The sequence below is a fragment of the Staurois parvus genome, unplaced genomic scaffold, assembly GCF_062004578.1.
Source record: "Staurois parvus isolate SC_StPar_1 unplaced genomic scaffold, SC_StPar_1.0 ptg000390l, whole genome shotgun sequence".
Taxonomy (NCBI): Eukaryota; Metazoa; Chordata; class Amphibia; order Anura; family Ranidae; genus Staurois; species Staurois parvus.
In genome coordinates this window covers 4,048,553-4,120,641 of record NW_028318186.1, presented here as the reverse complement: position 1 = coordinate 4,120,641, position 72,089 = coordinate 4,048,553, and the positions used below count along the sequence as shown (strand labels likewise).

Here is a 72,089-nt window from a genome sequence, read left to right as displayed (position 1 = left end):
AGGGAACCCACATAGGCACAAGGAGAACATGCAAACTCAAGGCAGGTGGTGCCATGGTTGGGATTCGAACCAACAACCCTAGTACTGCCTAACCATTTAGCCACTGTTATTGTTTTTATGTATTGAATGCTATGAGATTGAGCATTCAGTGATTGCGGATGGATGAAAAGATGAGATCGCATTGTAATAGTGGATGTGAGAATGGCAGTATGTTTATATAAAAACCCAGTAGTTAAGGTGGTGGATGATGTCTTTGGTAAGGGTGGAAGTTCATCTTTATAAAGCCAGTCTATTTGCTTCTGATGCCTACATCCTATGAGGAAGTCGATTGGTGACGAAATGCGTCAGTTAAGTGAAGTCAGACTCAAATTGGAAACACCGCGGTGGCCATTTTGGAAGAGGTTTTCATTGATCGTGTGTTATGTAATTACTATCAAGAAGGTAAATAACGTTTTATACATACTGCTGCACTATGGTCTCTACATTTTAATTTCATATGCTGGATGTTGGAGAAAACATGGAACAGAGGGGAGAACATCATGGAGGTATTGTCTGTGAGGATTTAAGATTTGCGTTTGGTAAGGTGCATGATCTGAAGGGGAGGTAAAGCGCAATTTTGGTGATTGGATTCACGAGCGGTGACATTATTATTTAAAGTGTTACTAAACCCCGGACCCTGCATTCACTATATCTGGTCTCCCACAGTACACACAACATGGAAATGCAATTATTTTAGTAAATATAAACTGCTAAACACCTTTTCTCATCAGCAGTATATAGCAGTCGTGTGACTTCTATCAGTGTCCTGCAGAGTACATGTTAAAGCTTGTAGGAGGGGTTTTCATTTTGCTCTTGGAGGATGCAGATCCCCTGATATCTGTCTGGACAGTACTGATCAGCCCTGTGCTGATCACATGCACCTTCCAAGAAAAAAAAAACCTCTATAACAATACACACCAAACTGTGCAGAGTGACTCCACACAATATGCCTTATCAGGAGATAAGAGGGGGACACTGGAAGAAGGGGAGGATCAGAGAACTCCGGATCAAACAGCCCTCTTTACACAATGCAGAGGATTAACCCCTTAGAATCCACAGTGAGTATAACAAGCATGCTTTACCGCATATACAGACTGATATTACTGTTGTGGGTTTAGTAACACTTTAAGTAACTTTTAGTGTAAAAATGATCTGATATATTTAAAGATATACTACACTATATGAGTTTTCTTTTTCGGGGAGCAAGCATCTTCCAGAAAAAGAGGATATCTATGTTATGGCCATGTGACAAGGAGCGCACATATACATGGAAATATTGTGACAATGAATTTCTGAGTGAGAGTAAGAGTATATACAAATGAAGGTGGATGGTTTTTGGACTATTACATGGTGATGGATTTATGGCACAACTCTTAACGCCTGATGTGAGCACAATATATTTTATGTTACTTATTTTGAACATACTACACTATATATGCTTTTTGGTTTTGGAGCAAGTTGAAGTATGGGGATCCACAGAGAGAATGGAAAAAGACTGATAGCATCATTGTTTTTTTGGAAAGTTAAAGTGGTTGTAAAGGCTTTCTTTCATTCTATGCATAACGGTAAAAAAACCTTCTGTGTGCAGCATTCCCCCCCAGCTCCCCTAATACTCACATAAGCCCCCTCTTGATCCAGCGATGTGCACTGGAGTCTCAGCTATACCGGGACTCCCTCTCCTCATTGGCTTAGACAGAGGCAGGATCCACTGGCTCCCACTGCTGTCAATCACAGCCAGTGAGCCAATAAGAAGAGAGAGGGGGCGGACCGAACCATGGCTCTGTATGTGAATGGACACATGGAGCAGCTGACCCGACAGGAGGGGCCAGGCACGCCGGTAGGGGACCCAAGAAGAGGAGGATCCGGGCTGCTCTGAGTAAAACCACTGCACACAGCATATAAGTATAACATGTTTTTTATTAAAAAAAACCTTTAGAATCACTTTAATTATAGTCTAAAAATGGACTGTTAAGAGAGATTTGGGGAAATTATGGAGCACAAAAACTTTATTTATATGACTGTATCTGCCCAAGGGGCAGTTTTGTATTAGCTGCTTATATAGGGTACCTCTTGGTGCTGTTGGTTGCATTATAAACCATCTCATTCAACCCACGTAAAACTCCCGTATTTAGGAGGGATAAAATGAAAGTCTGTCCCATGTTTTTCTTACCATGGGCACACCATGCACCCCCTCATGCTCATGCAGTGACTGGTACTGCCTTAAAGAGATGGAGTCAGTATATAGCAAGCCCTGAGACAGCAGAAAGTCCTCCTGTGCCACTAGTGGCTAATCTATTTCATCACTCAGGAGGAGAGTCACTAATCCCTGCCACATTGGAGCTCACCATTCTGGTCACCTCTTTGAAAATTAATAACATAGAAAAAACGTGACTTTACATGCGGTTAACAAAAATAAAGTTCCCCAGAGCGAGTCCTGGTTCTATATTCACACAAATACTCATTTACAGTCTACTGATACAAGGTATGCACCACCAATAATAATAATATTAAATAGTAAAGGCCAATTCAATACTGTATTGATAACACTAACACTGGTAGGTATCATCCCTATAATTGAGTGAAATTGTACAGAAAACCAAAAAGAATGGGAGTGTCAGGGACCATCGCGACGCATGGGTTTGCACATGCGTAGGTGTCTGTCAAGACATGCAGGCAGCAGGGCACTAGGACCCAGGCGCACCCGTCACCTATGACGGCACTGGGCAGGCACTAGGACCTAGGCTGCGCCTATCAGGGCCAGGACGGGCTACTTACGCCAGCCCTGCACAGACACAAGTTGCCGTATGGTCTGATCTTGTTCCTGTGATCTGTGAGTTGATTTCTGACTGTTGCTGATCTTGCTTGAACCTGACCTTGCTGATATTCTCCTGCCCTGACCCTCTGGCTCGTTTGACTACTCTTCTGGATATCCCTTCTGATCTTAACTTCTGTTACCAGACCCGGCGAGTGACCTGATTCCTCTGTGCCTGCTGTCTTGTACCACGCTGTCCGCCCGTTACCGACACGGCCCGTCTGACCACGCTATTGCTCAGCCATCCATCCGACCCGCACAGATTAGCTGCTATTCTCCAGACCTGTCTGCCTCTTCACACCAGGTTCTCTACCTGTCATTACCTCTGGTGATTCCTCTACCTCAGGTGGGTGTACTCAGGGGCCGCGACCTGGTCACTGTCCACTCCAAGCCCATCCCCACCATCAGGGGCACTGGTGAACAAGCGTACTGGGGCTTAGACTCCGCGCCCTGGGAAATCCTGTCCTGTGGACTGCTAGAGTACACCAGGTGGTCCACAACAGGGAGTATACCTTAGCAGCATTAAAGAAAGATAAATAACACAATATTACATAAAAATGTCAATCTTATTACTCAAATTGAAATAATTGAAATTCATTAGAAAATGCTACAACAAGTGTCACATATAATGTTCTAGATATAAGAGCGTCTATCATCTCCCCTACGCGTTTCATGGTTTCGTACTGCTTTCTCAGGACATTGGTTTGAAGTAGTTTACATACCAGACAAAGTAAGAAAAAATATATTCTATCTGAACATAAAATATAACATAAGTATACAGTAAATACAGGTTAGCAGATATTATTTGTACTATGCACAGCAAAGGGCAAAGAAGAAAAACAAACAAACATATGTAGACAATAAAACTCACCTATTCATCATGCAACACAAGCTAAAACATATAAAGCAGGTCAGGTGCAGTTCTGAGCCCCCACCAAGTTACCCTGTCCTGTGAGAGGGCACGTCAGGGGCAAAGACAGGCAACTGTCTATATGGAGTGTTGGTAAGGGTATTAACACATGGCTGAAAACAGATATAAACAAAGCACAAAGGAGAAAATTACAAGTAATAATTATATTACCAAGCCCAAGCTAAAGAAAACACTAAGGATCTATGCATACTAGCATTTTTAAGCTCCTAGAAGCTGTTATCAGCATTTTGTCTGCTCCTAGAAGCTAAATAGTGCTACAAAGCACAAAGGAGAAAATTTGTAGTAAAAAATGATATTACAAGTCAAAGCTAAAGAAAACACACACACACACACACACACACACAGAAGGAGACATAGTAAAATGTTCCACCAAACATCCCAAAATACCTTTCAAAGCCAAGAGAGCAATGGCACTGTCATGGAGGTATACCAGGGTAGATCAAATGTATGTTCGACAGAAGCACTAACTCCAGTGCCTCAAGCCCTATGTAACAAATAAGATAAATATATACTAGTAACCTATAGTAGCTATATCCCTAAAAACCCCACGAGTCAAACTTTACAGAGAAAGGCCACTTTCATATAGATACTCTGCCCAAGAAAGCCTGTATGATGCAAGATGGCCACCAAAGAAGGCAATGGCAATGATGTGAAGGTATAGGTAGGTCATAAATACACTATATTGCCAAAAGTATAGAGACACCATACCATGAATTCAAGTGTGGTACCTTGATAGGTTTCCAGCTGTGAAAATTCCTTGTTATTAAATATTCCACGGTCAACTGTTACTGGTCTTATAACAACGTGGAAGCAACTGGCAACAGCAGCAACTCGGCCACAAAGTGATAAGCCATGTAAAATGATATAGTGGGGTCAATGCATGCTGAAGCGCACAGTGCGCAGAAGTTGCCAACTGCCTGTAGGGTCAATAGCTAAAGACTTCCAAAATTTGTATGGCCTTAAGATTAGCACAGCAGTGCGTAGAGAGCTTCATGGAATGGGTTTCCATGGTCAAGCAGTTGCATCCAAGTCTTACATAACCAAGTGCAATGCAAAGTGTTGGATACAGTGGTATAAAGCATGCCGCCACTGGACTCTACAGCAGTGGAGATGTGTTCTCTGGTGTGATGGAATCACTGTCTGGCAATTCGATGGATGCGTCTGGTTTTGGCAGTTGCCAGGAGAACGGTACTTGCCTGACTGCATTGTGCCAAGTGTAAAGTTTTTCAGGGTTTGGGCTTGGTCCTTTAGTTCCAGCTAAGGGAACTCTTAAGGCGTCAGCATACCAAGACATTTTGGCCAATTTCATGCTCCCAGCTTTGTGGGAACAGTTTGGGGATGGTCCCTTCTTGTTCCAACATGACTGCGCACCAGTGCACAAAGCAAGGTCCATAAAGACATGAATGAGTGAGTTTGGGGTGGAAGAACTTGACTGACCTGCGCAGAGTCCTGACCTCAACCCGATAGAACACCTTTGGGATGAATTAGAGCAGAGACTGTGAGCCAGGTCTTCTCGTGTGACATCAGTGCCTGACCTCACAAATGCACTTCTGGAAGAATGGTCAAACATTCCCAGAAATACACTCCTAAACCTTGTGAGCAGCCTTCCCAGAAGAGTTGAAGCTGTTATAGCTGCAAAAGTGTGGGCCAACTCAATACTGAACCCTACGGGCTAAGACTGGGATGCCATTAAAGTTCATGTGCGGGTAAAGGCAGGCCGACCAATACTTTTGGCAATATAGTGTATTTATAAAAGAATGTCCACCATAAATAACAAAATTTGTGGGTCCTCTTATCATGCACCACCAAAAAAGATTGTGTGTATCCACCACCGGATAAATCAGATGAACTTGCCAGATCTCCAGACTGGTAATATTATAAACCAGCTGTGAGCGCATGAACTCAGAGTAGGAACCTGCAGTTAGAAATCGCTTCTCTCAGGCACCCTTCTTAGGAACCTGCAGCCAAGAAGCACTCCTTCTCTCAACCCTTCTGCTGAACATTCCCTTTGTATCTCATAAGGTCGCATAAATCAGGAAAGAAAGAGGAAAAGCTCCCATCACATAAAACCATAAAAAATCTTTATTAAAAAGACATTCCAGGGGGTGCATGCGCGGCCGGCTCCCGTATGGACGTGTAGTGTGAACCGCTCCGTCCAGCCGCCGGAACGATCGCGGCTCACACTGACCCCAGGGAATTCTGACATCACAGCGACCTGTGCGAGAGGTGCCCGATCCTCCCCAGATATGCCCCGCAGGAGGAAAACCCCGAGGCAGCCGGGGAAACTCACACATTTCTTCCCTGCCATCACGGCAGGAATCCAAGATGGCGCCGGCGGCAGTGACATGAGGGACAGCAGGCAGCAAGGGGACTACTCTGCCCAGCAACAGGACCACAGGCTGAAATATCCACTGTATCCAGGGGACCCTGGTGAGTTGTCTCCCCCTCTGTCCCCCACCACAAGAAGCCCAGCTAAGTCCAGAATCAGACTGGACCCTGAGCAACAGCAGACATTCCAAGCCCTCAGTGATTCACCCCCACAGCTACACACAGACCTCCCTGTCATAGAGGCATTCCCAGCTACAGATCAACCAGTCACTGAGATATGCATGAAGAACATGCTATTATCCCTTAAACAAACCCTGCATAACGATTTATCATCATCTTTGGTTCACATTACTAACGTGGTCAAACACCAAGATCAAAGAATACAACATATTGAAACCAAAATGGGCGACATCATTATAGCGCACAATGATCTGATTGACGCACACACCGATCATACCTCGGACATCGAACAAATTAATTTGAAACTAGCCGACCTGGAAGATCGTTCAAGGCGTAACAATATCAAATTTAGGGGTATACCTGAAAGCGTCACTAATGAGACATTGCTATCCTATATACAACAGTATATAAAAGTCCTCATACCATCCATCTCAGATCTAGAGCTGGCCATAGACCGAGCCCACCGCCTACCTAAACCAACATTCCTATCGGCCTCCATTCCTAGAGATGTCTTGGCCCGGATTCATTTCTACCACATAAAGGATAAAATTATGCTGGCAGCCAGGAATACATCTACACTACCACCGTCATATGCAAATATCCGGTTATTTGCAGATCTCTCCAAGACCATGTTGCTCAACCGCAAGAAGATGATTACCATTACTAAAGCCTTGAGGAATCATGGTATAGCATATCAATGGGGATTCCCCACGAAACTAACCGTAAAACAACACGGTAAAACCTTCGTCATTAAAAATCTCGAAGCAGGCCTAGACCTGCTTAAAACCTGGAAAATAATACCCGAAGACACACCACAAACTGCACCTACTCATTCTCAGAGTATGGAAGCTGATTAAGCGTGTCACTACTCGCACCTGCTATAGCATCAAAGTAGCACCTCAAAGATGTCATTTCCCCTCAATAATTTCTGGCGATCGGCCGAGTTTTCTTTTTCTGGAGTTCTATGTTACTAGAAACTGTTTGGCTTGACCTTTTTTACGGCCAAAGCCTGTTTGAACCCCCCACATCTGAAGTAGCAACACCAGCTACTCAGACCACTTGCATTTTCCGCAAGTCTTTTTTTTACACCCCTCCTTTTTCCCTTTCACCTCCCTCCTTGACACCATCACCAGTCGCTCAAATCCGCCTTATTACCTACAGTTTAATGATGAATTTTCATGGAAACTTCACCTTAATCCAGCAACCGAATCTAAACCGATTTCTCAGTTTCGATTATCTCCTCCCCCACATAGATATGCTCGCACAATTTCACATCCCTTCAAATATCACCTCAAACATTTCGCTTAGCGTTTCAAGACCTGCACAATGATCAACATCACATTCCTTAATGTCCGTGGCTTAAACTCTCCATTCAAGAGATCAATGCTCCAAAAAGAAACTAAGAAATTTCAGACCGATATAGTCTTTATCCAAGAATCCCACTTTGCTACAAACAAGATACCCAAATTCCACCTCCATCGTTTCCTAAACATCTTCATGGCCACGAACTCTAAAAAAAAAAATGGAGTCATTACAGCCATAAAAGACTCTATCCAGTTCCAGCACATATCAGAAACCGTTGACCCTCAAGGTCGATACCACATCCTAATATGCCAACTAAATAACAACCTCTACACTTTGTTGAACGTATATGGTCCCAACAAAAACCAGCTGCAATTCTTTAACAAACTTTACAACACTATCTCTTCACTAAAACAAGGTAGAATTATCATTGGAGGAGACTTTAATATCATCGGCAATCCGCAACTAGACTCATCTTTTACTAAAAGATCATCTAAACAGGCCTTCAATCAATTCCTACATAACCATGACCTCTACGACATTTGGAGATGTCAACATAGCACCGAGAAAGACTTCACCTACTACTCCCCCTCACATCTTTCATACTCTAGAATCGATTTTTTCCTCACGGACAAATGGACACTGCAACATATATTATCAGCTACAATTGGAACAATTACATGGTCAGACCATGCTCCTATCCACATCTCAGTGGACGAAAACCAACGTTCAGCTATCCCGCCAATTTGGAGACTAAATTCTGCAATCCTGAAGAACCCTGAACACCAGAAACATATTTTAGAAGCTCATAATCTATTTTTTGAGACTAATGCAACTCCGAACATGCCTATAACCATGCTCTGGCCCACCTATAAGGTTTACATGAGAGGTATCCTCATACAAATAAACTCCCGCATTAAAAAACAAAGATCCCATCAAATAGATCAAATTCTTTCCTCCATTAAACGTAATGAGGAAATTAATAAAACCGCCCCAAATGCCACCATAGCCGCGACCTTGGCCTCTGACAGAAACAAACTACGCACGCTTTTGTTAAACGAATACGACCTTAACCTACAGAGAGCTAAATCCAAATTCTACGCACTTGGTAACAAAGCAAATGCACTCCTATCAAAAATGATTAAACAACAACGACTTAAAACAAAGATAGCCACGATTAAACATCCCACTACTCACGCACTACTAACAAACCCTCGAGACATATCCGACGCTTTCACGACGTATTACCACACACTATACAACCTTAAAGATGATATTGATTCGACCCAACCCACCACCACTACCATTCAAAATTTCCTAGACAATACCAACTTACCCCGTCTCTCAACATCCCAAATTACTTCGCTATCGATACCCATCAGCCCTGCAGAAATTGACCGTAGCATAAAAACACTACCCCTAAACAAATCCTCAGGAAATGACGGTTTTACCAACGAATACTTTAAAATAATGGCATCCGGGGGCGCATGCGCGGCCAGCACTGAAGGTGGACGCGTAGTGATTCGGCTCCGTCCACCCGCCAGACACAGACCGGCACACACCGGCCCTGGGACTCGGACACCGCACCGATCCCTTACCTTACCCGATCCCCTGCAGCTATGCCCAGACAGAAAAAAACGGCGGATCAGCCAGGTAAACTGACCATGTTCTTCCCTGCAGTCGGGCCGGGAATCCAAGATGGCGCCCGCGGCTGCAATGAGGGAGAGGAAGGCAGAGACCAGCAGGAGGACTACAGATCCCAGCAAAAGGATCCCAGGCTGCAGCACCTGCTCTATCCCGGGGACCCTGGTGAGTTGTCACCCCCACTATCCCCTACATCACGAAGCCCGGCTAAATCTAAGCCGCGGCTAGAGCAGGATCCCAGCACATTAATACAGACCCAGGAAACCACAGCATATACATCAGATATAGATGCATTTCCTGCGTCAGATATACCGCTCACAGAAATATGCATGAGAAGTATGCTCACATCCCTGCGCCAAACGCTGCATACTGATATCCTCACGTCACTCAGCCAATTGTCAAATATAGTACAAAACCAGGAGCGCAGAATAAGCCACATTGAGAACAACATAGGAGACATCATCACGGCGCACAACAATTTAATTGACGCTCATGCAGGCCACTCTGCTGACATAGAACAAATTAACCAAAAATTGGCCGACCTGGAAGATAGGTCAAGGCGCAATAATATCAAGTTCCGCGGAATACCTGAATTTGTGGCAAACGATGACCTAATCCCATACATACAACAATTTGCCAAAATCCTCGTGCCATTAGTGTCTGACCTGGAACTTGCAATTGACCGAGCACACCGCTTACCTAAACCCTCCTTTTTACCAGCATCTACACCTAGAGATGTCTTAGCACGCATTCATTTTTACCACGTGAAAGACAAAATCATGTCAGCTGCCCGCAATCCGCCTCCGATCCCGCCGTCACATGTCAATCTCCGCTTATATGCGGATCTATCCAAGGTGACCCTCCTTAACAGAAAACGCATGCTATCAATCACCAAGGCCCTCAGGAACCACGGCATAGCATACCAATGGGGATTCCCCACCAAGCTAACGGTGCGACAAAATGGTAGGATCTTTACCATCAAAACACTGGAAGCAGGCCTGGATTTGCTAAAATCCTGGAATATCATCCCTGAGGAAACGCAGGATCCTACGCATAGTTCTATGGACGCAACATTGCCTCTACAGGGCATACTTTTCTCTACCATTCAACATGCTTCTCCGCTCTCCCAGGAGCCATTCATACACTTGATTTGTCTGGCGTTTGGCCTACACCCTTCTACTCCGATTAAAGTTTTTTTTCCTTTTTGCAATTAGCTTGACCACCACCCGGTGATCAAGCTCTCCTGCACCCCCCAGTTTAGAGGTAGCAAACTTGGCTACTCGTGATGTTTGCATTTTTCGCAAATGTTTTTTTACTGTTTCCCCTATCCTCACTACTTCCTTACCCTGGCACCATTGAATATCCACTCCATTCTCTAAGGTCATCTACGGCGACACAGATTGGAATACTCTTTTTATCGCTTCAATTGAGTCACATATACGCCACATTCATTCGATCATTTTCCCTCATGGAAAAACACATACTCATCCGATTCTCCCAAATAACACTCCAGTTAACGGAAAACCCTGGAATTACAAACACCAATGATTAACTTTCTGTCTTTAAATGTCCAAGGTCTCAATTCACCTTATAAACGGTCATTACTGTCTAGAGAAGCACGGAAGTCGCGTGCGGACATTCTCTTCATACAGGAAACACACTTTGCTGCTAACAAATCACCCAAATTATACCTTCACCGATTCTCTCAAATATTCATGGCGACCAACACCACTAAGAAAAATGGAGTGCTCACGGCCATAAATGACTCTCTTTCATTCCGCATTATTTCACAGACAGCGGATCCACAAGGACGCTTCCATATTTTAGTGTGCCACATAAATGACAAAACCCACACTCTAGTAAATGTCTATGGACCAAACTGCAAACAGTTACGTTTCTACCGGAAACTTTTCAAAACCATCTCCTTACATAAACAAGGGAAACTTATAATTGGTGGCAATTTTAACATTTTGGGGAATTCGGATATAGACTCATCTTCCACTACCATACATACTAAACCTACGTTTAACCAATTTCTTCACGACAATGACCTCTATGATATTTGGAGATGTCAACATGGCTCTGAACGGGACTATACGTACTACTCCCCTCTGCATCTTTCCTACTCATGAATAGACATGTTTATAACAGACAAATGGACACTACAACAAGTGACGTCATCCAAGATAGGGACCATTACTTGGTCCGACCATGCTCCGATCCAAATATCCTTGGTAGACGATCAAAAAACAGCATTATCACCTATCTGGAGACTCAACTCTGCTCTCTTAGCTACACCGGAAAATTTAAAGCACATCCAAGAAGCTCATGAACTTTTCTTTGATATTAACTCCACCCCTGATATATCCATTACCACGCTCTGGACAGCTTACAAGGCCTACATGAGAGGTATCCACATCCAATTAAACTCCCTCATTAAGAGGCAACGGTCTCAACAAATTGACCAACTTATGACTTCTATCCGCCTTAATGAAAAACTGCATAAACAACACCCAAACCCAGCCACAATGGCGACCCTAAACTCTGATAGAAATAAATTACGATCCATTTTTCTACAGGCATATGACGCCAATCTGCAAAAAACAAAAACCAGATTTTATGCGCTAGGTAACAAAGCTAACTCACTCCTTAGTAAGACTATTAAACAAAAACGACTTAAAACCAAGATAGCCACAATCCGACACCCTACCTCACAAAACACTCTGACAAACCCACAAGACATTGCCAATGCTTTCGCGGCCTACTACCAGACACTGTATAACCTAAAAGACGACCCTGATACAATTCAGCCAACAGCACAATCGATCGAACAGTTTTTGCTTAACACTAATCATCCGCGCTTAACCCATTCCCAACTTGCATCAATCTCTGTACCGATTGACCCTCCTGAGATAGAGAGAACTATACGCACTCTGCCTTTAAACAAATCTCCTGGAAATGATGGCTTCACTAATGAATATTACAAAGCACTAGCCCCAAAACTCACTCTCCCACTAGCTCTACTATATAACCATGCCGCTACTAGTGGAGAATTTCCCCAAGAAATGCTGCAATCAATAATTACTACCATTCCGAAGCCTGGCAAAGACCCTCAATTAGTACAGAACTACAGACCAATTTCACTTCTCAACACAGACATAAAGATATACGCTAAGATAATAGCCTTGAGACTACTTCCCTACCTACCAACTTTAATTCACCCAGACCAAGTAGGATTTATTCCTGGTAGACAGGCCCCTGATGCCACAAGACGAATCCTATCCTTAATACACCACCTTGAATTAAATCCCCAACCCTCGCTTCTACTATCGCTTGATGCAGAAAAAGCGTTCGACCGCATTCACTGGCAATTCATGCTTCATACCCTGCAAAAAATTGGAATATCAGATTGGATGTTGTCAGCCATAATGTCCCTTTACTCTAGACCCTCCGCCAAAGTATTAACCAACGGCACACTTTCTCAACCTTTCTATATCTCTAACGGAACTAGACAAGGATGCCCACTATCCCCTATAATTTTTGCTCTTCTTATTGAGCCACTAGCAACCAACCTTAGAAAAGACCCTCACTTTACAGGATTTAAATTCCTAAAAACCGAACACAAGATTAGTCTCTTTGCAGATGACATCATACTAATGATCACTAACCCGTACAAATCCCTCAACACAATACAAATGCACATCCAAAATTATACATCAGTATTAGAGATGAGCGAATTATTCAAAAATTTGGTTCGGCTGATTCGCCGAATTCGCCGGAAAAATTCGCTTCGAGCCGAATATATTCGCTGCGAATTTAACTTATAAAAAGGGTGTTTCTAGGCTTCAGAGAGCCTTTATATTAGTGCAGAACACTGTACCTTTAATTTAAATGCCCTTGGAGTCTGCTGGGGAAGAGAAATAATACTGTCAGTCAGTATGACATGCAGATGAGTGCCGTCGATCTTAGAATCACCGCACACTTCACTCATTTGGACAGTCACGGGGCCAAAACCAGAGTGTGGAGCCACAGTGTGGCGGTGGAGGCAGCAGCAATGGGAGGCCATACAGCACCCTATGACAAAATGGAACCCACCAGCAGTGTGAGGAGACCTGAAAGTGGCACATGGCAGAGTGTGGCGATGGAGACAGCAGCAATGGGAGGCCGTACAGGGACCCATGACACACTCTGGACCTGGCAGCAGCATGAGGAGGCGGTACAGGGGCCCATGACAGATTACGGGCCTGGCAGCAGCATGAGGAGTCGGTACGGGGGCCCATGGCAGATTACGGGCCTGGCAGCAGCATGAGGAGGCGGTACAGGGGCCCATGGCAGAGTGGCGGAGCGTAAGCAGCTAAAATTGAAGGCCATACAGAGGCCTATGTTAAAAAGTCCCCCCAGCAGCAGCGTGGGGAGACGACTATCAAGAGTCCAATGGCAGAGTGGCGGAGCAGAAGCAGCTTCAATTGAAGGCCATACACAGGCCTAGGTTTAAAAGTCCCTCACAGTTAATTCCAATAACAAACTCTACTCCTCCGTGCAATCTACTTACGAGACCCTGGGCAGGTCTGGGTCCAATTTGTGGTAGAGACTGGTTTTGTTCAGCCATGCTTGAGCGAGTAATAACAGGTCTGTGCTGCCCTTTGGTGTCTGGCTTAATGCGCACAACACTGAACGTCCCAGCGTTTGTCAACGATTTGCCGTTAAGTGATGCAAACCCGCTGAACCACGTTCATGAGGAGCCGGTACAGGGGGCCATGAATTAGTATGGACCTGGCAGCAGCGTGAGCAGACGACAGAGGCACATGGCGCAGGGTGGCGGTGTAGGCAGCATTATTCTGAAGCCATACACAGGCCTAGGTTAAAAAGCGGAAGCCGTCAGCAGCGTGAGCAGATGACAGAGACACATGGCGCAGGGTGGCGGTGGATGCAGCAGTATTCGGAAGCCAAACACAGGCCTCGGTTAAAAAGCGGAAGCCGTCAGCAGCGTGAGCAGATGACAGAGGCACATGGCGCAGGGTGGCGGTGGAGGCAGCAGCAATGGAAGGCCATACAGCACCCTATCACAAAATGGAACCCACCAACAGTGTAAGGAGACCTGAAAGTGACACATGGCAGAGTCTGGCGATGAAGTCAGCAGCAATGGGAGGCCGTACAGGGACCCATGACACACTCTGGACCTGGCAGCAGCAAGAGGAGGCGGTACAGGGGCCCATGGCAGAGTGGCGAAGCGTAAGCAGCTTAAATTGAAGGCCATACAGAGGCCTATGTTAAAAAGTCCCCCCAGCAGCAGTGTGGGGAGACGACTATCAAGAGTCCAATGGCAGAGTGGTGGAGCAGAAGCAGCTTCAATTGAAGGCCATACACAGGCCTAGGTTAAAAAGTCCCCCCAGCAGCAGCGTGGGGAGACGACTATCATGAGTCCAATGGCAGAGTGGCGGAGCGGAAGCAGCTTCAATTGAAGGCCATACACAGGCCTAGGTTAAAAAGTCCCCCCAGCAGCAGTGTGGGGAGACGACTATCAAGAGTCCAATGGCTGAGTGGCGATCCGGGAAGTCAGCGTTGTGATTGCAGATGCAATGCAGAAATTCTACGAAGTAATGCCGTGGGTGCGAAGAAGATCATATACCGTCGTACTTCCATCCATAAGACGGAACAACCTGCGAACCGGGAGCTTTATTGCCCTGACCCGCTGAGCAGCTTCTGGGATACCCAAGAGGCCCATGGCAGAGTGGTGGAGCGTAAGCAGCTTCAATTAAAGGCCATACAGAGGCCTATGTTAAAAAGTCCCCCCAGCAGCAGCGTGTGGAGACGACTATCAAGAGTCCAATGGCAGAGTGGCGGAGCGGAAGCAGCTTCAATTGAAGGCCATACACAGGCCTAGGTTAAAAAGTCCCCCCAGCAGCAGTGTGGGGAGACGACTATCAAGAGTCCAATGGCTGAGTGGCGATCCGGGAAGTCAGCGTTGTGATTGCAGATGCAATGCAGAGATTCTATGAGGTGATGCCGTGGGTGCAAAGAAGATCATATACCATCGTACTTCCATCCATAAGACGGAACAACCTGCGAACCGGGAGCTTTATTGCCCTGACCCGCTGAGCAGCTTCTGGGATACCCAAGAGGCCCATGGCAGAGTGGCGGAGCGTAAGCAGCTTCAATTAAAGGCCATACAGAGGCCTATGTTAAAAAGTCCCCCCAGCAGCAGCGTGGGGAGACGACTATCAAGAGTCCAATGGCAGAGTGGCGGAGCGGAAGCAGCTTCAATTGAAGGCCATACACAGGCCTAGGTTAAAAAGTCCCCCCAGCAGCAGTGTGGGGAGACGACTATCAAGAGTCCAATGGCTGAGTGGCGATCCGGGAAGTCAGCGTTGTGATTGCAGATGCAATGCAGAAATTCTACGAAGTAATGCCGCGGGTGCGAAGAAGATCATATACCGTCGTACTTCCATCCATAAGACGGAACAACCTGCGAACCGGGAGCTTTATTGCCCTGACCCGCTGAGCAGCTTCTGGGATACCCAAGAGGCCCATGGCAGAGTGGTGGAGCGTAAGCAGCTTCAATTAAAGGCCATACAGAGGCCTATGTTAAAAAGTCCCCCCAGCAGCAGCGTGGGGAGACGACTATCAAGAGTCCAATGGCAGAGTGGCGGAGCGGAAGCAGCTTCAATTGAAGGCCATACACAGGCCTAGGTTAAAAAGTCCCCCCAGCAGCAGTGTGGGGAGACGACTATCAAGAGTCCAATGGCTGAGTGGCGATCCGGGAAGTCAGCGTTGTGATTGCAGATGCAATGCAGAGATTCTATGAGGTAATGCCGTGGGTGCGAAGAAGATCATATACCGTCGTACTTCCATCCATAAGACGGAACAACCTGCGAACCGGGAACTTTATTGCCCTGACCCGCTGAGCAGCTTCTGGGATACCCAAGAGTTTGGCTTCTGTGGGGAATATGGTTGAAAACTGAAACTTAAAGGCATGTTGACGGAAGGGCACCAGTGTCAGTGCTCCGGAGGGAATATAGCTTCAAAGCTGACACTTAAAGGTATATCGATGGTCAGAGACCACAGGAAGTGGAGCTTGCGTCTTAAATCGACTGAATGTGGCAGACATGAAACGTCTACGGGCCGTATATGAAACGGGTTGTTCCTCTTTCTGGAATAAGTGTTGGAAATGGCCACTCTTTTTGGTGTGGCGTTTTGTCTATTTAATTCCGATAACGGACTCTACTCCTCCGTGCAATCTAGTTACGAGACCCTGGGCAGGTCTGGGTCCAATTTGTGGTAGACACTGGTTTTGTTCAGCCATGCTTGAGCGAGTAATAACAGGTCTGTGCTGCCCTTTGGTGTCTGGCTTAATGCGCACAACACTGAACGTCCCAGCATTTGTCAACGATTTGCCGTTAAGTGATGCAAACCCGCTGAACCACGTTCATGAGGAGCCGGTACAGGGGGCCATGAATCAGTATGGACCTGGCAGCAGTGTGAGGAGACCCGAAAGTGGCACATGGCGCAGGGTGGCGGTGGAGGCAGCAGTATTCGGAAGATATACACAGGACTAGTTTAAAAAGCGGAAGCCGTCAGCAGCGTGAGCAGACGACAGAGGCACATGGCGCAGGGTGGCGGTGGAGGCAGCAGTATTCGGAAGCCATACACAGGCCTAGGTTTAAAACTGGAACCCAGCAGCGTGAGCAGACGACAAAGACGCACATGGCAGAGGATGGATCTGGCAGCAGTATGAGAAGGCAGTACAGGGGCCCGTGGCACAGTGTGGTGATGGGGGCTACAGCAACTGGATGCCAGAAAGTGGCCGATAGGGCTATATACTGCATGGAATTATAAAGTTGTAAAGACAGCGGCCTATAAGGCTATACACACTATAACAATCATGACTTGATTGACCATTGTCCTATAAGGCTATACACAGCATGAATATCATGACTTATTCTGAGAGTGGTTTGGAAGGCTATATACAAAAAGTAATTCATGAGCTGTCCGGACAGCGGACAATAAGTACATATATACAAATCAATTCATCAGCTGTCCAGCCAGCGGCCTCAAAGGCGACACATATAGAAAGCAATTCATGAGCTGTTCAGACAGCGGCCTCTAAGGCGACAGATATACAAAGCAATTCCCGAGGTGTTCAGGGAGCGGCTTGAACGGCTAGGTTATTACTAAATATATTTTTGTGGCCAAACATCGGCCTATAAATAGATGTCTACACAGTGACAAAAAATTATGTCGCCAGACAGCGGCCCCTAAGGCGACAGATATACAAAGCAATTCCCGAGGTGTTCAGTGAGTGGCTTGAACGGCTAGGTTATTACTAAATATATCTTTCTGGCCAAACATCGGCCTATAAATAGATGTCTACACAGTGACAAAAAAGTAGGTCGCCTTACAGCGGCGTATCCTACAAATTGACATTATAAGAAATGGTTTAGACCAAAAAAAAAAAAAAAGCCCTTTGATGCGATGCTATACCTTAGTAGATTGTGGAAAGTCGACAAGTCAAGCGTAACTGTGTACATTACAGAAAATCTTAACAAGACAACCAAACATGTGGCCAAGCCGTGACCGATACAACAAGTTAACAATGTAAGAAACAGGAGGGGGCCAAACGTGGCCAATAAATAAACAGTCCACCTCATTGATGAGATGGACAACACGTGTCAAATAAATATTTAAAAAAATTGCTATTCCATCGGTCTGGAACTGGTCGACTATAAATAATTAAAAAGTTTAAATTCATGTGACAGTCGTCCAGCGACGTATAAATAATTTAAAAACACCAATTCATGAGAGTATAAGTCATTAAAAATGTGCAAAACATGAGTCGGCCGACCAGCAGCCTCTCAATAAAATATATATACAAATGTACGGATCAGGTGGAGGTCTTCCATTTGTCCCTAATAACATGTTTCGGGCATGATTCATGGCGGATTTAGTCAGTTGTGTCAGGAACTGGTGGTTTGAAATCCAGACTAATCCACGCCTGATTCATTTTCACAAAAGTGAGTCTCTCCACACTTTGGGTGGACAGTCGTGTCCTCCGCGGAGTTAAAATACCTCCTGCCGCACTAAACACGCACTCCGATGCGACGCTACTGGCCGGGCATGACAGCCTTTCAAGGGCAAATTCAGCTAGTTGGGGCCAAAGGTCAAGTTTCGTTGCCCAGTAGTCAAGGGGATTGTCTACCACGGTTGGCAGGGTGCTGTCCAAGTAGGCCCAAGCCTGTTGTTTGAGGTCCTGCTCCAGGTCCACCTGATGCTGCTGCTGCGGCTGGTTAGTAGTTTCCTCACTGCGCTGGTGAAGAAAGCTACTCATCATCGACTGCAGACTGAGGCAGCCGCTGCTGGTGGAGCTGCCACTGCTCCTACCACCCCACCCCTCCCCTGCTGCCATGGCAGCGGAACGCGAGCGCACAGGGCCCACAGTGTCTGAGGATGGACGTTGGCGCACAAAGGCAGAGACCAACTGACTACATAGGTGGTTTTTATAGTACTTTATTTTGGCCTCCCTCTCAGCAGGTGTGAAAAAAGCCACCATTTTTGAACGGTAGCGAGAGTCCAACAAGGTGGACAGGCAAAAGTCATCCCTCTGTCTGATGGTTATTATTCGGCTGTCGCTACGCAAGCAACCGAGCATGCTATGGGCCATTTGTGCCAAGGAATGCGAGGGACTCCCTGCCTCCATCTCCACAGCATACTGACACGGTGCGTCTGGGTCCTCTGTCTCCTCCTCCTCCTCTACCAGATGCTCCTGCTCCTCCACTCCTGTCCGCTGAGTGGAAAAACCACCCATTTCACTCAATAATTCCTGAGCACCAATGTCCTCCTCTACCTCCTCCTCTTCTTCCTGTCCTGCCCCCACAGGGGTCATGTGGCGTTGAGATCTGTGCGCCACGTCTACCGCACCCTGACCAGCCACTGTTAACAGCATTTGTTCCAGGACGTGCAACAGAGGAATGACGTTGTTCATCCCATAGTCCTGCCGACTCACGAATAGCGTGGCCTCCTCAAAGGGCCTGAGCAAGCGGCAGCTGTCACACATGAGCTGCCAATGGCTGACATCTAAGTTACACAGGGGAGTACCTTTATCCGCTTGTAACATCAGGAAATCGGTGATGGCCTTTCGCTGTTCGTAAAGGCGGTTTAACATATGTAGGGTTGAATTCCACCTTGTTGCAACGTCGCAGATCAGGCGATGCTGTGGAATTCTGTTCTGCCGCTGCAGCTCAAGGAGGGTGTGCTTTGCGGTGTAGGAATGGCTGAAATGCATGCAAAGTTTACGTGACATTTTAAGGATGTCTTGCAGTGGGATGGTGGATTTTAGGAACCGCTTGACAACCAGATTGAACACGTGAGCCATGCATGGCGCATGGCACAACCTTCCTTGACGCAGAGCAGACACCATGTTCTTTCCGTTGTCGGTCAACATGGTTCCGATTTTCAGTTTGCACGGAGACAGCCATCTGTCGATTTCTCTGTTCATTACACTCAGAAGTTCCTCCCCTGTGTGACTACGTTCGCCAAGGCATACCAGGTGCAGCACAGCGTGACACCGTTGCGCCCTGCACATGTGATATGCCGGTCGGGTAATGGGACTTGGCACGGGGGTGGCGGCTGAAGACACGGCGGAAGAAGAGGTGGTAGAGGCGGACATCTTTGCTGGACCAAGGACGTGCAAACGTGGAGGCAAACGCGGCGTGACCTGTCCAAGTTGCTGGTGAGGCTGTGCCGGCACCACGTTCACCCAGTGGGCCGTAAATGACATGTACTGTCCCTGACCGTAGTTACAGCTCCACACGTCGGCGCTGCCGTGCACTTTGGCAGAGACCGACATGCTCAAAGACTGGCCCACCATCTCTTCTACATGTGAATGCAGGGCTGGCACTGCCTTTTTGGCGAAGAAATGCCAGCTTGGCACTCTCCACCGCGGCTCGGCACAAGCCATCATTTCTCGGAAAGGTGCTGAGTCCACCACTTGGAAAGGGAGGGACTGCAGCACCAGCAACTTGGACAGGAGGACGTTCAGCTTCTGCACCGTCGGGTGCGTGCTCGCAAACTGTTTTCTCTTGGAAACGGATTCCAAGAAAGACTGCTGACGGAATCCGTGAAGAGGAGTAGCAGGAGAAGGAGCATCTGAACGAGCGGAAGATGCCAACGAGCGACAACTCCCCTCAGCAGAGGTGTTGGAGCCTTCACTGGCTGATAGAGGGCGATTGACGTCGGGTGACGGAGCAAGTAACGGAGCGGGTGATGGAGGGGGGGGCTGGGGCAGGCAGAACCGCCGTATCTTTATCACGGTTTTCCCAGGCCACCGAATGGCGACGCTGCATATGCTGACGCAACGCTGTAGTCCCAACATTGGCCCCCTGGCCACGCTTGACTTTCTGGCCACATAGTCGACATACGGCTACGTTTACTTCCTCGGGCGGCTTGACGAAAAATTGCCACACCGCCGAGTAGGAAACTTTGCCCCCGCTACTCCTCACTGGCTGACTGCTACTTCCTCCGTGCACACCGGCACCACTACTGGCCGTGGTGGTAGGCTGCAGTGGAGCTGGTGCTCTACTATGTGGCCGTTTGGCTCCACTGACACTGCTGCGACCCTGCTGCCTCCTGGGCAACCCACCGACTGTTTTGCTCGCTGGCAAGCTGGCACCCTCTTCTCCTGATGATGCGGAAGCAATAGCCTGATGACGACGAGGCTGCCAAGTGCGATCAGCCTCATCATCATCAATTAGGGTCTCCGCGTCACTACTAGCCCCCTCGGCTGCGTGTGGGTCAGGAGACAGACCTGTCTCTAGACCGGCTACCGAGCCACTCTCCTCGCCAGTACTTCTTCGCCTGGCTGCTGAAGAGGCGGATGTCTCCCCCCGTTCCTGACCGCCCTCTGTTAGCTCTTCCTCACTGTACAGTGGGGCTGAGCTCACAGCATGCGATACTTCGCTTGGTGAGGGAACACCAAAGGACAGGGGCAGGTCGAGGACACGTGATTTCAGTGGGCTTGCTCCCGGGCCATGCCAACTAACGGTTGTGTCTGACGTACCCACCGACCGTTGGCTGTAGGTGTCAGAGGTGACCTGGGAAGAGGAAGACGACCGAGTCAACCAATCGATGACGGCAGGGTTGTCGGTGGAGACACGACCGCTGGATGACACCGGGAGCACTGGCCTCTGGCTGTGACTAGTGCTGCCTCGACCCCTTCCTCTGCTGCCACGTCTGCTCGCTCCTGAAACATTGCCTCCTCTGCCACTCCTCTGCGTGTTGTCTGACATACTCTTTAATTCAATAAGTACCCCAAAAAAAAAAAAGGATTTTAGAAAGTCAGTTTATTTAGCACAATCGGTCAATTGCAGCTTGCCGTTGGCTGGAAACTGTACGTTTATGTCACTGGAATGCACTAATCACCCAAAAATATTACCGCCACCCGGCGTGTAAATGGATCTAACTCTTTGAACGTACAATAGTGGTTGTGAAGCAGAAAGTCAGTTTATTTAGCACAATCGGTCAATTGCAGCTTGCCGTTGGCTGGAAACTGTACGTTTATGTCACTGGAATGCACTAATCACCCAAAAAATATTACCGCCACCCGGCGTGTATATGGATTTAACTCTTTGAACGTACAATAGTGGTTGTGAAGCAGAAAGTCAGTTTATTGTACACAATCGGTCAATTGCAGCTTGCCGTTGGCTGGAAACTGTACGTTTAGGTAACTGGAATGCACTAATCACCCAAAAAATATTACCGCCACCCGGCGTGTAAATGGATTTAACTCTTTGAACGTACAATAGTGTTTGTGAAGCAGAAAGTCAGTTTATTGTACACAATCGGTCAATTGCAGCTTGCCGTTGGCTGGAAACTGTACGTTTCTGTCACTGGAATGCACTAATCACCCAAAAAATATTACCGCCAGCCGGCGTGTAAATGGATTTAACTCTTTGAACGTACAATAGTGGTTGTGAAGCAGAAAGTCAGTTTATTTAGCACAATCGGTCAATTGCAGCTTGCCGTTGGCTGGAAACTGTACGTTTAGGTCACTGGAATGCACTAATCACCCAAAAAATATTACCGCCACCCGGCGAGTAAATGGATTTAACTCTTTGAACGTACAATAGTGGTTGTGAAGCAGAAAGTCAGTTTATTGTACACAATCGGTCAATTGCAGCTTGCCATTGGCTGGAAACTGTACGTTTATGTCACTGGAATGCACTAATCACCCAAAAAATATTACCGCCAGCCGGCGTGTAAATGGATTTAACTCTTTGAACGTACAATAGTGGTTGTGAAGCAGAAAGTCAGTTTATTGTACACAATCGGTCAATTGCAGCTTGCCGTTGGCTGGAAACTGTACGTTTATGTCACTGGAATGCACTAATCACCCAAAAAATATTACCGCCAGCCGGCGTGTAAATGGATTTAACTCTTTGAACGTACAATAGTGGTTGTGAAGCAGAAAGTCAGTTTATTTAGCACAATCGGTCAATTGCAGCTTGCCGTTGGCTGGAAACTGTACGTTTATGTCACTGGAATGCACTAATCACCCAAAAAATATTACCACCACCCGGCGTGTATATGGATTTAACTCTTTGAACGTACAATAGTGGTTGTGAAGCAGAAAGTCAGTTTATTTAGCACAATCGGTCAATTGCAGCTTGCCGTTGGCTGGAAACTGTACGTTTAGGTCACTGGAATGCACTAATCACCCAAAAAATATTACCGCCAGCCGGCGTGTAAATGGATTTAACTCTTTGAACGTACAATAGTGGTTGTGAAGCAGAAAGTCAGTTTATTGTACACAATCGGTCAATTGCAGCTTGCCGTTGGCTGGAAACTGTACGTTTATGTCACTGGAATGCACTAATCACCCAAAAAATATTACCGCCAGCCGGCGTGTAAATGGATTTAACTCTTTGAACGTACAATAGTGGTTGTGAAGCAGAAAGTCAGTTTATTGTACACAATCGGTCAATTGCAGCTTGCCGTTGGCTGGAAACTGTACGTTTAGGTCACTGGAATGCACTAATCACCCAAAAAATATTACCGCCACCCGGCGTGTAAATGGATTTAACTCTTTGAACGTACAATAGTGGTTGTGAAGCAGAAAGTCAGTTTATTGTACACAATCGGTCAATTGCAGCTTGCCGTTGGCTGGAAACTGTACGTTTATGTCACTGGAATGCACTAATCACCCAAAAAATATTACCGCCAGCCGGCGTGTAAATAGATTTAACTCTTTGAACGTACAATAGTGGTTGTGAAGCAGAAAGTCAGTTTATTTAGCACAATCGGTCAATTGCAGCTTGCCGTTGGCTGGAAACTGTACGTTTATGTCACTGGAATGCACTAATCACCCAAAAAATATTACCACCACCCGGCGTGTATATGGATTTAACTCTTTGAACGTACAATAGTGGTTGTGAAGCAGAAAGTCAGTTTATTTAGCACAATCGGTCAATTGCAGCTTGCCGTTGGCTGGAAACTGTACGTTTAGGTCACTGGAATGCACTAATCACCCAAAAAATATTACCGCCACCCGGCGTGTAAATGGATTTAACTCTTTGAACGTACAATAGTGTTTGTGAAGCAGAAAGTCAGTTTATTGTACACAATCGGTCAATTGCAGCTTGCCGTTGGCTGGAAACTGTACGTTTCTGTCACTGGAATGCACTAATCACCCAAAAAATATTACCGCCAGCCGGCGTGTAAATGGATTTAACTCTTTGAACGTACAATAGTGGTTGTGAAGCAGAAAGTCAGTTTATTTAGCACAATCGGTCAATTGCAGCTTGCCGTTGGCTGGAAACTGTACGTTTATGTCACTGGAATGCACTAATCACCCAAAAAATATTACCGCCAGCCGGCGTGTAAATGGATTTAACTCTTTGAACGTACAATAGTGGTTGTGAAGCAGAAAGTCAGTTTATTTAGCGCAATCGGTCAATTGCAGCTTGCCGTTGGCTGGAAACTGTACGTTTATGTCACTGGAATGCACTAATCACCCAAAAAATATTACCGCCAGCCGGCGTGTAAATCTATTTAACTCTTTGAACGTACAATAGTGGTTGTGAAGCAGAAAGTCAGTTTATTGTACACAATCGGTCAATTGCAGCTTGCCGTTGGCTGGAAACTGTACGTTTATGTCACTGGAATGCACTAATCACCCAAAAAATATTACCGCCTCCCGGCGCGTAAATGGATCTAACTCTTTGAACGTACAATAGTGGTTGTGAAGCAGAAAGTCAGTTTATTTAGCACAATCGGTCAATTGCAGCTTGCCGTTGGCTGGAAACTGTACGTTTAGGTCACTGGAATGCACTAATCACCCAAAAAATATTACCGCCACCCGGCGTGTAAATGGATTTAACTCTTTGAACGTACAATAGTGTTTGTGAAGCAGAAAGTCAGTTTATTGTACACAATCGGTCAATTGCAGCTTGCCGTTGGCTGGAAACTGTACGTTTCTGTCACTGGAATGCACTAATCACCCAAAAAATATTACCGCCAGCCGGCGTGTAAATGGATTTAACTCTTTGAACGTACAATAGTGGTTGTGAAGCAGAAAGTCAGTTTATTTAGCACAATCGGTCAAATGCAGCTTGCCGTTGGCTGGAAACTGTACGTTTATGTCACTGGAATGCACTAATCACCCAAAAAATATTACCGCCACCCGGCGTGTAAATGGATCTAACTCTTTGAACGTACAATAGTGGTTGTGAAGCAGAAAGTCAGTTTATTTTGCACAATCGTCAAACTGCAGCACCAACTGTGCACGACAGCCACCAAAAAAAAAAAGGGTGTATGTCACTTTAAATTTTCGATTCTTTGATAGCTGTGGCCCTAAGTAACGATTCTGTGTCCCTGAGTAATGATTCTGTGTCCCTGAGTAACGATTCTGTGTCCCTGAGTAACGACTCTGTGGCCCTAAAGTCTCTGTGGCCCTTACTCTGTCCCTTAATACACACAGGTCTGTCTCTCTTGAATGACCGGAGGCTAATGGAGAATTCTAAGATGGCCGCGATTTATAGCTCCACCATTACACAGTGCTGGCTGGCTGCTGATTGGCTAATGCAATCACATGTCATGAATGCAATGCATTATGGGTCAGCGCGCCTTGTCTGCACGCCTTCCCAGAGATCCCCGCCCCATCTTCTCTGTCCATTTTCTCCGTCGCCACACATGTCGCCTCCATTTTTGTGAAAATTCGATTTGCGCATCCGAAGTTTGCTAATCTTCGGATTCGTCGCGAATAGAATTTTTCCAAATCTTCGGAACGAATTCCACTTCGTCATGTTCGATTCGCTCATCTCTAATCAGTATCTTACTACAAACTTAACGCACCGAAATCCTCCATACTAAATCTTCACACACCTACGAACACCCAAAACCTTATTTCCAAGCACTTCCCCTTCACTTGGGAAAGACTTGCTATTCCATACCTAGGAATTAAACTCACTCCAAAGACTAACCAATTGTATAATACTAACTTTAAACCGCTGCTTGAATATATCCCACAAGAGATTAAAGGCCTACTCACTACTACCCTCTCGACGTTGGGTAGAATAGCTACACTTAAAATGTGTATCTTACCCAAGATACTCTACATCTTCAGAACACTCCCTATCCCAATTCCTCATATCTTTTTTACCAAACTTCAGACAATTCTAAATCAGTTCGTATGGAACTCAAAAAAGCCTAGATATGTTACGAATCTTCTAATTCGCCCTCCCTCCAGAGGTGGAGCGGGCCTTCCACATGTTAAGTCGTATTACCTGGCTGCTCTACTTGACCAGCTTTTCTTCTGGAAGCAGCCCACTGTTAATAAGACCTGGACCCTGATGGAAACCTCCCTATTCCTACCACATGCCTTGCCTAATATACTTTTTGTATCCCGTGGAGTACATCCCACAGCCTTGCACCATAACCCTTGTATACGAGCTTCCCTAGCAGCTTGGGAGGAGTTTCTTACTCTTACCCAACTACGGAAAGACAATCTCCAAATTCCCACCCCACTTTCGTCCCTACATTTCCTCTCTCCACATTTAAACCTAAACCTCTGGATAGACCAGGGCATGCTTCATATACAAGAACTATACGCTAACGATAAACTACATACCTTTCAGGACATTCGGGACAAATACCGAATTCCGGTTACAGAATATTTTACCTATATACGCTTAACTCACACCCTTCACAGGACGAAAGTACCACTTAACATAAAACTCCCAGCGACGGCACACCACTTTTTACAAAAATCTACCTACCCAAAGAAAGGTATATCGACTTTTTACACAATGCTGGTTGACTCACAGTTCACCACTTATACATCATCCTTAGCAAATTGGGAAAACATAAATCAACAACCGATATCTCCTTCTATCTGGGAGAGAACTTTCTCCACTACGTTTAAGGCCTCAAAGTGTAGCTCACACTGGGAATCATACATAAAAAATACTCCATCAATGGTACTTAACACCTGTCAAATTGTCTATATTTTACCCTCATCTCCCCCAAACTTGCTGGAGACATTGTGGAGATAGAGGCTCTCTTCTTCACCTGCTGTGGGCATGTAAATCCCTTACTTCCTATTGGAATCAAGTTTTCCAATTAATCTCCTTAATAGCACAAACCCCAATCTCCCCAAACCCTGCTTTAGCACTCCTTCACATTGGTATAGACAAATTTCCACTATCCTCACGTACTATTATTATACATATCTTATCGGCTGCAAAACTGAATATCACCAGGCTCTGGCGTTCCAACACCACTCCTACACTTTCCCGCCTATTGACCGATCTTAATTTCTCCTGTGAGATGGAGAGAAACACAGCACTTTGTAATTCCTCGTACTATAAATTCAAAATCCAATGGACTCGATGGTTACAGAACCCTAACTGTTCAATAAAATGATACTATAACATCCCTTTATACTACATCACCTTGACAACTATGGTGCCTTCACCCACCCCCTCCCCCCCCTCCTCCCCTCTCTCTTCTCTTTCTATCCCCCCTAAATATACCCACTATCGTTCCACTTGGTTCACATAAGGAAGCATACCTCTCATGTACCTTACTAAAGACGTTGCATAGTACCTCGGCCAGATGGCGAGGTGCCATTAGCTCATTCTCTGACTGCATATTTTGCTTATATAAATGTGAACTGCGTTATACTACTGTTTTTCATTGTTTTTTGTATGTTCAAAAATCTTCTAATAAAAATATTTGAAAATAAAATAATGGCATCCAACCTTACAACACATTTATCTGAATTATTTAATCATGTTGCCTCTACGGGGATTTTCCCCTCTGAAATGCTACAGTCAGTAATTACAACCATTCCCAAACCAAACAAAGATCCCCAACTGGTACAAAACTATAGACCGATCTCTCTATTAAACACAGACATAAAGATATATGCCAAAATAATTGCCCAGAGATTACTCCCTTACCTTCCCACGCTAATCCATCCTGACCAAGTAGGTTTTGTCCCCGGTAGACAAGCACCGGATGCTACTAGAAGAATAATATCCCTCATCCACAAGCTTGAAACCACCAAACAGCCCTCATTACTACTATCTTTAGATGCTGAAAAAGCATTTGATCGAATCCATTGGCTTTTTATGAAACTCACACTCCAAAAATTTGGTCTTACAGATTGGATGTTATCGGCAATACTCGCCCTCTACTCCAAACCCTCTGCTACAGTTCTAACTAATGGTACACTCTCCAAACCCTTCCAAATTTCTAATGGCACTAGACAAGGCTGCCCCCTCTCTCCCATAATATTCACTCTATTAATTGAACCCTTGGCCTCTAGACTTAGGGACGACCCAACATTCACAGGTATTACACATTCCAAAATGGATCACAAAATTAGCCTTTTTGCTGATGATATTATCCTAATGGTCACTAATCCCTACAAATCTCTTCAATCGATACGCATGCATCTTCACAACTACTCAGAAGTCTCCTACTACAAGCTCAATGAACCAAAATCCTCCATCCTAAACTTATACACCCCTCCTAAGACCCAAAATATGCTGAGCAAGCATTTCCCTTTTACATGGGAATTACACAACATTCCATACCTGGGAATAAAGCTTACGTCCTCAACTAACCAATTATATGAAGCTAATTATAAACTTCTACTTAACTCCATTCCACGAGAGCTCAAACAACTACATACACCAACATTATCGACAATGGGTAGAATAGCATCTTTAAAAATGTGAATATTACCTAAAATACTTTACATTTTCCGTACTCTCCCTATTCCAGTTCCTAATACCTTTTTTTCTAAACTCCAAGCGATACTAAATAAATTTGTGTGGAACAACAAAAAGCCTAGATGTACAACAAATCTACTAATAAGACCTCCTTCTAGAGGGGGAGCAGGCCATCCCCATTTAAAATCTTTCTACAACGCTTTGCTCCTAGATCAGCTCTTCTTTTGGTGGCATCCTACAAAAGATAAATTGTGGACTCACTTAGAAATTCCGTCACATCTCCCATATATTCCTGATAATCTATTATTCCTCCCTCTAAATAGCCAAATTCTTCCATTCTCTAAGCACCCATGCATAAAAGCCTCTTTACAAGCCTGGTGTGACCTCTTGTCCTCTCATTACCCAGACAATGACACAACAAAAATTCCTACTCCAATTTCTACATTGCACCTCATCATCCCATCACTAAACCTCACGCACTGGGAAAATCAAGGTATAACCCGTATTCGAGACTTATATACGGATCATAAACTAAAATCCTTTGCTAATCTCCAAACAAAGTTTTACCTCGCTGACAATGAAAAATTCACATACATGAGAATTGCCCATGCTTTACATACAATAGATATACCTATAGAACTAATAATTCCCTCCAGGGCACACCTCTTCTTCCAGAGATCTCATTACCCCAAGAAGGGAATCTCAACCTTCTACTCAATTATAAATCACGCTCAGTTTGATATACATACTACTTCCCTGACTAACTGGGAAAAAATATTCCGCCAACCAGTCTCTCCTTACACTTGGTCGAAAACCTTCAATACCACATACAAGGCATCCAAATGTAATTCCCATTGGGAAGCATACATGAAAATCTTACATCAGTGGTATCTAACGCCTGTTAAGCTCAATCTTTATTACACACAACATTCGCCCAAGTGCTGGAGACACTGCGGAGAAATAGGAACGATCCTCCATATACTTTGGTCATGTAAATCTCTCACATCGTACTGGAACAAAATATTTCAACTGATCTCCGCCATATCGAAAGTTCCAACAAATCCAAGCCCAATTACAGCTCTCCTTCATATAGGAATAGAAAATTTCCCTGTGGACTCTCGTACTATCATAATTCATATACTAGCAATAGCAAAAACTAATATCACTAAATTATGGAAATCCACTACATCCCCTTCGATCTCAACCCTCATTATAGAGCTTAATCTCCATTGTGAGATGGAAAAGAGAACAGCTATCCAAAATTTTTCATACCACAAATTCTGCTTTCAATGGTCTCGGTGGCTTCAAGACCCTAATTGCTCTGTTAAGTGATAACTATAATAATATACCACCATACTGTAGTCAACATATTTGACTGGTGCCCTCCCCCCCCTCCTCTCCCTCCCTTCTAACCCTTCTCCCCTCTATGGTTTATCACATTTTCACCCACACTAAGTTCGCAATCTCCTGAGCATACCTCTCAAGTATTCGAGGCCCTGCTTCATCATTCCCAGCTAAACAGTGGGAATTTGTTTTATCTAATATTTGCTTGTTTTTCTTTTGATTATACATTTTATTGTGAACATTGTTCGTACTATATCCGTGTAACACGTTGCGATAAATTGTTGAAAATTTCTTCAATAAATACTATTTGAATATAAAAAGACATTCCATAAAACTCACATCTCTGACACAAGAATATAAAATACAGTCTCAGAATGGGATCGACTCCGGCCGATGCCTCCAGCAGCCAATGTTCAACATTTTGTATATTTTACACACTTGATTATTGAACATTTGTCACATTTATTTGTAGGAGTGGTTATATGAATTGTATGATTAGAATATTTATTGCACAACAGAACTTTGTTTAATATTTTGCTTATTTTACACACTTGACTGTTGAACATTTTTCACAGTTATTTGTAGTAGTGGTTATACAAGAGGGGTTCAAGTTATAAAGTTTGAATTATATTAGTAGTCATTTATTGCATGACTGCACTTTTTGGTATAAACAGCACCGTACATATATAGGGGGTGCGATTTTTGTGTTTCACAGCATTGATTGTGTTGGGGGTAGGTTAGCGCTGTTTTATATATTTTATAGTTTCACTTTATATAGGATTTTAAAAACAACAAATAGGATCATTTAGATGTTGAATGAACGGTTTAGTGCAGTATAGCAGTTTTAGCAAATAAATAGAACATTTTATATAGAGGTCCACAAATCAGACCAAAAAGGACAACTGAGGAGTTAAGAGGGACAGTCTCTATAGACAGCTTGGAGGTATATTTGATCTGCCAGATCTAGAGATTTCACTAACAGACGTGTTATGAGAGAATCGCTAAACAACGTATTAAAATTATAACCCAGTGAGGCAGATCTTTAGCTCACACAGCTGTCGGTCAATGTTGTAGTGCATGAAGATCATATCTGAGAGTAGATCTGACTGTATGCAGCTTTAATCTTTGTTCCCTGTTACAAATTACAGGAATTGTTACTTCCGCCCCCCCCCCCAAAAAAAAAACAAAAATGAAATGCACCAAAAAAGAAAAACACATACAAAGGTAAATAGTCATACTGTAGATTTATTTAAAAATTTTACATTTTACTTGCAATCTGTTATATCTGTGATTGGTTGAACAGATTCAAATCAGGATCAGACCAGCCCCCAGCAAGCAGATATCTATTGTGGATCAGTGAATGAAAATAAAAAAAAAATTTTAGATGCCTTTACCAGCTCCATTCTGTGTTAGGAAAGCCCCCATTCCATTCCATGCAAAATATATGTTAGGGGAGATGCATCCAAAAGGGAAAAACATGTTTGACCTCCAGATCAAGGGAGGCAGCTTCCTGTTATGTGGAGTATCCCTGAGGGTTCCTGGGAAAGTCTAAGCAAAGTGTAAATAGATGCGAGTGCCACAGGTTAGTTCAAGTCCAGTAAAGGTTTAGTAGTAAGTCAGAAGATAAAACCAACACATTTTGGGGGTTTTCTAGTGGAGAGTCACCCAGTCAGTTGGAGATTACACTGCCTTACAATTTTGTGTCCAACATAAGCCTCTATTACAGCCAGCTTCCAAGCACTAATGAAGGAAGAGCCTTGAGACCCTGAAATCCTGAAACCAAGATTGAAATATTTTTACTACGGTTGAACTATGCAGCACTCATCTTTTCACACTATGCTTACACATTCCATTCCAGTGCTAATAAGGAATTAGTGGAGTAAAAATGAAGGAAATGACATCATGATGACATGACACACCAGTTTGGGTATGGGTGTATAAGCCTCTATTACAACCAGGCTCTAAGCCCTGATGAAGGAAGAGCCTTGAGCCCCTGAAATGTGTTGGCTTTGTCCTCTGACTTTTTACCAGGAATAAAAAAAAAACTTTTACTGGACTTGAACTGTGGCACTCATCTTCTTACATTCCAGTCCTAATAAGCAATTAGTGGAGTCAAAATAGGGTCAATTACATGTTGACTCCATGACACACTAGTATGGATATGGGTGTGTACAGTACAATCCATTTTGCCAGGATGAGGCAAACTATTACTGGTCCCTAGATGGGCAGGCAAAAATGGTAAACTGGTAAGGCCTTTAACATTCCCCTCCTAGAGGATTCATGAACAATTAACCATGGAAAAAAAATTGAACAGCCAAAATCAGGAGATTGACAATACAGTGACTGGTCAGAATTGCTCATATTTTTTTTTTATTGTGCTACTTGATAATAGGAGAGGAATTAAAGATACAGTACATAGTAAGCATTCAGAAGAAAACATTCATTTAAGGTGTGTACAGAGCATTGATGAACATGAATATCTTTTTGGTTTTTGACGCAATTGGACATACCATAGACGTTAGACAATTTCACCGTTGGTGCACCTGCATGTTCTTGGGCATTGAGATTTTACCATATCGTGTGAGCACATTGATTTGTAGTCAGTGCACATTTTGGACTCGAAGTTATAGGGACATGGATTGGCTGCGGTGAAAATGATTAAATGAATGAATTCATGATGAATTAAAGATTAATACTTTACTGTATGCCTGTCTACTCATAACCCCTATGGAAACTTTGTCCATTCTGATAATTCCCAATAACAATCTCAGTACTTAACTCTAAAGCTGGGTATACATTAGTAAAATTTCGAATGAAAGTTTGCATGAAAATACTATGTAAACTTGAATGTCCTTTGAAAGTAGCCAAAGTTTTCTTTTGCTTCTAACATTTGACTTGACAAAAAAAATTTCCATCCTGCTCCTTCAAGGTTTCTGGTCACTGCGGTTGAAAACAAACACTGATCTGACTCCACTAATAATTTGAGAAATGAACGAACATTCCTACAGAAAAAAATGCGGAGTGAAACTCCACTATTGTATACGCAGCTCTATACCCATCACTCTAGTTGCCCAGGTCTCCTACCGCCCCTTCGTTATAAAAGCTGCAGCTTCGGGATTTGACACTTCCAAGATTATTAGATTTTATTGTCCCCTGCTGGACACTTTGTTTCCATCCTTAAACCCCTACCTCACTGTTATATTTTGTAGTGATGTAGGGTTGGATCCCCAAAACATTTATCTGCTGTCCTTGTCACCACTGTCATCTTGGGGATCGATTGTTCCCCCAAATTTTTTGATTTTGTAGAGACACTGAAGGTAGTGGAGCAACAGGCTCCTGTTGCCATCAGTCAACCTGCTGGGAGGAGAAAACAGCATGAGCACCATGTTTCGGGTGCTGTGCTTGCCTATTGACGCACAACGCTAGGCTTAGGCAGCCCATAGATGAGTATTTTATTTTTTGTTCAACTAGTGGGTTTAACAAAAAAAAATGTCTCAAGTTCTCCTCATTGAGACTTCCCTGCCATCATAATATACTGATCAACGTAGCAGGAAATAGAAGGTAGAGTTGATAGAGTGGGGAAAATCCGACAGGTTGGTTGTACAGAAGTAATTTGGTGGATTGATACCTATACAGCCTCCCTACCCATACATGGATCAAAATTTGGCTTGTTCCTCCTGAATCGTACAAATTTTGATCCATGTATAGTCGGCATCAAGCAGGCATTTTTTTTTAGCAGGAATGAAGTCTGGCATCTCCAGCACTGAATGAAATGCCAGCTGCTGGGGGGCCTATTGTCGCTGGGAAGATTATTTGTTAATGGTGGGGTCTATTGTTGCTGATGAGAAACCTATTTTTACCGGGGGATCTTATAATGCTAGAGTATCAATTGCTACTGGAAAAAATCTACTGTTGAGAGAGGGGTCTATTAATGCTGGCTGTCTGGGGGTCTATTTATGCTGGCTGCTGGAAGATCTACTGTATTGTTACATCGGGGGTCTATTGTTGCTGGGGGGAAGCTATTGTTGTTGGCGGGTACTTTGTTGCGGGGGGAGCTAATGCTGCTAGGGGGAGAATTTTGCTGTGGGTCTGTTATTGCTGGGGAAGGTCTTTTGTTGCTAAAATGGATTTACTGTTGCTGGGGAAAGGGGGCTTTATTGTTGCTGTGGAGGGATCTATTATTGCTGACTGCAGAGGAGGTGGTGGGTATGAGACGGAGAAACCTGGTGACTCGGTAAGAGGCAGTACCTGCACCTATTATCTGAAAAAAAGAGCCCTGGGTTTAGGAACCTGACATGTGTGCTCATACACAAGTGTCTCCTTAACAGCTAAAGGAGACAAACGCAAGTCATGTCAGAGCTTACAGCGCTTCAAAGAGGGAAAATTGTTGGTGCCGCTTAGCTGGTGCCTCTATTACTGAAGTTGCCAATTTATTTGACATGTCATGAGGTACAGTATCAAAGGTTATGGTGGCATATGCAGTTTCCAGGAAAACGTTGTCTAAAAAGCATAAGCGCGGTTGACATGGTCAAATGACCCCAAGAGACAAAAGGACATTGCGCAGGATTGTGACCTGAAAGAGGAAAACAACTGCTGCAAAAGTGACTACAGAGCAGAGGCGGACTGACCATTTGGAAACTCGGGCACTGCCCGAGGGCCTGGGGTCAGTAGGGGGCCCCATGAGATGCCCCTGGTACCTTTTTCATAGGCTTTTTTCAAGGACACAGGGGCCACATGATCCCCTATTGCCCGGGGGCCCCATGAGTTGTCAGTCCGCCCCTGCTACAGAGCTCAATCTCAGCTCTGCAGTCACTTTTGTAGCAGTTGTTTTCTTATTATTATATAATATAAATATATATTATATTACATAATTAAAAAAAAAAGATAGTTTAATATCATTTTAGGTAAACTGCATAGGCTTTGTTACTTTATAACTGGCGAGCATTAGAAGTTCACTGATTTGTTCCCGTTGGAATTGCTCCTTTCTTTCATTGTACATAATAACCACAACATACTGTATATTGAAATACACGTTAACGCAAACACTCTCTTTCCTCTGCTGGCAAGGGTTTTTGTTATGTAAAGCAATGTTTTAACTGAAAGCTGAAATACTTACTGCATAATCCATTATTACAATTGTTTGGGCACTTCTCACACGGTTTTCCTACAGTATATGGTGTATTGATGGAGTCTTGGATATTTCCCCTGAAATAGTTACCAAACAAGTCACACGTAAAGTGATTATAGCCTTATTAATGCACTTTCAACAACACAGTTGAGAATTTTACAGATTTTTTTCTTTTTATTTGTTGCTATTTTATGTTGCTATTCAAACAAATTCAATAACTGCCTTGCTTTGAACTGTGGAGAATGGGCCCTGCAAGAACAGTCAACTAGCCTTCAATTTTTCAAGGCAAGTTTTTAAGGGTCTACCATCTTTTTCTGGGTCCAAAAACTCTGCATTAGTATTACTTGGACCTAGAAAAAGGACGCTGTCCTAACTGTTAGTGCATATAAAAAAAATATCAGTGATTGTTCTCAAATGTTCAAAAAAAGGCAGTGAATAATTAAGCAACACACAATACCTGCAAATTCTAAGAACATAAATTTAAAGTGGTATTAAACTCAAAATAAAAATATATTGTAGCTTACAAATCTTTAAATGTTCTGGCTGCATTCATTTTCTTTTCTTAAAGCGGGACTTCACTCTCTCAATCAACACTTAATATTTGTAATCCTTATGCTGCTAGTATTAATAAATAGATAGGAAAGTATATCATGTTTATTGGTTTCAAACTTTTTTTTTAACATTTCTCTAGTTGCTTCCTAGTTTCCACGCCTAGGCAAATGATGTCATATGTCCCATGAGTATTAAATTAGGGAATGAATACAATTTTTGTAAAATTTCTAATTTGTCTTTTTTATCATTGTTTTTAGTGACTGCTTTATCTAGATCTGTGATCTAAGGTTCTGATGAAGCAGGTCTCCCACGCAATGTGTTGACCTATGTTAAGTGATCTCTGAGGAATCCACAACTTTAGTGCTCCCACTACTTATATGGCAAAACAATTGGTAGTATTGGCATCTGATTACATATATTACTTGTTTTACATGGACACTGTATGTTTTTAAATGTACAAATAAAAATATGTTAATCTTTTAATCATTTTGAATTTTTGTACAACCAGTGGAGGTATATCCAAAGTCCCATTACCTATATATGGCCTTTATAGCTTTATGCCTGAGGTAAGGGAAGATGGATTCCAGGAAGTAAACGCTGCATGAATCATCTGCCCTTACTCAAGATGGCCACAGCCAAAAATACTAGGGGGTATTTTCACAGTGCTTTTTCAGCAAAATAAAGCATGGAGACATGGATGGATGGGTGAGTTTGTTTGACTATTAAAAATAAATTAAAAAAATAAATTAAGTAGCATTTTTGGTTTATAGTGCTGAAAAAATACATACCAGGATCATGACTGTCTCTGGTGTTATGATCCTGGTATAACCACTTCAAGCTGAGGCCATATATAAACAGCCTATGGGCAGGAAGTGGTTAACCCAACACCTAAAATTCAAAATTCAGACACACACCTAAATTCACTGCCCCCTCAAGCATTTGTAACATGGATTGTCTCTATTTTATATCCTTTTGATATCTTGCTGAGAGGGACGGTAAATTACATTTTAGTTCAATATGTGGTTCTGAATTTTAGGCATTGGTACAATAAAGGATATTGCTTTATATAGGCTTTTATCACCAGTGGTTCCCAGATCTCACTTCTTTGCTTGACTTATATATTGAAAATACTGGATATTTTTGGGTGCAAATATAACCAGTCAAAGGAATTTTTATACTGTTTTAAAATAAAGGTTTTATTTTACATTTCTATATGTTATGAGTACTTACGTTGGGCACATACGGACGACAAAAATATATTTGAATACAGGTTGGTCTGGGCAATAATAGACATCACACCCCACCAAATAGGAACTGTACCACACAGTCTGAAATTGGAAATCATGATTTATTAGATACATACTGTTAGATTGGCAATAGACAGGTATAGACATAAACACCATGAAGTGTTTCTGCCTTCATCACCTCCAAAACTGCAACAACATTAAATTGTATCGAAATCTAAAACCAAAAATGTATATATACCAGTCCCTAGATGTGGCGGCTTTGTTAATTTTCTTATTTTCCCTTTATTTTTACCTGGTAATCCTGCAAATAACACACTTCCTGTCCTAAGGTGGCTACAATTTCTCCTCCACTGTATCTGTGGAGAAAACCATGGAAGTCATCCAGACTGGACTTCAAACATGTCTTCCTCTTCTCATTCCCACTACATGAAGGGTGGCTAGTACTGTATACAATAGGAAGATAATATTGATTGCAGTTTCAAGTCAGCTCACAGAAAGGACAAGAATGCTTCATCTCAGGCAAGATTCTGCACATGCTGAAAATGTTCTTAATCTGAAAAAAGGTAACTAGTACAGCCACCACATCTAAGACGTGGTTAGCTGCAATATGGTTAATTTATGTTTTGGAGGTTTGTTATCCTTTAAACCCAGTTTTAGTGACATTCAATACATTCATTGCGGATCTAAAACTCAGAATATCAGAATAAACTGACTTGCCTTGTTTAGAGTCGTGTAACTTTATGGCACAGCAGCCACGACTGATTTGTTGATAAGTAGTGAATCGCCAAAGAACTGGGTTTCAGACTGAGGGTAAGTTCGAGAACTAGCGAATGCCTGAGTGCCTAATCCATACCCCACTGAAGTTAATGGGATCCAAATGTTAAAGAAAAGTAATGGTCATTTTCTAAGATAATAGGCAAGGCGTTGTCAAACAAATGGTATGGAGGCTGGGCACAAGCCGAGGTGCATGTACCAGAGCAAAAAGTAGCAGCAATTTGAATACTGCTCAACTTCTTTCCTGCAGCCCTATAGCAGATATACTGCTACAGGGTGGCAGGGGTGTGCAAAATCACATATATATACGTGATTTTGCATATCTGGGTAGGGGGTGCATGTGTGCTGCGGTCGCGCCCTACCCGCGCAACTGTTCGCGGCCTCGGCTGTCAATCACAGGGTCCCAGCCGGTGATTACTCGCCGGCACCCGGTGATTGCGCAGGATTACAGATGGAGGGAGAGAACTAAGTAAACAAAACAGTTCTCTCCCCTGTCAGCTACTGCACCGTGCTAAGCATGGCTTTGCATAGCAGGGCCATGCATAGCAGTGTGCTTACAGTGAAGCACAAACACACAGCATACACTGTAAAACAGTACACAGTTAACCCTTTGATCGCCCCACATGTTAACCCCTTCCTGCCCAGTGCCATTAGTACAGTGTCAGTGCTTTTTATTAGAACTGATCACTGTATTGGTGTCACTGGGGAGGTCAGTAACACCAAGTCAGTTCCCCCCTTTGTCAGAATTAGAGATGAGCGAATTATTCAAAAATTTGATTCGGCTGATTCGGCGAATTCGCGGAATAAATTCGATTCGAGTCGAATATATTTGCTGCGAATTTAACTTATAAAAAGGGTGTTTCTAGGCTTCAGAGAGCCTTTATATTAGTGCAGAACACTGTACCTTTAATTTAAATGCCCTTGGAGTCTGCTGGGGAAGAGAAATAATACTGTCAGTCAGTATGACATGCAGATGAGTGCCGTCGATCTTAGAATCACCACACACTTCACTCATTTGGGCAGTCACGGGGCCAAAACCAGAGTGTGGAGCCACAGTGTGGCGGTGGAGGTAGCAGCAATGGGAGGCCATACAGCACCCTATGACAAAATGGAACCCACCAGCAGTGTGAGGAGACCTGAAAGTGGCACATGGCAGAGTGTGGCGATGGAGACAGCAGCAATGGGAGGCCGTACAGGGACCCATGACACACTCTGGACCTGGCAGCAGCATGAGGGGGGAGTACAGGGGCCCATGACAGATTACGGGCCTGGCAGCAGCATGAGGAGTCGGTACGGGGGCCCATGGCAGATTACGGGCCTGGCAGCAGCAATGGGAGGCCATACAGCACCCTATGACAAAATGGAACCCACCAGCAGTGTGAGGAGACCTGAAAGTGGCACATGGCAGAGTGTGGCGATGGAGACAGCAGCAATGGGAGGCCGTACAGGGACCCATGACACACTCTGGACCTGGCAGCAGCATGAGGAGGCGGTACAGGGGCCCATGACAGATTACGGGCCTGGCAGCAGCATGAGGAGTCGGTACGGGGGCCCATGGCAGATTACGGGCCTGGCAGCAGCAATGGGAGGCCGTACAGGGACCCATGACACACTCTGGACCTGGCAGCAGCATGAGGAGGTGGTACAGGGGCCCATGACAGATTACGGGCCTGGCAGCAGCATGAGGAGTCGGTACGGGGGCCCATGACAGATTACGGGCCTGGCAGCAGCATGAGGAGTCGGTACGGGGGCCCATGGCAGATTACGGGCCTGGCAGCAGCAATGGGAGGCCCGTAATCTGCCAGCTCCCTATGACAAAATGGAACCCACCAGCAGTGTGAGGAGACCTGAAAGTGGCACATGGCAGAGTGTGGCGATGGAGACAGCAGCAATGGGAGGCCGTACAGGGACCCATGACAGACTCTGGACCTGGCAGCAGCATGAGGAGGCGGTACAGGGGCCCATGACAGATTACGGGCCTGGCAGCAGCATGAGGAGTCGGTACGGGGGCCCATGGCAGATTACGGGCCTGGCAGCAGCAATGGGAGGCCCGTAATCTGCCAGCACCCTATGACAAAATGGAACCCACCAGCAGTGTGAGGAGACCTGAAAGTGGCACATGGCAGAGTGTGGCGATGGAGACAGCAGCAATGGGAGTCCGTACAGGGACCCATGACACACTCTGGACCTGGCAGCAGCATGAGGAGGCGGTACAGGGGCCCATGACAGATTACGGGCCTGGCAGCAGCATGAGGAGTCGGTACGGGGGCCCATGGCAGATTACGGGCCTGGCAGCAGCAATGGGAGGCCTGTAATCTGCCAGCACCCTATGACAAAATGGAACCCACCAGCAGTGTGAGGAGACCTGAAAGTGGCACATGACAGAGTGTGGCGATGGAGACAGCAGCAATGGGAGGCCGTACAGGGACCCATGACACACTCTGGACCTGGCAGCAGCAAGAGGAGGCGGTACAGGGGCCCATGGCAGAGTGGCGAAGCGTAAGCAGCTTAAATTGAAGGCCATACAGAGGCCTATGTTAAAAATAATAACATGTTTGGGGCATGATTCATGGCGGATTTAGTCAGTTGTGTCAGGAACTGGTGGTTTGAAATCCAGACTAATCCACGCCTGATTCATTTTCACAAACGTGAGTCTCTCCACACTTTGGGTGGACAGTCGTGTCCTCCGCGGAGTTACAATACCTCCTGCCGCACTAAACACGCGCTCCGATGCCACGCTACTGGCCGGGCATGACAGCCTTTCAAGGGCAAATTCAGCTAGTTGGGGCCAAAGGTCAAGTTTCGTTGCCCAGTAGTCAAGGGGATTGTCTACCTCGGTTGGCAGGGTGCTGTCCAAGTAGGCACAAGCCTGTTGTTTGAGGTCCTGCTCCAGGTCCACCTGATGCTGCTGCTGCTGCGGCTGGTTAGTAGTTTCCTCACTGCGCTGGTGAAGAAAGCTACTCATCATCGACTGCAGACTGAGGCAGCCGCTGCTGGTGGAGCTGCCACTGCTCCTACCACCCCACCCCTCCCCTGCTGCCATGGCAGCGGAACGCGAGCGCACAGGGCCCACAGTGTCTGAGGATGGACGTTGGCGCAGAAAGGCAGAGACCAACTGACTACATAGGTGGTTTTTATAGTAATTTATTTTGGCCTCCCTCTCAGCAGGTGTGAAAAAGGCCACCATTTTTGAACGGTAGCGAGGGTCCAACAAGGTGAACCGCCAAAAGTCATCCCTCTGTCTGATGGCTATTATTCGGCTGTCGCTACGCAAGCAACCGAGCATGCTATGGGCCATTTGTGCCAAGGAATGCGAGGGACTCCCTGCCTCCATCTCCACAGCATACTGCCATGGTGCGTCTGGGTCCTCTGTCTCCTCCTCCTCCTCTACCAGATGCTCCTGCTCCTCCACTCCTGTCCGCTGAGTGGAAAAACCACCCATTTCACTCAATAATTCCTGAGCACCAATGTTCTCCTCTACCTCCTCCTCTTCTTCCTGTCCTGCCCCCACAGGGGTCATGTGGCGTTGAGATCTGTGCGCCACGTCTACCGCACCCTGACCAGCCATTGTTAACAGCATTTGTTCCAGGACGTGCAACAGAGGAATGACGTCGTTCATCCCATAGTCCTGCCGACTCACGAATAGCGTGGCCTCCTCAAAGGGCCTGAGCAAGCGGCAGGTGTCACGCATGAGCTGCCAATGGCTGACATCTAAGTTACACAGGGGAGTACCTTTATCCGCTTGTAACATCAGGAAATCGGTGATGGCTTTTCGCTGTTTGTAAAGGCGGTCTAGCATATGTAGGGTTGAATTCCACCTTGTTGCAACGTCGCAGATCAGGCGATGCTGTGGAATTCTGTTCTGCCGCTGCAGCTCAAGGAGGGTGTGCTTTGCGGTGTAGGAATGTCTGAAATGCATGCAAAGTTTACGTGACATTTTAAGGATGTCTTGCAGTAGGATGGTGGATTTTAGGAACCGCTTGACAACCAGATTGAACACGTGAGCCATGCATGGCGCATGGCACAACCTTCCTTGACGCAGAGCAGACACCATGTTCTTTCCGTTGTCGGTCAACATGGTTCCGATTTTCAGTTTGCGCGGAGACAGCCATCTGTCGATTTCTCTGTTCATTACACTCAGAAGTTCCTCCCCTGTGTGACTACGTTCGCCAAGGCATACCAGGTGCAGCACAGCGTGACACTGTTGCGCCCTGCACATGTGATATGCCGGTCGGGTAATGGGACTTGGCACGGGGGTGGCGGCTGAGGACACGGCGGAAGAAGAGGTGGTAGAGGCGGACATCTTTGCTGGACCAAGGACGTGCAAACGTGGAGGCAAAAGCGGCGTGACCTGTCCAACCACGTTCACCCAGTGGGCCGTAAATGACATGTACTGTCCCTGACCGTAGTTACAGCTCCACACGTCGGCGCTGCCGTGCACTTTGGCAGAGACCGACATGCTCAAAGACTGGCCCACCATCTCTTCTACATGTGAATGCAGGGCTGGCACTGCCTTTTTGGCGAAGAAACGCCGGCTTGGCACTCTCCACCGCGGCGCGGCACAAGCCATCATTTCTCGGAAAGGTGCTGAGTCCACCACTTGGAAAGGGAGGGACTGCAGCACCAGCAACTTGGACAGGAGGACGTTCAGCTTCTGCACCGTCGGGTGCGTGCTTGCAAACTGTTGTCTCTTGGAAACGGATTCCAAGAAAGACTGCTGACGGGATCCGTGAAGAGGAGTAGCAGGAGAAGGAGCATCTGAACGAGCGGAAGATGCCAACGAGCGACAACTCCCCTCAGCAGAGGTGTTGGAGCCTTGACTGGCTGATAGAGGGCGATTGACGTCGGGTGACGGAGCAAGTAACGGAGCGGGTGATGGAGCGGGGGCTGGGGCAGGCAGAACCGCCGTATCTTTATCACGGTTTTCCCAGGCCACCGAATGGCGACGCTGCATATGCTGACGCAATGCTGTAGTCCCAACATGGGCCCCCTGGCCACGCTTGACTTTCTGGCCACATAGTCAACATACGGCTACGTTTACTTCCTCGGGCGGCTTGACGAAAAATTGCCACACCGCCGAGTAGAAAACTTTGCCCCCGCTACTCCTCACTGGCTGACTGCTACTTCCTCCGTGCACACCGGCACCACTACTGGCCGTGGTGGTAGGCTGCAGTGGAGCTGGTGCTCTACTCCGTGGCCGTTTGCCTCCACTGACACTGCTGCGACCCTGCTGCCTCCTGGGCAACCCACCGACTGTTTTGCTCGCTGGCAAGCTGGCACCCTCTTCTCCTGATGATGCGGAAGCAATAGCCTGATGATGACGAGGCTGCCAAGTGCGATCAGCCTCATCATCATCAATTAGGGTCTCCGCCTCATTACTAGCCCCCTCGGCTGCGTGTGGGTCAGGAGACAGACCTGTCTCTAGACCGGCTACCGAGCCACTCTCCTCGCCACTACTTCTTCGCCTGGCTGCTGAAGAGGCGGATGTCTCCCCCCGTTCCTGACCGCCCTCTGTTAGCTCTTCCTCACTGTACAGTGGGGCTGAGCCCACAGCATGTGATACTTCGCTTGGTGAGGGAACACCAAAGGACAGGGGCAGGTAGAGGACACGTGATTTCAGTGGGCTTGCTCCCGGGCCATGCCAACTAACGGTTGTGTCTAACGTACCCACCGACCGTTGGCTGTAGGTGTCAGAGGTGACCTGGGAAGAGGAAGACGACCGAGCCAACCAATCGATGACGGCAGGGTTGTCGGTGGAGACACGACCGCTGGATGACACCGGGAGCACTGGCCTCTGGCTGCGACTAGTGCTGCCTCGACCCCTTCCTCTGCTGCCACGTCTGCTCCCTCCTGAAACATTGCCTCCTCTGCCACTCCTCTGCGTGTTGTCTGACATACTCTTTAATTCAACGATTCTGTGTCCCTGAGTAACGATTCTGTGTCCCTCAGTAACGATTCTGTGTCCCTCAGTAACAATTCTGTCTCTGTCCCTGAGTAACGATTCTGTGTCCCTGAGTAACGATTCTGTGTCCCTGAGTAACAATTCTGTGTCCCTTAGTAACAATTCTGTGTCCCTGAGTAACAATTCTGTGTCCCTCAGTAATGATTCTGTGTCCCTCAGTAATGATTCTGTGTCCCTCAGTAACAATTCTGTGTCCCTGAGTAACAATTCTGTGTCCCTGAGTAACGATTCTGTGTCCCTGAGTAACAATTCTGTGTCCCTGAGTAACAATTCTGTGTCCCTCAGTAACGATTCTGTGTCCCTCAGTAACAATTCTGTGTCCCTCAGTAACAATTCTGTGTCCCTGAGTAACAATTCTGTGTCCCTGAGTAACGATTCTGTGTCCCTGAGTAACGATTCTGTGTCTGTCCCTGAGTAACGATTCTGTGTCTGTCCCTGAGTAACGATTCTGTGTCCCTGAGTAACAATTCTGTGTCCCTGAGTAACAATTCTGTGTCCCTGAGTAACGATTCTGTGTCCCTGAGTAACAATTCTGTGTCTGTCCCTGAATAACGATTCTGTGTCCCTGAGTAACAATTCTGTGTCCCTGAGTAACAATTCTGTGTCTGTCCCTGAGTAACGATTCTGTGTCCCTGAGTAACAATTCTGTGTCCCTGAGTAACGATTCTGTGTCCCTGAGTAACGATTGTGTGTCCCTGAGTAACGATTGTGTGTCCCTGAGTAACGATTCTATGTCCCTGAGTAACGATTCTGTGTCCCTGAGTAACGATTCTGTGTCCCTAAAGTCTCTGTGGCCCTAACTCTGTCCCTAATACACAGAGGTCTGTCTCTCTTGAATGACCGGAGGCTAATGGAGAATTCTAAGATGGCCGCGATTTATAGCTCCACCATTACACAGTGCTGGCTGGCTGGCTGCTGATTGGCTAATGCGATCACATGTCATGAATGAATGCATTATGGGTCAGCGCGCCTTGTCTGCGCGCCTTCCCAGAGATCCCTGCTCCGTCGCCACACATGTCGCCGCCATTTTTGGGAAAATTTGATTCGTGCGCCCGAAGTTTGCTAATTTTCGGATTCGGCGCGAATCGAATTTTTCCTAATCTTCGAAACGAATTCCACTTCGTCATGTTCGATTCGCTCATCTCTAGTCAGAATGCCAGCCGCAGTCCTGCTATAAGTCGCTAATCACTGCCATTACTAGTAAAAATAAAAAATAAATTTAAAAATCCCAATATATATACTGCCATTTGTAAATGCTATAACTTTCACGTAAACCAATTAATTTACACGTATTGGAATTATTTTTAGCAAAAACATGCAGGAGAATACATTTTGGCCTAAATTTATGATGAAATTTGATTTTTAAAATTTTTTTACTGGATATATTTAATAGCAAAAAGTAAAAAAAAATTAGTTTTTTTTCTCAAAATTGTCGGCCTTTTTTTTATAGCGTAAAAAATAAAGAATGCACAGCCAATCAAAAACCATTGAAAGAAAGCTCAATTTGTGGCAAAAAAAGGACGTACATTTCATTTGGGTGCAGAGTTGCATGACCGCGCAATTGTCAGTTAAAATAACGCAGCGCTGTAATGCAAAAAATGGCTTTTTCAGGAAGTTGGGGGGGGGGCCCTCTCTGGAGTGCAAATGCTTAAAGGTGCTTCATCTGGCATTAATTTGAATGGAAACCTCATATAAAAGACAAGAAAGAAAAAGCACTGTGCCCCCCCAAAGTTTATACCAGGCCCTTATGCATGTATGCAGCCTGGCCAAAAAAGAGAGGGGCAAGCATGTGCTCAGCTCCTGAACCATACCAAACCACATGCCCTCAGTATTGGCAGAGCACCTTGCCAGAAGGGACTCCAGCCAGCAAAGTACCTTGTCCCCATGTCGATAAGGACAATGGTCTCTTTCCCACAACTCTGGCCAGATGGTTGCAGGGGTGTGCAGGTGAGGGCTTATCAGAATCTTGAAGCACCTTTGAAAATAAGGGGGCCCCCCAGATACCAGTCCCCCCATCCCCACATGAAAGATTAAGTGGTACATGACATCCCTACTAATTCATAAAAAAAATTCTAAATAGACACACACTTTTTGACGATCCTTTAATAAATAATAAAAAGCCCCAAAAATTCTTTATGGGATCATCGTCAGTTATATAATCCACTGATGCAAATCCATGTCAATCATGATGGAACGATACCCATGGACTGGTCAAAACAAAAAAACACACCAACCCCCTGAACTGTTATCTGGAATGTAAAGAAAGGGATGGAAACGGCCATGCTGTTCAATGCAATTGCCAAAATATGACCAAGTGACCATATCTTTGTTTACATTGCCAAGGATTCCCAGACAACAAACTCATGGTGCTGAGTGACAACACTAGTTGCTGTAGACATGCCAAGTACCAGATCCTATTGCTTCCTTAAAAACCATTAAAAGGGGAAGAAGGAAGTTGTCATATATGGTACTGAAACAAAAAAATGCTGTTATATATAACATTCAGCTAAATGTTCCATATTCAGATGAATGCCTGAACAAGCAAACCGGGAGCTCGTCCCTAGTGATGAGAGAAGAGCCTTCAGTCAAGTACATGAAAGCTCTCTGGCAACTAGAGTTCACAGTGCTGGCCACATAACATAATTGTGCGTGAAGGCCACAGGACATAATTGTGCGTGAAGGCCACAGGACATAATTGTGAGTGAAGGTCACATAACCTGGAGCAGAGCACCACCATGTTATAACAGCTGACTCTAATACTTTTCCCTACTGAATGCCTCTATAATTGTATACGTAGACCTAAAGTTTAGTTTTAAAGGGGTCATTGTCAAGTTAAATGGAATGGGAAGGCCAGTCAAGATCTCCTGAACATTCCCCTGCTCTCTACAGCCATGGTTGCCACTTGTCCAGGTGTTATAAGCACTGACAGTTTCTATAATTGTTATTCTATGGTGTTGACACAGGAGCAATCTTGACTTTAGGTTTTTCCTACACCATTGCACACATTCTGTCCATGTACTTGTGGGACCCAACAGACTTCAATTTTTAAACATTGTTCCATTATAGCCCCTTATCAAGGCTTAATTAGACAAAATTAGGGCTTGTGCTATGTCTCATAGACTGCAAAAATCCAGAGATAAAGACCATCTGCTCTCCAAAGAAAATTCAAAACACTGCTCATTTTATTAATCTAGAGCTGCTTTTTTCATCCTGGGTGTTGGTTCACCCTGGGGTGCCATTGGGGCTTATTAAGGGTGCGGTGGCAAAACGCTAAAAAGTGTAAAAGCGTGGCTCTGTGAAAAAAAAGTTGTCTTTCATCAAGCTATTTGATCCAAGTCTTTTTTTTTTTTCCACAGAGCCACAGGTTGAAAAAATATGCAGTCACCCTGTGCTAGGCTGCCTGCCCGCATCCTACCAACCAATATTATCATTGGTTGCTAATGGGGACATTGGGAGCCTGCACAGCTTCCTTGGTTGTCCTCACTTGCCTCCTCAGGAGGTACAGGTCAGCGGGGGTTCCAGAGCTGTCTGTGATGCTCTCCACTCCTCTCCCTGGAGTTCAGGGAGGGTGGGTGGGATCAGAGTTGTGGTCACTTTTCTATTTCTCCTTGCACAGGTGGCTGCTAGGGCAGATCCAGCAGTTGAAGATGGAAGAGGCGCAGAGATAGCAGTCCTGCAAGTCTCTCTTCATCTCCAGTGGTGTGGTAAGTGGCTGAGGAGAAAGGCTTCTCCATAAGGAATTCTACGTGACCACTGATTGGCACTACATACTGCTACTTGACCAGCACTACATACTGGTCACTGACTGGTACTACATACTGCTACCTGACTGCTCATTGGCTGGCACTACATGCTGCTCATTAACTGGCACTACATACGGCTCACTGACCAAGACTACATACTGCTCACCAACTAACACTACATACATAGCACTGCAATTTATCCTGCCACTACATACTACTTACTGATTTCTACAGGTACAAGGCAAATCTGCATCACAGCATACTGACCATTGAACTCTGCCTCACGAAGCTAACAGGGATTAATAAAGCATCATAAATAGGATACCCCTGAACTGTTTCATGAGCCAGAGGAGTGAATGCCACTGTGTGCATGGCTGCTAGTACACTAACTGGGGAAAGAACATTGGGACCAAATCAGCAGGCCCTTTTGGGGGTGAGCGCTACATTTGGATCTGAGCAATGATAACCTGACAAGGGATATAACCCCTCACCACTCTATTTAACCACTTCCAGACCGGACACTTTTACCCCCTTCCTGGCCAGGGCAATTTTCAGCTTTTAGCGCTATCACACTTTGAATGACAATTGCGCGGTCATGCCACACTGTACCCAAATGAATTTTTTACCTTTTTTTGAGATAGATAAAGCTTTATTTTGGTGGTATTTATTCACCACTGGGATTTGTATTTTTTTTGCTATGTAAATGAAATGTCCAAAAATGTTGAAAAAAAGTGTTTTTTTTATAAAATTTTGCAAATAAATAATATTTCATCATAAATCTTAGACAAAATTTATTCTGTTATCTTTTTAGTAAAAAAAAAAATCCAAATTAGTTTATAAGCAAAAATTATAATTTTTAAACATTTTTTTTTACATTTTTATTTTATTTTTTTATATTATTTTTTTTTTTTTTACATACTATCACCCTAGCAGTACAGTGTCACCATGGTGACCCTGTACTACTTGTGAGGGGTGATGAAGATTTTTTTTTTTTACACTGATAGCTTTTACACCCATATAGGATGTAAAAGCAATCATTTTTCTTTCTCTCTGTGTGCATTCTTGCACTCATTGAGAAGAACTGAGTGAGCTGTGATTGGTCACAGCTTGTCACATGGTACAAGGCTTTTGTGAATAGCCTTGTACCATGTGACCTCTGTGATCATTCACAGATTTCACACATAGTAAGCAATTATGTCAGAAGTGACATCTTGCTTACTACTTTGCATGTGATCACTGATTGGCCAATCAGTGATCACATGATTGGGACCTCGTACAGAGGTCCCGTTCGACGATCAGTGTTTCACTGTGTGCGGAGGACACAGCGGGCACCGGATCGCGTTGCTGCGCGCTCCCAGGGAGCGCGCACAAGTAGGGTGCAGGGAGGCCGTTTATAGACGGCCACCCGACCCTGCAGTGCCACCGTCCGGCCGTTTATATACAACGGCCGGTCAGGAAGTGGTTAAACCAACAAAAAAAAAAACATTTTGCCTTTAGTTATACTTTGATACTATGATGATGCTCAGTGACCTTCGGAAAGTGTAAAATGGTCTACTAGTACAAAAAAACCCTATCATTTATCATTTTTCATCCCTGACCATAGGTTGTGGGAGAGCGCAATGCTTATTTAATACCGAGCTGTTTCTTCAACCCAATCCCCTTACCTAAAAGTGACATATTATAGTGAACACCAAGTGGCACCAAAACAGTTTTGTTTAGGGTCCTAAAAGAAATGTAATCTCCAAACAAAAGGTTTCTTCACCATGAGAGCTGTGAAAATGTGGATTAGACTCCCTCAAGAGTTGGTTCTGGCCAGCTCAGTGGATTGCTTCCAAAAAGTCCTGGATTGTTTCTTAGATACACAGAATATAACTGGATACTAACATTTATAGGTAACGTTGATCCAGGGAATATCCGATTGTCTCTCGGGGGATCAGGAAGGAATTTGTTTCATTGCAGCAGCAAATTGCATCATGCTTTGCTGGGTTTTTTTGCCTTCCTCTGGATCAACTGTGGGTGTAGGATTATAACTTTTTTTGGCTGAACTGGATGGACTTTTGATTTTTTTCAGACAGACTAACTATGTAACTATGTAAAAGAGACCACCTGCTTGTGGTATGTATTTCTTACTTTATATGTCAACACACAGTGTTTTCTGTGAAAACATTGTAAATTACCCTTTACATATCTAAAACTGCCCACAAATGATGCTCATTAAGAAATCCAGCAAGAACTTGGGCATATGGCATATGATAGGCTGCTAACATAAAAATGATTTTCTAAATGCGTTCAATATCTTCACTCAATACATTCACTTCAATTATCAAATCATGCGGAAAGCAAGTTCCTGGTTATTTCACCTGCACATGATTGGGTATTCAAAATAAACCAAGCAATGAAGATTCTCTACTATTTTAGAAAATCATTGAGTGTTGTACCTCAGATGCTTATGAGCACATTAGATAGCGTTTTTAATGATATATAAAAGTATATTTAATATTGTATTTTATTAAAATAAAAAAAAATATATAACTCTGTGACGAGGGAGCAGGGGGCGTGGCTGTGCCCCACTGTCTGTATCTATGAACACTGGCAGTGGGTCTTGGGAGCCGGCTCGCATGAGTGCCCCCATAGGATGTGGATTCCTATGGAGGCACTGGTTGAAGAGAAGGACCCAGGAGCACTGGTGGGGGACCAGAGAAGATGAGGATCGAGGCTGCTCCGTGCAAATACATTGTACACAGCAGGTGGGAAATGTTTGGTTTTTTAATTTAAAGCTGAAGCATTACAAACACGTTATTTGGTTCTGTAGTAAGCATGCAGTGGTGGTTTTGCATATTTTGCATATATAGAATTAGTCCTTCCATTCCTCTCCCTATGCACCTATTTGTTTCTTATTTCTAGTTGCACAACATAATATCTGGTGTCTTAAGCTATTGCTATAAAATAACATTTTAAAATAAAGCATACCTGTGTATAATGTCCTGTTACAGCATTTGGTGGGTCGGCTCCTTTGCCAAATACAAAATTTGCGGACTCACCACAATGTGCACCAATAACTTCAGTCCATGATGCAGGATATGAGGAAAAAAAAAGATTTTCTCCACAATCTATTCCATCTGTACATATTGCAAAAAAGGTATAGTCAATATTGATAAACAATAATATATATTTCCTTTTCCCTGGGTAACCACTGCAGCTCTCACACCAGTAAATTCCCCCAACCTCCATGGAGCAGACTCATTTTTCAATTACTATGGGTCTGTTTATTCAGAAAAGTCATATATTGAGGCTTTTTGGGACAAACAAGGCTTTCTTTCAGTAATACTGTCCTGCAAAAATATTTTTTTTGTATGCAATTAATAGAAAAGTAACAAAAATAATAAAGCCCACTTTTTTCAACCTTGATCAATGATATAATAAAAATGTAACTGTAGAAAAAAAACACTATATATTATACAACACGATGCAAAGTTTGTTACTAACGGAATAACAGCTCTTTTGCCAATTTTGCACTTCTTTTAACACAAAAGTTTAAATTGAAATTTTAATAATGGTTAGAAAAAAATTTAAAAAATAAAATAAATAAATAGTCAGGAAAAAAATAGCCAAGGGGAGACCCTCTAATTAAGGGTTAAATAGGAAAACATTTTTATTAAAAAAAACGTAATTTCCGTCACATTTCCTTAGCTCTTTCGCTGCCAGGTCCATTCGGACCTCACAGCCGGGGGGTTACACGCATCTTGTGGCCGCAGCCACCGATATTGCATATAAAACTGACAAGTAGATTCCTGCCTGTCAAGTGGAAGCAGTCAGGTGGCTGTGTTGCTACCAGATTGCTTCTACACACCCACGGTAGCAATGCCCTGCCCCTGCATGCACACTCCCACCATGTAATGGCTGACATGGCGGGTGCCAGCAGGTGGAGGGGAAGGAGGAGAGTGGACACACATCCGCTCTCCTCCTCTTCTTGCTGTGACCCGGAAAGCAACATGTATGACGCCACTTCCTGGTCACCCCTGTCACTTTCCCTGCCTAGAATAGCCAGGGAGGAATGTATTGCAATCAGGGGTGGACTGACAACTCATGGGGCCTCCCGGGCAATAGGAGATCATGGGGCCCCTGTGTCCTTGCCCAAACTCAAAAATGCCTATGAAAAAGGTCTCAGGGGCATCTCATGGGGCCCCCTACTGACCCCAGGCCCTTGGGCAGTACCAGAGTTTCCAAATGGTCAGTCCGCCCCTGATTGCAATGTGATCTGCATTGCAATGCATTCCGTGGAGTCCAGAGGAAACATGCAGGGTCTTTTAGACCCTTCATGTCTCATTAAAGAGAACCTGTCACCTACAAATAATCACATAGGGGACTTTGTGTCTCCTATGTGATGAAACAAAGGTTAAGCAAGAAAAACCGTTTTTTGATGCAAAAAAAATAAAGTTGCACCCAAGCACATAACATCCCCACGAAAACAAAAAATTTTGAGGCCACCCCACCCCCACATATATGAATGTAAACCCACGCAATGGGAGTGCCTACATGTGAAACCATCAATTGCAACATACACATTACGTATTGCCGCTCAAACTGGAGTGAGAGCAATAATTCTAGCACAAGATCTCCTCCAGAGCGCTAAACTCATGACTTATAGGGGCTTTGGAAGCATTATGAATGAAGGGGAGAGAACAATGTTCCTGGACAACTCGCCAGCCAGCTTGCCAACAACCAAATTAACCTGTCTAACAGTATGCGTTTGTTTATAACAGGGGTTTAGTTAGCACACATTTGCAAATACATACGTAAGCCACAGAGCCACGTCACGGCACTCTGATAATCTGTGGTCCTAACTCTACAATTTGAGAGCCCCCATAGTAGAGGTACATGTATTTAATGGATACATCAACGGCAGGTGGACCTGAGGGAGCCCACCCCTCTTAAAGGCACAGGAGTGCAAAGGACACCCAGCATATAGCACAATGGCAGCCAGGGTGTCCTAGTGCACCCACGTACCTAAACTCCAACATGCAAATAAAAATGGCCACCGCCCAAGTCTATAACTAGCTAATTAAGCGGTGGCTGAACTGATGGGCACTGATAGGTGGCACTGATGAGGAGGCACTGATGGGCATTGACAGGCATAACTGATGGGCACTGAAAGGCAGCACTCATATATGGCACTGAAAGGTGGCACTGACTGGCATTGATAGGCGCCACTGACTGGCACTGATAGGCAACACTGACTGGCACTGATAGGCAGCACTGAAAGGCAGCTCTGATGGGCGCTGATATGTGACATTGATGTGCACTGATATGTGACATTGATGTGCACTGATATTTGGCATTGATGTACACTGATGTGCACTGGTACTGTATGTGACATTGATGGGCACTAACAGGTGGCAATTATGGGCACTGACAGGTGGCACTGATGGGGCTACACTGATAATCAGAGCACTGATGATGCATTGATGATCAATATACATGTCCCCTCTGAGGAATGCCGCTTACTGGCTCTCCTCTTCTCACACGCTCTTAGCATGAGGAGAGGACTGCCGATAACTGGCATTTCCTATTTACATGCGATCAGCTGTGATTGGACACAGCTGATCACATAACAGAGCCTACGTCATCACCTCTTTACTGCGATCGGAGATCCGCTGCGCCGATCGCCGCACCGCATGCCCCTGGGGGCGTGCATGCGCCGCTAGAGTGGGAGGATGTCATATGACATCCTCCCAGAATGAGAGAACCACCGCCTGTCCATCATTTCCTTATATGGCAGGCGGGAGGCGGTTAAGCAACACATCATAGAGCGAGCATTGGCTACAGATCAGTTTTTTTTTTGGAGGGATAAAAAAATCAATTTTTAGTAGAATGTGGAAAGGTAACAACATTTATGGAGACCAGACTAATGGCGTGCATACAGGTTTATGGAGTATGTGTGTGTGCAGGGGCGGACTGACCATTTGGAAACTCGGGCACTGCCCGAGGGCCTGGGGTCAGTAGGGGGCCCCATGAGATGCCCCTGGGACCTTTTTCATAGGCTTTTTTGAGTTTGGGCAAGGACACAGGGGCCCCATGATCCCCTATTGCCCGGGGGCCCATGAGTTGTCAGTCCGCCCCTGTGTGTGTGTATGATTGCCTAGCAGACAAACTGCAGACAGAGTGGCAGCAAGCTACTATGAGTCATATGTCTGGTGTAGGATTGTGCATGGACAGTTGATAGAGTGATTAACACAAAGGTTCTAGCTTGTAGGATAGCGTGAGGAATCCTAAAAGTGTGTGCTGCTAGACTGCTCCCCAACACTTGGAGTGCACCAGATTGCATGTAAGATTTGTATCTGCCTGTGTGTGGTCAGCCAGTTAGATTGGAATGGAGTCTCCCTCTAGTGGTGGCCAGATATACTGCGGACTATGAAAAGTGTATCACAGTGTATCTAAGGCAGGGGTGGGCAAACTTTTTGACTTGAGGGCCACAATGGGTTCATATATTGGACCCGGGGGCCGGACCAAGAGTAGATGAATGATGTGTATGTGTCATCCATAGTAAGTATAGTAATATTCCCCCATAGTAAGCATAGTAATTAATCCCCCATATAGTAATTCATCCCCCATAGTAATTCATCCCCCATATAGTAATTCATCCCCCATATAGTAATTCATCCCGCATAGTAATTCATCCCCCATATAGTAATTCATCCCCCATATAGTAATTCATCCCCCATATAGTAATTCATCCCCCATAGTAATTCATCCCCCATAGTAATTAATCCCCCATATAGTAATTCATCCCCCATAGTAATTCATCCCCATATAGTAATTCATCCCCCATATAGTAATTCATCCCCCCTATAGTAATTCATCCCCCCTATAGTAATTCATTCCCCATATTGTGTCAATTCACTTACCTTTGCTCCGCGCGTTCCTCTCGCCGTGTTCACGCGCCGTTCCGGTCTTCAGGGCGGACTGTGAGAGGAGCCTAGCTCCCCTGCTGCCCCGCCTCACGCTGCCCCGCTCCTCACGCTGCCCCGCCTACACACATCCTGACAGGCAATGTTTGCCACGCTCCGCGGGCCGGATTAAAAGGTCCACCGGGCCGTAGTTTGCCCATTGCTGATCTAAGGGCTCGTTCGCACTTGACTTTATTTCTAACTCTTGCCAAACGCCCCTATAGCGTTTCACAGGCGTTAGACAGGCGTTTGTGAAGCGTTTTTAACGCTCCCCAAAGCCCCATGTGCAGTTTTGAGGTGGTTGATAGGCATTTGCCAAGTGTTAAAACCGCACCACAAATGCCTATAATGAAGTTAAATGGTCTTAATGCTCCACAAACGCCTCACAACCGCATCACAACTGCACCGCAAATGCCTGGCAGGCGTTTGCGGAGCGGCACCATAGGCTTGAATGGGAGGCTCCAACTCCTCCTGACTTGACACGAGGCGTCGCTAATGCGTCAGTGTGAACAGCACTGTGTGATGATATGTGCAGAATTTTCATAGGCGTTTGAGAAGCATTAAAAACACTTCCCAAAGGCCTGTCTGACGCCTGCTGACAAAGCTAGTGTGAACTAAGCCTTACTGGCTCACAGTAAGCTTCCCATCATTCCCTCCCACACCAAACAAGGTCCTTCCCTCAGCTAGCTAGTGGCTGTGGGCTTGCTTCCTTGACAGCCTAGTATAAAGATTTATTGCTGAGATATAAATTGTTGCGGACCCCAAAACAGACCAATTTTCTAGTGAGAATGAGGAAGAGTTTGAATGTTGGTCAGGTTTTCAGGATTTCTATGTTTCTATTGGAGATATTTTCTCTCCCTTCCTGCCCCAGTGACCACACATGAAGTGCCTAATTGGGAAGAATGCAGCTATGAAGGTATCTATGCAGCAGGGGTGGACTGACAACTCATGGGGCCCACCGGCAATAGGGGATCATGGGGCCCCTGTGTCCTCGCCAACACCCAAAAAAGCCTATGAAAAAGCCAATGAAAGGTACAGGGGCATCTCATGTGGTCCCCTACTGACCCTGGGCCCTCGGGCAGTGCCCGAGTTTCCAAATGGTCAGTCCGCCCCTGCTATGCAGCTACACGTTTCTGTCTGTTTCCCACTCAAAAAAGTTTTAAAAACCTATGCAGGCAGTCAATGCTCCCTATGCATATTTACATGATAACCAGTTGCCATTATCTGAAATCTTTAGGTGGAGTTCTTCTTTAAAACTTGCCATATGGGAGATCCCAACTTGGTCCTGTCCAACACGGGTCAGTTTTTTATATCCATATAATTCATAATCTGTTATCAGGCAACTTACTTGACAGTTGTCTTTGTTTTGGTAAACTGTGGTTCAGGTAGCAACGTTTTGCATATGCTAAAGAAGAATCTGCAGCCTCTATATTCCATACCTAAGGAAGGAAAACAAACTGCATTTGTTCTAATGGAGTATATCATTTCTCTTTATAGAATTAAAACTTATATCTAATGGATCACCACTAATAAAATCATTATTTGTTCTGAACACCACGCATCTTCTTTCAATCAAAACCATCATCATCTTAGTCATCAACAAACAGTATTAGAAATGAGCAACTATTTAAAAGTCATTTATTTGGGGGTATTTTGTATTGTAAAAGGAGCTCCAAAACCCAAATCAGGGACCCCTAGGATAGCAGCAGTGATACATTGGGCTTCAGTGCAGAAGGAGATTAGCTTTAGCAGTCTAGAGCAACGAGCTCCTGGCACCCTCTGACCCTCATACTAGTCCTGCCTGAAACAATACACTAAGGGCTCATGTACACGGGGCATTTGGAAAACTCTTCTGACCGCTGGAAACTGACTGCTGGAAAACGCAAGTTATAAAACGTCAGTTTCCATACCGCGTTTATGCACGTTTATGCATGTTTGCATTTAGAAGCATTTTTAACCACTTCCCGTCCGGCCGTTGTATATAAACGGGCAGACGGTGGCAGTACAGGGTTGGGTGGCCGTTTATAAACGGCCTCCCTGCACCCTGCTTGTGCAGCACCACGATCCAGTACCTGCTGTGTCCTCCGGACACAATGGAACACCGATCGTTGGACGGGACCTCTGTGTGAGGTCCCGATCATGTGATCACTGATTGGCCAATCAGTGATCACATACAGAGTAGTACGCAAGATATCACTTGAGACATCATTGCTTACTACGTGTGAAATCTGTAAATGATCACAGAGGTCACATGGTACAAGGCTATGCACAACAGCCTTGTACCTTGTGACAAGCTGTGACCAATCACAGCTCACACAGTAGTTCTCAATGGCTGCAAGAATGCAGCTAGAGAGAAGGAGAAATGATTTCTTTTACAGCCTTTATGACTGTAAAAGCAATCAGTGTAAAAAAAAAAATCTTCATCACCCCCAACAAGTAGTACAGTGGTGTCACCTTGGTGACACTATACTGCTAGATGAGAAAAGGAGACAAGCGCCTCTAAATGCAATAAGTCTTTTTATTCAATTCTAAATGTAGAAACACTCACATGTGTGAAGTTACAACCCTTTGCGCTGTTACAACCCTTCCTCATTTTTTCTGAACACTGTACTGCTAGGGTGACAGTATGTAAAAAAATAAATACATAAATAAATAATAATATAAAAATTAAAAAAAAAAAGTAAAAAAAAAGTTTAAAAATTATAATTTTTGGTTATAAACTAATTTGGGTTATTTTTTTTATTTACTAAAAAGATAACGGAATACATTTTGGCCAAGATTTATGATGAAATACTATTTATTTACAAAATTTTATAAGAAAAACACTTTTTTTCAAAATTGTTGGATTTTTTATTTACATAGCAAAAAAATAATAATCCCAGTGGTGAATAAATACCACCAAAATAAAGCTTTATCTGTCTCAAAAAAATGCTAAAAAATTCATATGGGTACAGTGTTGCATGACCGCGCAATTGTTATTCAAAGCGTGATAGCGCTGAAATCTGAAAATTGGCCTGGACAGGAAGGGGATAAAAGTGTCCGGAAGTGGTTAAAATATAACCTCAAGAGACCCTCCCAAATGCCCAGAATGCACTGAAAATTAGTAAATAATTTACTATTTCAGACATTTTCAGAGAATTAGAGAGAGTAGAAGCAGAAAGAGCAGTATGTGTTGAGATGACATGTCTTCTCTGGTTGTATTCACTATGGATCCCATCATGAGCAATGCGGCACGTTCTACCATTTTTTCATTCACGCAAAACCTGGATCTGACTGAGCTGGTGTACCGGGGCCATTTGAATACATGGAAAACGCTTTGCATGCATTTCTGATGATGAAAAAAGGCTCTGGACAGCATCTTGATATGGAACAGTTAAAAAACGCTTCTAAACGCAAAAGCTTATAAACGCAGTTAACCGCATTTACAAGCATTTGGCGTTTGAAACGCTGGTAAAATCTACTTCTGGCCGCAATTTTGGTGCGTTCAAAGAAACGACTGTAAACTCAACTGCCTGTAAATGACTGTAAATGACATAGTGTACATGGACACATAGGAAAACATTAGGGAGAGTTCAGCAGCTGCAGAAAAAAATGCTGAACAGCTCCTGAATGTGAGTTTATCAGCTGCAGTGTACATGAGTCCTAACATTTAACCAGGGGCGGACTGACCATTTGGAAACTCGGGCACTGCCCGAGGGCCCGGGGTCAGTAGGGGGCCCCATGAGATGCCCCTGCTACCTTTTTCATAGGCTTTTTTGAGTTTGGGCAAGGACACAGGGGCCCCATGATCCCCTATTGCCCGGGGGCCCATGAGTTGTCAATCCGCCCCTGAACAAAGCTTACTTCTCAGAGCTGGAGGCTGCTATAGCCATACTTGAAGTGGTAGTAAACTTTTATGGGCCCGGGTGATTTAATCCATAATGTGCTAATATGCACCATAAACTAGTACATTATGGCATACTTACCTTAAAAACAAAGCCCTCCAGTGGCGTGCTGTCACTGATGACAGGGCTTCCATCTTCACCCAGTCTTCCTTCCAGGTTTGCGAGCTGCAGCTGCTTGAATAGCCGATCCGTGATCCCACACATGTGCACCAGAGTCATGGCCATGGCACAGGGCTCTGAAGAAGCAACATGAGTATGCCATCCCTTCAGAACGCACGCCCTGCTGGTGTCACCAGCTGCATCCTGTGTGAATATCTCCTAAACACTGCAATTTTAGCAAATATCCACTGTACCTACAAGCAAGTCTTATAGGCTTACCTGTAGTTAAAAGTTCAAAAGCGGTGTTTACTACTGCCTTAACACCCCCTAATGAAAAACACATGCAAAACAATCAGTAGGTCCAAAGTGAAGGACAGATGATGTTATATGCATACATTCATTCTTCTAGTAAAAGCCGAGCTTTACCCCCAGCCCCCTCCAGTGGGTCTTCCCTGAAGGCCCTACAATAGAATTGGTTTCCTGGACCTTGGATTGGCTCCGATGAAAAGGGGATCGCCCCTCGAAATGCATCAGCCATTTGAGGGTCTTCTAATGCTTTGGGAGCTGACCTAGTGATGTGATTGCTTTGGATACTGATATGCCTTTGTCAACACAGTCATTTGTGAGTATATATCTTTTTAACTCAGTAAAGATAACTCTTAGGTAATGCACTAGGCCGGTGCACCCTCTGTTTCCTAGTTTTTGCAGTGAGTTCCTTGGGTTTTCCCCAACCCTTATAGGGAAGCAAGGCGCGTGAGGATGTTTTCAAGGACTGGAAATATTTCCATCATTTCACCACTCTTGAGCGCAGGAGGCAGATTTCTTGTTCTTTGGTTGTAATCAATATTTTTTGAGCCTTCCCTGGAATAAGCATTCAGTCAATGAAGTCAGAGCAAAGTTACAACTCCCAATCTCCATACTTTTGAATTTTTTTTAATTAGTCACTCAATGTATTGGCACTATTAAATTGACATGACAGCCATGCAATCAACCTTTTCAAAAGGAGAGGTTAGCAGTGACATACTCTATTCAGTAGGGGAATTTCTTTGAGCATTAAAATACTTTCTCACCGCTTCCACCATGTTGCATGAAGTTGGATTCACTCCCCTTCTACATTTATTTATTGCATTGAGAGCTTCCATTCGGTTGGCTTCTAACTTAGTTGACAGTTTAGCTGCTGGATCATTTTCCTGGAAGAGTGATCATATTCAGTCATTTTCATTACACAAATAACAGAAATAGTTATAAGGACAGTAGGTGTGCGCTGTGCCACAGTACAGATGGAGATGAAAGTGGTTGTAAACAGGGGCGGACTGATCATTTGGAAACTCAGGCACTGCCCGAGGGCCCGGGGTCAGTAGGGGGCCCCACGAGATGCCCCTGGTACCTTTTTCATAGGCTCTTTTGAGTTTGGGCAAGGACACAGGGACCCCATGATCCCCTATTGCCCAGGGGCCCCATGAGTTGTCAGTCTTCCCCTGGTTGTAAAGGTTCCAAGTTTTTTACCTCCATGTATTCTATGCATGTAGATAAAAAAAACCTTCTGTGTGCAGCAGTCCCCCCCAAGCTCCCCCCCCCCCAATACTTAACTGAACCCCATCGAGATCCAGCAATGTTCACGAGAGCCTAGACTCTCCGGGGACTCTTCCTCCTCATTGGCTGAGACAATGGCTCCCACTGTCAATCACATCCAGTGGACCAATGAGGAGAGAGGGGGCAGAGCTAAGCTGCAGCTCTGTGTGTGAACTTAAAGTGGAACTTCACTCTCTCAAGCAACATGGACTATTTTTAATCTTTATGCTGCTAACATTAGTGAATACATAGGAAAGCATATACTATTTACTTGATTTAAACCTTTTTTTTTAATTTCAATAATTTTATTTAATTTTTCAAGGATAAACAAGGGAAAATAAGGGAAAAACAGGGAAAGGGTAAATGGTTCAGTCATACAATATTACAATAGACAAAGTATGATTGATCTTTTTGTAGTAATTCCGTTCTAGGATGTATGGTGTGTTGGTCTTGATTTAGCAATATCATCAGAGGTATTCGCGTATATTTGATGAGCTTTTTTGGTGAGATTTCGGAAGTTATTGGAGGGGAGGTAGGGGAGGATAGGAAAGATGGGGAAGGATCTAACTGGGAGATTGAGGAGGTACCAGTCTTGGTATGGGATATGGTTTCGTCTCTTCAAATGTCATCAGTGTTGTATAGAACATTTTTGGTGTTTTAGCCAGCGGGTCCACTGGGTGTTGAATTTGTGGTAGGAGGAGGTGTTAATTGCGGATAGTTTTTCCATTTGACATTGGGTGTTAAGGTCTATAATTAATGCAGTGATTGAGGGGATATTATTCGTATTCCATAATCTAGTAATATTAATTTTTGCTGCAAAGAGTATGTGGGTAATAATTGTTCGGGAATGGGTGGAGAGTTTCTCTATTCCAATGTGAAGTAGTGCCAATAAGGGGTTCGGGACTATCGGAGATTTGTTTATTTCGGATATTAATTGGAATGTAGTATTCCAAAAAGATCAAAGTGACTTGCATGACCATAAAATATGGATTGTTGAGCCTAGTTCGCCACAATATCTCCAACATGTAGGAGTATGTTTCGGATAAAAAATCGAGAGTTTAATCGGGGTCAGGTACCATTGATGGAGTATTTTTAGATATGACTCCCAGTGGGAGCTACATCGGGTAGCTTTATAAGTGATGTTGAAGGTATTTTCCCAGCATTTTAAGATTTTTGGGTTGAAAGGATTTTTTCTCAATTGGTTAGGGAGGTTGTTTGTATAGTGAACTGTGAGTTGATGAGGTGCGCATAGAAGGTGGAAATACCTTTACTCGGGTATTGGAGTCTGGTGAAAAAGGTGTAATCTGTAATTGGTAGGATGGTGTTGTGGGATAATTTGTTTGTATGTAAAAATTGAGCGATTCTTAAATATGTAAAATTTTCAGTAGTAGGAATATTATATTTGGTTTGGAGAGACTTGAAGGAGAGTAAAGATTGGTTGAAATGGAGATCTGCTAATTTAGTTATTCCTTGTTTTGTCCATTGAGATAGGTCCAAAGAAGGGATGTAGAGGTGTAGTATATTGGTTGGAGTAGGTACATGTTTAATATCTTTAAATTTAGTAGATAGAAGGTCTCGCCAAGCTTGCAGGGATGCTATAATGCAGGGATATTTTAGGTGTGGTTCTATGATTTTGGATGGTGGAGACAAGAGTATATTTTGAGGTTTTAGAGGTTGGAAGGGAAGGGTTTCCATTATAGACCTAAACCTTTTTTTTTTAACATCTCTTCAGTTACTTCCTGGTTTTCATGCCTAGGCAAATAATGTCATACATCCCAGCAGTCTTCAGGAGAAGACAGAGGGTTCTCAGCTCAGCCAATGCCTAAGCAAAGGGCAGATGCATTCCAGGAAGTAAATGCTACATGAATCATCCGCCCTTACTCAAGATGGCCACTGTCAGGTGTTTTTCTAAAGGATTTCTCAGCAAAATAAAGAATGGAGACATAGATGGATGAGCTTGCTTTGAATATTAACAATGAATTGAATAGCGTTTTTGGTTTGTGGTGTTTAGATGCGATGAAGTTCCACTTTAACAAAGTATTTTTTTTGCTTGATTCACATTTTATATATTTTTATGTGTGCCGGCAATCATTATTTGTTTGTTGGTATATTTTTATGTTTATTTGTTGTCTATAGTGTGCATTTTGATAGTGGTCATGTACAATCCTATGCTTGTAATGGGTGATGACTTACTGACTCAGCAGAAGAACTTTATTAAAGGGACTAGCACTTAGAGATGGGTGATCTGATGTTTCTTTTGCAGCATATAATTCTAATGAGGAAGGTAAGGATAGCGAAGGCAAATTGGGTCTTATATGATGGAAAGTATATGTTATCCATTTGGCGACCAGCCACAGTACATAAAATGTGTCAGGTTGAATCCTGCAGGCAAAATCATGTACATGTACAGTATGTGATTTTGCCTGCTCAGGCTAAGGGGGTGCTCTTTGATTTTATTGGATATGTTTGTAACAAAAAGTAGAAATTTTTTTTTTTTTCAAATTTTCAGACTTTTTTCATTTATCACAAAAAAATAAAAAACCCATTGGTGATCAAATACCACCAAAAAAATCTCTATATGTGTGAAAAAAAATAATTTTTATTTGCATACAGTATTGCAATGTGCAATGGCAGTTAAAGTAGCGCAGTGCTGAATGGCAAAAAAAATGCCCTGGTCATGAAGGAAATGAAACCTTCTGGAGCTCAGGTGGTTATAATTGTATATGCTAGAAAGAAAATATATGAATGACATACCTGTGCAGCAGCCAGTGCTATCAAGGCCAGCAGGCAAAGGATGGAGATCAGCAAGGTCTTCATTTGTCCTGTAACATATTTTGTGCATTTGTTGTCACTTTTTGCAATAGTTTGCCACATAAAAGGATTATAAACAGTGGCGTCCTGAGGCAGGTGCGGGGGGTGCGCGCCGCACCGGGTGAACCCGACTGCACGGGGTGACACCGGACCCGCTCCACAAAAAGGTAAGTTGTAAAGCAAGCCAACAATCCCCGCAAGATGGATCCTGCGGGGATCGTCGGCATGCAACCTATATGGGGTGATACCGGACCCACTCCAAGAAAAAGTAAGTTGTAAAGAAAGCCGACGATCCCCACAGGATCAGAGTCCATTATGCTCAATCCGCAGATCTGATCCATTCTGCGGGGATCGTTGGAGGGGGTGTCACCAAGTGTTACCGCACTAGGTGACACCAACCCTAGGGATGCCTCTGATTCTAAACCCTAGTTCTGGTTCCTTTTTTATTCTGGATAGAGTTGGGGATAGGTAAAGCAACAAAAATGGCAACCACCCCAATTAATAACTAGCTTTCAAAGTAGGGTACACATGGAAGGGCTTTGCACCAATGTCAGATTGCTGTGTCCCACTGGGGAGACTTGCCTTTAGTTCCTGAAAACCCAAGACGAAATGAGTGGAACTCTCTCCAAAGTGAGAAAATGTCCCCTTAGATAGTTGTCACTAGAGCAAGTGTCCCAGCTGAAAGATTTCCTGCTGTGGTGACAAATCAGAATTGCAAACTTTTTTACTTTTTTTTTTTTTTTTGCTAGTTACCTTACTGTTTGGCTTACAAACTGGCTTCAGTATTTTCAGAGTCACTGATATTGAACAACTATAGAGATCAGGAAAGTGAGAGGAAAGTACATATTTGTGTATTTATTGAGGTCAATAACAATTAAAACAAGAACTGTATTACAACCAAGCAATTAGCATTTTCAGCATATTTCAGAAATCACATATTCTCTCTCTAAAGTTTCCTTTTAAAATATATCTAAAGCCAATGTTTCTTTTTTTATTGTTGTCTGTGTTGTCATCCAGGAGATACACTTTCTCATTGTATGTCCTGCTGATCATTATCACTGAGACTGACATTGCAGTTAAATACAAATTTTTGGAGTATCACTAGAGAAGAAAATGAGATCTTCCAAATAGAAGGTTTTTTCCAGATACAACAGTCTAAGAGGAGAGTTTCCCTCACTTTTGAGAAATTTCTTGTTACGTTCTGAAGGTACAGTAAATCTCCCCAATGGCAGGTCAGCTTGTACAAGCACAATTATGTAGCTGTACATTGTGGCTTTTTTTCAGGTCTGCTTGTGCATGCCTGTGCGGACCTGGAAGACCGTGCGGTCATTCACTGCAGCACAAGCCGATCAGTGGAACTGGTAAACAACATGGGGCTCTATTCAGACAGCAGTGCTGTCACACTTTATTTCTCCCTGCAAAAGCAGGGAGTAAAAACTGGCACATTGCTTAGTAAAACAGCACATAGTACAAACACTAAACATTGTTAGGCACACATTTAACCCCTTGATTGCCCTATATACTAACCTAACCTTTCTCAACCAGGGTGCCCAGGCATCCTGGGGTACCTTAAGGTTTATTCAGGGGGTGCCTTGGCAAAATGTCTACAAATTGCCCCAAAACTCAGCGGGTGGAACAAGCCTGCCTTTTAGTTACACAAGGCCCCAGGTTTTCATTGTGCAGCATTCCGACCTTCCAGCCTCCAACATCCAGACAGCCAACGACATCATCAGTTGATAAGGAGGATGTCAGCTGCCTGCACAGCATCTTAGTTTGACCCTCCCCTGCCCCTCTCCATCAGCACTGGGGTCACATTAGTTCAATGATGGAGAAAAACTGAGGGAGAAAAGAAACATTGGTATACTACTCAGTACCAGTGTGCAAAAATGACACTGGCTGGGAAGAGGTTAACATCTAGGGTGATCAAGGGGTTAAATGTGTGCCTAACAATGTTTACTATATGTAAAGTCTGCTGCTTTTTACCTGCTTTGCAGGAATGAGAAACAGAGAGATCATTCCCTCTGTACAAAGCTCAGTGTTGACTGTCAACACAGAGCTCTAGGCTGTGATTGTACACAGGTGATCAGAGGGTCCTGGCCATGATTCATTGACCAGGGCTTGCTGACAGGTTTCCGATGTGTACAATCACAGCAGGTGGCGGAGGGGGCATGCATGCACGGACCCCAAACCCAGAAGCAGACAGCGCTGTAGACGTATGTGCGGGTCACCCATTTGCAGTATAATGTGTGCGGACGATCTTCAAGTGGTTAATCTTTTTATTTTGAGATTATTATTGTGTTGTATAGCCCGAGGAATGTTTTAAAATGCTCTGCTCTAGTTCTTTCTACACTTTACCAATCAAGCTTATTTACTGAGAATTGTAGATCTAACAATTTATAGCCAGGATTCCTTGAGACCTTAAAATAAAGATTCCTCCTGGGTAAAAAGATTGAGAAAGGCTGATCTATACTATTGGTGAACAAACCTGTAAAGTTGGAAGGCACCTACCTGAAAACTCCTCAGTCCCTCAGAGAGGTGGAGGATATTCAGATCTCACACAGGATTCTAAGTATGTAAGAACATTCCTCTATTTATAACAGCCAAAACAATGCTATCATTGATTTAGTCATCGATGTGAAAAGTTGTGTAATTGGCCTATGTGGCTTATATGGTTTATGTAATTAAACTCGGATCACCAATTCAAAATGTTCCACTATTAAGTGTCCTCCTGTTAAGCTTTTATTATGAACAATAAGGGATGCTCTGTGTGGTTTCTGGGAAATGATAATAAAAATAAAGGAGTGAAGAATACACCTGGGAAATGATCCATCCAACAAAAGTCTTGGGCAATGCGATTAACCATGGTGACAATGCAAAAACTAATCGATGCCATGTTTTTAGGACAGATTCTGTTGAGAAAACAATATGGTAATCAAACATACTGAAAAGGTTCTCGTCACTGAAAATTCAGTATTCAGTGATCAAAAGGCTATCAACATGTTAAAACACTTGTGGGAGTCCAGCAGTGAAATCTGTTTGTTGGTGCTCCCTTATGTAGGCCATAGACGGTTCATTTTTTCAGCCGACAAACGAAACATCGGTCATTCTGTTGCCACCAATGATTGTGAAAATCGGCTGTTTTTTGCAAATTTTCCAGCTTGACCGATAAAAGAAATGAGGAGGAACCGCGAAAATCGGCCGGTGACGTTACCCCCCTAACGGTGCAAAAATCGGCCGATTATTCTTTCAGATGAATAATAGGCCGATAAACGAACCGTCTATGGCCTGCATTAGGTGCAATTTGTGTCATCATGTTAGTAAAGGGTACAGTATGAATAACCATTTTTTTTTATTTTAGTTTTGCTTTAAGAAGGGAAGCGTCAAAGTTTTACTACTGTCCGTGTCCTTTCCAGACAGAATCACCTGATTGATTTGTCCTGGTAACCATTGCCACCAAGACAGAAAGTGATGAGAAATTCAAAATATCAGAGGCGTCACAAGAACCAGAAGTACATTATTATCTTTCAATAGGTAGACCTCGTTCTGGTAAAAACTCTCTAAGAGGAAATTTCCCGTCACTTTGTAGAGATATTATCTCACTTCTTGTTGTATCCCTAATACATGAAGTGAAGGTAAATCTCCCCAGTGAAGGTAAATCTCCCCAGGACAGCAACAGGGGGTGTGTGGGACCTCTGCAGTAAGACCACTGCTTTCATACCGAAAGCAAAGTTCTTCTCTACATCATGCTGATAGAGGACAGGCTTTTCTACTCAAGATGCAGCTGCTTTTTTAAAAAAAGACTGTGACCATGGACACCTTTTGTTTTGATGCAACTGGAGCCACCAGCTCTCTGTTCATGGACCACTGAGAACTGAGCAATCAGTGGTCTTTGATAGCTCAGCTCCCAGTTTTAGAGCCAGTGGGAGACAGATGCAGCATCAGGCCAATGCTGCACCCACCTAGGTAAGTATGGTTTCTAAAGAAAAAAAACAAAACATACTTTTCTTTTAGGAAGACTGTACTTAACTTCTCTATACTGCCACCACCATTGAGCCTCTCATGTCCAAGTAAAGGGCACATGTGACACTCACCTTACCTAGCCCCATTGCAGCATTCAGTGCTTAAAGTGGTATTAAAGGTTCGGCTTTTAAAAAAAATTAAGCAACTATCAAACATACTATACTTACCTGCTCTGTGCAATGGTTTTGCAGAGAGCAGCCCCGATTCTCTTCTTCCCCACCGGCGCTCCTAGCTCCTCCCCATTGGCCAGTGCAGCCAATAGCAAGCCGCTTGCTATGGGGGCAATGGTGCGTGCCCTCTCCTGAGCCTGACTCTGTGTGTCCATAAGACTCATAGAGCCACAGCTCACTCAGGCCCCCCTGCTCTCTCCTCATTGGCTCACTGACTGTGATGACAATGAGAAGAGGGAGTCCCAGGACAGTCAAGGCTCCCCTGCAAAGCACTGGATGAAGATCGGGCTCAGGTAAGTATTGGGGGGCTGCGGGGAGAGCAGCACACAGAAGGTTTTTTACCTTCATGCAATGATTGCATGAAGGTAAAAAACCTTCATCCTTTACTACCACTTTAAGCAGCCAATCTCTAAGCTGGTGTGTGGTCACATGAGGGTGTGGGGAGAGTGCCTAGTCCTATGTAAGTTTTGGTGTTCTTAGCAAAGAATGTCAGTAGGGGATGGATTGGACAGTAAAAAATGACGTTGCATATAAGCTCAGCAATCTCCTGCAAAGTAAAACTGTTACTTCGACCTGTTTGGACAAGGTCAGGTTACCTTTAAATGATTCTATTCCAGAGCATTTAGTAATTCACTTGCTAAACAAAAGATAGGACAATTTTTATAAGACAAGACCAGGAAAACTTCCTTGATTTTATTTCCTGCTGATGACTATAAAACTTGTGTGCATTCAGTGATGGATGATATGAAGGAAGTTCTGCTTAATGACCCTTTTGATTTAAGTACCTTACTAGAATTAACTGGAAAATGACACGAAGAGAACATTTTGTAACTAACACATTTGTGTTAATATTAAAGAAATACATTTTCTCCGGATTATTTTCTAAATTACCGTATTTTTCGCTCCATAAGACGCACCTGACCATAAGACGCACCTAGGTTTTAGAGGCGAAAAACAAGAAAAAAAAATATTCTGAAGAAATGGACTGCAGACACAGTACAGGGGATGACCAGAGACTGCGGACACAATACAGGAGATGACCAGAGACTGCGGACACAGTACAGGAGATGACCAGAGACTGCGGACACAGTACAGGGGATGACCAGAGACTGCGGACACAATACAGGAGATGACCAGAGACTGCGGACACCGTACAGGAGATGACCAGAGACTGTGGACAGCACAGGGATGACCAGAGACTGCGGACACAGTACAGGGGATGACCAGAGACTGCGGACACAATACAGGAGATGACCAGAGACTGCGGACACAGTACAGGAGATGACAGGAGACTGCGGACACAGTGCAGGAGATGACCAGAGACTGCGGACACAGTACAGGAGATGACCAGAGACTGCGGACACAGTACAGGAGATGACCAGAGACTGGGGACACAGTACAGGAGATGACCAGAGACTGGGGACACAGTACAGGAGATGACCAGAGACTGCGGACACAGTACAGGAGATGACCAGAGACTGCGGACACAGTACAGGAGATGACCAGAGACTGCAGACAGTGCAGGGGATGACCAGAGACTGTAGACAGTGCAGGGGATGACCAGAGACTGCAGACAGTGCAGGGGATGACCAGAGACTGCAGACAGTGCAGGGGATGACCAGAGACTGCAGACAGTGCAGGGGATGACCAGAGACTGCAGACAGTGCAGGGGATGACCAGAGACTGCGGACACCGTACAGGAGATGACCAGAGACTGCAGACAGTGCAGGGGATGACCAGAGACTGTAGACAGTGCAGGGGATGACCAGAGACTGTAGACAGTGCAGGGGATGACCAGAGACTGCAGACAGTGCAGGGGATGACCAGAGACTGCAGACAGTGCAGGGGATGACCAGAGACTGCAGACAGTGCAGGGGATGACCAGAGACTGCAGACAGTGCAGGGGATGACCAGAGACTGTAGACAGTGCAGGGAATGACCAGAGACTGCAGACAGTGCAGGGGATGACCAGAGACTGCAGACAGTGCAGGGGATGACCAGAGACTGCAGACAGTGCAGGGGATGACCAGAGACTGCAGACAGTGCAGGGGATGACCAGAGACTGCTGACCTTTGGGGAGGGAGGGGGAGCGGGTACCTGAATTTGACAGGTACCCGCTCCCACTTCTGCGGAGTTGTCCTTCCCTCTTCTTCCCGGGCCGGCTTCTGTGACAGCCGGGTTCCCACTGCGCATGCGCGAGAAGCGCTGCGCTTTGTGAATGGCCCGGCGCCTTCTGGGACCTGTCATGTGTCCCAGAAAACACCGGATCATTCACAAAGTGCAGCACATGCGCAGTGGGCACCCGGCTGTCACAGAAGCCAGCGCAGGAAGACTGTGCAGCGCTGGAGCGAGGAACAGGTAAGGCCCTGCAGGAGAGAACAGCTGAGCGGCCGGCCCGGTATTCTTCATGGTGGCGGCAGAAATACCGGACCGGCCGCTTTATATTCGCTCCATAAGACTCACTGACATTTCCCCCCCTTTTCTGGGGGGAAAAAAGTGCGTCTTATGGAGCGAAAAATACGGTAAGAAAAGCAGTACTGACCAATAATGTAAGAGGCATTCTTCCAAATAACCACCTATGTGATGGGGGGGGGGCATTCTTCTTACTGAACACCAATGTAATAACGCAGTTTTCTCCGACTGACCGCCAATGTAATGGGGCATCTCCAACACACCATTAATATAAAGCCCCTCCGTTATCCAACTATAATGTGCAGGGGCCCTTTTTCACTGCCCACCACAGAAAAGGGGCCCTTCTCTGTTGACCATAAATGAAATTAGCTTTTTTTTTTTTCACAAACCACCAATGTAAGGGGGGGGGGGGCCTTATCCACTGACCATAATTTAAGGGGGGACCTCCCCACCTGACTACCAACATAAATTGGCCCTTCTTTACTGATTACCAATGTAAAGAGGCCTTTCCTTACAGACCATAAATGTAAAGTTGTCTTTCTCTGCTCACCACCAATTCAGAGGGGCCTTCCTTCACTTATCACCAACATTAAAGTGCTTTCTTCATTGACCACCAATGTAGGAATGGCCTGAATGCCAATGTAACAGGACCCTTCTCCAATGACACTTAACACCTGCTAATTATAAATGTAAGAAGAAACTTCTCCATTGAAGGGGGAATTCTTCACTGATCACCAATGTCATAGGACCATTCTCCATGAACCACCAGAAGGAGGGGGGTTTCTTTCAATGACAAAAAGGGGTCTACACAACCCTAATGTATGGAGGCCCTTCTTTACTGTTCACAAATAAAAGGGGATATTTCTTCACAGACCATAAACGTATCCTTAAAAATCCTTAATAATTGACCACCCCTGTAATAAGGTCCTTCCTCCCTGACCATTAATGTCAAGGGTACCTTCTCCACTGCCCATCATGTAAAGGGGACCTTCTTCACTGATCTTCAAAGCAATGTAAGGGTGCCCTAAACTGACCACTAGGGATGGGCTTCGTGTTCGAATCCAACGTAAGTTGGACTCGAACATTGGCTGTTCGAGTGGAAAGTTTGCCTGCGCGCCCCACAATGCAATGCAGGCATTGTGATTGGCCAAAGCATTGCACCTGACCACAGGTCAGGTGCAATGCTTTGGCCAATCACAACTGAGTTCACAGGAAAAGCCTTTATTGGCCAAAGTCACGGTGACACTATATAAGGCTGCTTACACAGCAGCCTTGTGTAGTGTGTTGGTGCAGTGTTGTGGAGCAGTGTTGTGGGATCAGTGTTGTTTTTACAAAAATACATTAAAAAATAAATTTTGTATAGATGGGGGGGGGGCTCCACGCTGGTTTTTTTTTTCTTATAAACAGGTCCTTTTTTTAAAAAAAGGACATGTCAGTCCTGCTGCAGCAGGTTCTATACATTGTACAGATGTGTAACTTTGCAGGTAGTTTAAGGGACCCCCCCCCCAGGCATGATATTTAAAAGGAATTTTTCAATCAGGGCCCTCGAACCCCTCGTGTATTGTATTGTTACTGTACTGTCTCGTGTACTGTCTCCCATTTTAATGTACAGCGCTGAGCAAATCGTTGGCACTATATAAATACCGTATAATAATAATAATAATTTGTTTTTTTTTACTTTAAGCAATGAAAAATGACTGCCCCTTTAAAAATGGTGCTTTTTGAAAAAAACATTTTTCACTGATTCATGTCCCTCAGGGCAGGTTCCAAGTCCCCATACCACTTTTATGGCCAATACCTTGCATATAAGCCATCAAAATGGGCACTTTTGAATTTGCAAGTTCGAGTCCCATAGACTTGCATTAGGTTCGAACTTTTGGTCCATTCGAATGTTCGAAGGGTCCCTGATAAGGTCTAAAACTGTTTGGAGAAAGGTGAGTCTTGACCATAAAAGTGTTCTCTAGCCAGTTCTTGCTCTTTGGTGCTGTGACATCAGCTTGAAGCCTGGCATATAGGGAGCATAGGTTCAGATCTGTATAACCTTCTCAGGCAGGCTACAGAGCCAAACTGACATCAGGAACTTGGAGATTGCAAATGTACAGAGGTAGTTCCCATCGTAACAAACTAGTGTAACTAAAGCTGGGTGTACTTGGTTAATTTTTTTGTTCAACCCAAAAAACAGATTCTCCCATCCACACAAGCTAAGTGGATGGAGGATTCCTCCCCATTGTGACATTGTAATCTATCAGAAGGGACTCTCAGCTGTTAGAATACACTAATCAGTGCCTGCATCCGATTGGCTACAGGTACGGATCAATTAAAGTTTTCCAGCGTGGCATCTAAAGATCAAACAGAGAGGGCCACACACAGATAGACATTCAGCTGATCCCTGCTGAATTAGGTGAATTTCAATCCATCTGTACCCGCCAGGGGTGGACTGACAACTCATGGGGCCCCCAGGCAATAGGGGATCATGGGGCCCCTGTGTCCTTGCCCAAACTCAAAAAAACCTATGAAAAAGGTACCAGGGGCATCTCATGGGGCCCCCTACTGACCCGGGGCCCTCGGGCAGTGCCCGAATTTCCAAATGGTCAGTCTGCCCCTGGTACCCACCTTAAATGCATACATATCCCCAGTGAAGTGACTGGCCTCAGGAGATACACAGAGATGAAACAAATCCTCCTACTTAGGTTCTACCTGTCTATCTGCAGTCTTCTTTTATCTACAGCCCTCCAAAGTGCTGTCCAGTGAGCTGATTGGAAGGAAGAGACACCCCTCTTCACACAGCACACAGGAGGAGAGCCAAGGCTGTCAATCTGTTGGAGCTCCGTCAGCTGTCACCATTTTTCTCTTGGTGTCAGTCAGGAAAACTTGTCAGAAGTGATTCAATTCAGGGCCTTGACTGAGCGAAGATAAAAGGGAGGGCCAGCATGACTGGGGCTTGCAGACGAGGCGGAGA

At 44.6% G+C, this 72,089-nt stretch overlaps 1 protein-coding gene across 1 annotated transcript; it reads right to left on the bottom strand.

The window, feature by feature from the left end:
• Positions 1-31,036: 31,036 nt before the first annotated feature.
• Positions 31,037-65,084, bottom strand: LOC149455557 (cysteine-rich venom protein-like). Its single transcript, XM_089685984.1, has 8 exons — positions 65,037-65,084; positions 62,472-62,539; positions 59,216-59,335; positions 55,511-55,601; positions 50,186-50,334; positions 36,720-36,817; positions 34,926-35,014; positions 31,037-32,452 (listed from the first exon to the last, which is right to left on the bottom strand). Exons 2-8 carry the CDS (start codon positions 62,532-62,534, stop codon positions 32,328-32,330), a joined length of 735 nt encoding a protein of 244 aa, XP_089542110.1. The 5' UTR covers positions 62,535-62,539; positions 65,037-65,084; the 3' UTR covers positions 31,037-32,327.
• Positions 65,085-72,089: the final 7,005 nt, after the last annotated feature.

What these genes read in the sequence shown, in the direction of transcription:
- LOC149455557 (XM_089685984.1), bottom strand. Translation starts at nt 62,534, where the DNA reads ATGAAGACCTTGCTGATCTCCATCCTTTGCCTGCTGGCCTTGATAGCA. An exon ending in CATGCAACATGGTGGAAGCG is followed by an intron (nt 55,602 to 59,215) that starts GTGAGAAAGTAT and finishes TTCCTTCCTTAG; the next exon opens with GTATGGAATATAGAGGCTGC. An exon ending in GTCGTCCGTATGTGCCCAAC is followed by an intron (nt 35,015 to 36,719) that starts GTAAGTACTCAT and finishes TAACTATTTCAG; the next exon opens with GGGAAATATCCAAGACTCCA.